Genomic DNA, 72,089 nt, shown 5'->3' with positions numbered 1-72,089 from the left:
AAGTGTGAAGTTATCATTTGTCAAATTCACAGAGGTCTTGCATGAAAACTCAGGAATGATTTCAGAATGGAGAGTTGCAAATTCTGGGATGATTTGAGGCCACTTTAAACAAGAAAGTCACATCTCTTAGAGCTTGGCTCAGATCCTGGGTCTTTGAAATGACTTGCTACTGCTTCCTTCTGGTTCTTTTCCAATGCCTAAAGCCCTAGGATTTCCTGATGTCCAATCAAGATAGATCCTAATTTCTAGATTTCTTCTAGAGCATCCAAATTTGGCTAGGTGCTTCTTCCATTCCCCACTCTTGTCTGCTGGGAGACACATGGAAACTCACATGCAGCTTTGAAATAGGTGTAATGGGTGCATTATTTAAAAGAAACCAAACTAAGCTATTGAAAAACTGCCTCCAAGCCAGATGACCACAACTACATAGGTCACAACTGTAGTCTCAAACCTATGATCACGAAAAATTTCTCACCCCTACTTTAGAGAATTTGATGAAATACAATCTGTCTGCTTGACTCCCAGCTCAAAAAAGAAAAAGAAAAAAAAAGAAAGGCTCCATTCGCTCCTTATGTTACAGTATATTATTTTATAGTTGGTAGCAAGATCTCTTAACAATGCAAAACTCTGATGTGGATTCTGAATCATCAATGAAGTATGACAAATATAATTATATTTAAAAGTCACAGTTCCAATTAAGGCAATAATAATAACTATACTATACTATAATGGTATATAATGGAGTGAATAATTTTCCTTTTGAACCAAAATTGACTATTGTATCTCTCACCTTTTATGCAGATTAATCTTCTTGTTCCAAAATTTCAGGAAACCATGCTGCAAAGTACAATTTGAGAAATGTGGTTCTGTTTCTTTGCCTGTTTGAGGCTTCTGATTCAGTTTGATTCTCACAGAGAACAGGAAACTGTTGTGGGCAGAAAAAAAAAAGGGAAGCCATCTAGGGAGGAGAAGTTAAGCTCCCCCATCTCCACCCCCATCGTCTTCAACAAAATTTCCATTTTTGCTCAGGAGATTTGACATTTGTGATTTTGCTGTATAGAGTTATCCTCATCCAATTTTTTTACTCACATATTAAAAATAAAGCAACAATACACCCTGTAGCACAATATAGAGTTTTATCAAAATTAATTCACAATTAAAAAGTCTTTATCTAACCTAGAAGATGTTCTTTTGCAATAATAAAACATGAAAACCTTTTTAAAAAATAAAGTTTTATTAATTTTCTATTACATTAAATTAATAAACATCGTATTGTCTGGGTTATTTTGCTTGCTTAATAATACAAATTATATTCCTAACCTTTACCCCTTTTTTCCAGCCATTGATAAAATAAATTCCATGTTTGTTAGTATTCTGTATCTTTTCTCTGTTTAATCTTCAATGTAAGTCCGTCCATTTCTGCACAGTCCAATATCTTCTTAATTATTTCTTCATCTAGTGGCACTTCTTCATTTTTCCAATGCTGTGAAAATAAAACCCTCGCTGCTGTTAATACGTGCAATATTAAATGTAGACTTTGTTTATCATTTTTTTTCTGGTACTACACCTAATAGAAAAAGTTCAGGTTTAAGATCTACATGTTTTCCTTACATCTTTTCTAACCTCACGCGTATTTTTGTCCAGATTTCTTTTGCTTTAGCACAAGTCCACCATAAATGATAATATGTGCCAGATTTTGGTTATATTTCCAGCATTTACTAGACATGGTTTTAAACATTTTGGCTAATCTAGCAGGTGGCAAATGCCACCTATAAAACATTTTCTTTCCCATATATTTTGCCATTTCTCAAATTCTATATTATATCCAAAGTTTTTTGCTCACTGTGTCATTATTTCATTTACTTGTTTATTTTCCATTTTCAAATCTAATAGAAAATTATAGCTTCTTGATCAAATTTTTCATTGGAATTCAACAATATCTAATCAAAGATAGTCTGTTCTTTATAAAGTCATACATTTTCGCATCTTTATCATATCTAGATTGTATTTACAGTTGGGGCCACCATGATAATTAAATACCCTGGTCTTCAAGCTAATTTTCCTTCAGTATTCAAAATATATTTATATGTCAAAATTTTCTTAATTTCACCAGATCTGGATAGATAAACGCTTCCATCATTGACAGCTATCCTAGGATTCTCAAGTAGATTTTAGCTTTAATCACCCTCCTCCCGGACGATAATGAATTTCTTACATAGTGACTTTCGAAATATCTGTGGCTTTTATTCTCCTTATACCATAAAAATGCCTGCCATCCAAGCTGTAGGTCATGTCCTTCTAAATATAGTAATCTTTTGCATCTAAGGGTTATCCATTCTTTCAGCTGTGTTAGAACACATGCTTGATAATATAAAAACCAATCTGGTAATCCAAATCTCCCATTTTCTTTGGATTCTTGTAACATTTTCAGTTTAATTCTAGCTTTTTTTCTTTGCCAAATAAATTTCACAATCAGTTTATTCAGATCATCAAAGAATTTCTTAATTTTTATAGGTACTGTTTGGAACAGGTAGAGCAGTTTTGGTAAAATATTCATTTTCACAGTAGCAATTCTTCCTAACATTGATGGATGTAAGTTTTTTCATTTTTCCAGATCCAGTTTTATTTGGTTAAATAATTTTGTATAATTATCTTCTTTCATTATTGCACATATTGCTGTTAAGTATATTCCCAAATATTTAACTTCCTTGACTATTTAAAAGTTCACTTTTTCTGACAGTTGTTCTTTTTGTTTCTCTGCAAGGTTTTACAATAGCTTTAGTTTTTTCTCTAATTATCTTCAAACCTGCTATTTCTCCAAACTCCTCAATCCTTTGTTTGTTTACCAAGGTAAAGAAAGTTTGTTAAATGCTCCAATGCATAGTAGATTACAATAATACTCCAGGATTTTTAAAAACATGGCTGCTGGCAGGCCCCAACAGTATTGTCGCTATTCAAACTTGGTTTAATATCAAGTTCATCCTGATATCTTTTAATATATGTATTTCTCAAATAGGCTATTATCTGGCACAGTGACTTCTTTAACTGCAGTCCAACACAGACAGATGTGCTTGCTCAATAATGCTCATTGTTAAAGGTCCTACCATTTGTAGTTAAGTCTGAGACCATTTAAAGGAATTAGAATACTATTATTTTACCACAGTGTATGACTAATATGGAAACAGCTTAGTTCTGCTTCAAAGACATTAGCACAATGCCACCGAATTCACAGAAACCAAAAAGAAGATGCTCCACTTCTTTTAAACAATGCAAAGCATCAAAGTTTATATCTGGGGAAAAAAGTTTGTAAAAATCATAGTCTGCTTAAAGCTATTATCAGGTCAAGTCCACAATGAAATATGCTGTTGCCTGGAACATTCCTATTTATTATACTCCATTCCACCCCTCATTCTCTCAAATCATTCATCATTTTGTAGGCTTTTCCTAACAATTATATTAAAAAAAATGTCCTTCCAGCTTTTTATGTCCTCAGCTCTACAAAACCACTGGAAAAGATATTAGTATTGATTATTTTATTTACAGAGGTTATGGGCTTCTCCAATTACCCAGATGCTGGGTGGCACAATATTGCCCATGTCGATAATTTGGATAAAAAAAATACATAACATGCAAAAATTTAAGCCAAGTACAGTATAAACAATTATTTGCACCAAAATTAAAAAGAAAACAACAACATTGTGGCACTGTGGTTAGAATGCATTGTGGTAGGCTAATTTTGCCGAATGCCAGCAGTTTGATTCTCACAGGCTCAGCCTTCCATCCACTGATGTGCGGTGAGGATTATGGTTGGTGAGGCAAGAGCATGGCAGCGGCGAGAAGCACGTCCCCGCCGCTGTGTCTGACAGGCGTCTTGCGTTTATGGAGGACATATACGCGAGACGCCTGTCGGACACAGCGGCGGGGATGGAGGAGGCGGGGTGGTGGTGAGGCGGCAGCCTGTGAAGAAAGGGGAGAGGAGGAGGAGGAAAGGGAGAGGGGAGCAGGATGGGGCTCCCAGTGGCGGGGAGAGGAGAAAGGGAAGGGGAGCACAGCAGGCAAAAGAAAGACAGCGCCAGCCTGCCAGCAGAGGCAGGTAAAAGACCCGCTTCTACTGGTGGGCTGCCTCCTCTTCTCAAACAAGGCTGCCCTCCCTGCCTCTGCCCCTTTCCTCTCTTCTCAAACAAATTCTCTCTCAAATTTAGAGAGAGTTTGTTTGAGTGAAGTGAAGAAAGAAACACATGCACACATGGACACACACACACACACAAATTACTCACAATAAAAAATTACTTACAAATTAAATTACAATATTTTGAATTCCTCCCCCCTCCCTCCGTCCGACCCACATACCTTTTCCAGCTGTGTCACAGAGGATTTCAACTCTCCTCTTGTCCGCCATGATGAAAATGTAAAAAATGTAAAAAGAAAAAGGCAACGTAGGTAACAGCTGCTGCTGCCAGAGTAGGAAGAGAGAGAACCATGTGCCTCCTTTGCATAAGGAATTTTTCGCCTTTAAAACCCTTGCTCAGAGTTACACAAGGGTTAAAAGGCAAAAAATTCCTTATGCAAAGGAGGCATGTGGTTCTCTCGCCTCCCCCTGCAGTTAAGCACCAAGCAGAGTCATCCACTGTGGCTCTGGCAGCAACTACCTCTGCCTTTTTCCTTTTCTTTTCTTTTTCTTTTCATCATGACAGAGGTGAGGCCCTGCCTCCCCTGTCTCCTCTGACTGCACGTCCCTGCTTCCATCCTTCTGAGGTCTGCAAAATGAGGATCCAGATTGTTGGAGGCAATATGCTGACTCTGTAAACCAATTAGAAAAACCAATTAGCTGTAAAAGCAGTATGAAGCGGTATATAAATCTGCTATTGCTATTTTAAAACTTGCTCATGTAGAGGATAGTCATAACAATCCTGTCAGATGTATATATTTATTTATAAAATTTATATGGCTGCCAATCTCAAATACATAATTCTGGGTGGCAAATAATTCTTAAAAATGGAGTAAAAACAATATAACAAAATAGCCAAATCATCACCAAATTCTTGAAGATCAGGAGAAAGGAAGCCATCCAAATATGCGGTCCAATGTTCTTATGTATCAGATTAGAACAACAAAAAAAGATTTTAACTTGGAATTTTGTGTAAATGTGTTAATGTGTGGAGTTAAAAAGTAGGAATTAGTTTCTACAAGGAATAGAAAGGAATTTGGGAAGAGTTGGGAAATTTGGGTGCTGCATCTTCAAATTTATGCTGAAGATTTATGTGCCATCAAATTGCTTTTGACTGCTGGAAACCACATACAGTAGATAAATTTTCTCCATGACGACATGAAACCCAGATTAAGATCTGTCTTCAAAGGTCAAATTTTCGACAAAGAACTAATTTATGTAGCTTTCAGCAGAATGCAGATTGCTTCACTTCTTATTTAGATTGCCCAAGACTTGATGATTCATAGTTGTAATTGTGTGAACTGACTTTGTGGCCTAAAAGTTAGGAAAGGGAACAATCATATCCTTTGTTCTTGAAGACTGAGCATTAGGGACGTGCAGTCACTAGAGGCAGGGGAGGCGGGGCCTCACCAGTCTCATAAGGAAAAGGAAAGAATTTTAAAGAATTTTTTAAAAATAATTAAAAAGGCCAAGGTAGTTGCTGCCAGCCAAACTCCAAGTGACAGTGACTTTGAGTCTGCTTAGTGTTAACTGTAGGGGGAGGCAAGAGAACTATGGGCCTCCTTTGCATAAGGAATTTTTCGCCTTCTAAGAGTTAAGCAAGCGTTAAAAAGCAAAAAATTTCGTATGCAAAGGAGGCACGTGATTCTCCCGCCTCCTGATTTGGGAGCAGCGAATCATGCCTTGCAGTTGAGCATGCTTACGTTGGGCAGGAGGAGTCAGTTCTTCGAGCAACTTCAGGCTTGAGGGACCGCCTTCCCTCCCGCTGCTCGGTTTATTTTTTTGCAAAGGAGCCGGCACTCCTGGAGGCTTCAGAGCAACAGCCATGACTGCTGTGGGCTTTGATTCAGCTGGCTGAGTTTGGGATTCTACCACCCCGGACGGGGTGGAGGAGGAAAGAGACTCTCGGGGCTGAAAACGCAGCATCCTCCCTACCGCCCGAGGTAAGCTGAGCGCTGGCCGGAGGGAATGGTGTGCTGCCTTTTTGGCCCTCAGGTACGTGTCAAGTCGCGGGTGGCCCTCTGTAGGCGCTCAGATGGCATGGCTGCCTGTAGTAGAAACTTTCGGGGGGTTGAAGTCGAGGACTCCGTAAAAGGGCGAGTCTTTCAAAGCCCGTAAGGCGCGGCGGGCGACGTCCTTGTTTGGGTCCAAGAGTTAACCTCCAAGAGTTGCCTGTGGCTGAATTTTCCCCCCTTCTCTCTCTTTCGCTCTCTCGCTCTCTCCTTTCAACCGTCCGCCTTGGACAAATCGCTGGCACCAAAATGTCTGCTTTATAGACCGGTGCTTGGAGGTAGACCTCGATCTCAACCAGGTGAACCGCGAAGGACAGGGAGGGAGGGAGGGAGGGGCTACCTGCCTGCCTGCTTGCCTGCCTGCATGGAGTGTGAAAGCGAGAAACTGGTATGACTGAGGGCAGCCAGAGGTGCACGCCTGGGTTTTTTCGGTGTGCTCGGTGTGTGTGTGTGTGAGGGAGTGAGTGTGTAAGTGAGTGAGTGCGGGGGGAGGAGAGCCCAGAGTGGCAGTCACCCACCTACTCTCCTCCCTGCCCCTGCCCTGCGCAGCTGGAGGGCCATGCTAGGGAAAATGCCATACTTCCCAAACTTCTTGCCCCTCTCGCTCGGCCAACGGATGCCAAGAGCTGCCGCCGCGACTGCCGCCGAGCGAGCGCTTCCTCATCCAGGGGACCACAGGAGCCGTCGCAGCCGCTCCCCGGGGAGGACCTGAGCACTCACCCTCTTCTCCCTCATGGAGCGTGTGCACGCCGGCCGGCGAGATGAGCGGGCCTCCACTTCAGGGCCCTGGCGGCAGGACTTTAAAGTCCCAACCCAGTCCCGCTCTATGGCGGACGCCGCCGGGCCCTGCCGCCACTTTAAAGCCCCGGCGGCAGGGCTTTAAAGTCCTGGCGCTGCGTCCACCATAGAGTGGGTCCCGGTCCCGCTCTATGGTGGACGCAGCGCTGGGGCTTCAGCGGGGCTTTCGCGCTTGCCTCACAGGCCATGAAGCTCACTGCACGTCTCTGCTGAGCATAACTATATACTAACATCTCATATTCTGCATTCAGGTCACAATAATCATTTTGACAGTGACTTTGAATTTAACTGGCTTAAACTGGTTTAAAAATCTGGTCCGTTCCCCCCCGCCCCCCGTACTGTCTTTCCTAATGAAGAATTCTGGAGGCTCAACATCTTGCACATCCTTTTTTATGAATCCTGATAAGCATATCACTCACCTCTAAATATTGAATATTTTTCTCGTATGGACCAATAGGGCTGCAAATGAGTCTTCTGAAAAAATACTGCTGGGAAGTGGTACAACAGCATTGGCAATTGTCTCATTTTGCCAAGCCAAGGTGCATATCTATTAATTACCATAAACAATATACAGAGGAAGCATTTATCTATGAACTACTAAAACTTTTCTTCCTATAGCCTTTAATTGATGAAACGGTGCATCACATGGCAACAATTTTTGAACCAAGTACCTTGAATAGGCTAACTTGCAAAGTGCATCCAAAATCTGGAATCCATGACTCCAAATTGGCAAATTTTATAAAATGACATAAAAAATAATCATAAAACACTTTATGACATAATAAAAAATGTCATAACACATTTTCTGTGCTGGTGTTTGACTGTACTATACAATTCAACATGGGCTATTTTCAAGGCATGGCAGAATATTAGAAGTTCTGTGATTGTTGAAGGCATTCTGGTAAGAAAATATTTCAGAAACAATGACCCAATGGGGTCACGGGTTGTCTACTATAAAATAAAATCATGTGTTGCTAGCAGTGTAGATATAAAAACTGAAAACTCAGTCTTAGAAAAGGAATTCAATACATTGCACTATTGAAGGTCAGACATAATTTTTTTTTATCAAAATCAGAAAGTTTCACAACTACTTCTAAAGGAGAGTAGAAACCTGTAAAAATAAAATTAACTTATATTTTTATGACATTAAGGCAATTTGCCTCATTCAAACTAAAGCAGATCCTACTTTGTGATATTCTAAATTTCTTTGCAATATAACTTTTACCAGCACAGCACCACCTGCAGCTCATCACTTGATGTTGCTTCAATGAACCAAATCCAACAAAAAATAATTATCTATGTAGTTTGCTTTGGGTTCACTGAATATGTCTCTTTCTCATTTGACATACAAGTGCTGAGTCATGGTAGTAGATTTCTCTCACTCATATAGAGAGAAAAAATAAATGGCCTTCATCTGATACATGTCATAGTTGACATATATGATTAAACTTACTTGAACCCTCCCCCCTCCCAGTAATACATGCAATACATTTGGAATAACTGTGTCACAGGATTTAGGGCAAACAATGTGAAGCTTTACTTTGGAAACAAATGCCATTTATTTTAGTTATGATAATAATCGAGTCTAGACTTTATTGAGCTAGTTCTATAGATTTTGGCTAAGGAGTAGGTCTTACTTTTGCTCAATGGAACGTTCTTCGAAGAAAGCTTGCTCAAGACTGTTGCCCAATTAAAGTGATGCTAGGTAGTGTTAAAAACCTAGACCTAGGCATTTGGAATAATTAAAATGAGGAAACAAAAGTGACATTTTGCCATATAAGTCTGTCTGGTTCATCTTTTATAACCTGCAGGTTATAAAGCATAAATAATTAATCTTTCTAGATGAGAAGCAATTATCTTTCAGTCTTTGACACAAGATCAGTGTGACTTCAAGCCAAAGAAAGATCAAACATATTGACTATTTTGCTTTGGATAGCCATACTGTTATGTACCTTTTCTTTAACTATTTTTTTTAAATTTTAAATAATTAAAATTAATTACTTCACATTTATTTATCATTAAGTGGCAGTTTACAATAATAGATGGAGAGTTTAAAACAGAAATATTAAAACCAAAATTAAAATAATAAATTAAACATCAGTTTAAAAATGTTTTTTTTAAAAATCAGAAAATCTAAAAAGATGAATCCCCACAAATCACTAGAGCGACCTCAAATAGTAGAAACAGCTTGAAACCAACACAACAGCCTGCAGCAGCTTTAGGATATCCTCCTCAAAATATGTCAGTGACCAGTGGTGAGTGATAGGCTCATATAGAAGCAACCAGTTGATCCAATAATTTGGGCCCATATTTGCCACCTTTTTATATTTAATGCTGGAAATAAATTGGCAGCAAGTATAATGACTTCCAGGGACACGTTGGCTCAGTGGCCAAGACGTTGAACTTGTTGATCAAGTCGGCAGTTCAGCTGTTCGAATCCCTAGCTCCGCGTAATGGAATGAGCTCCTGTTACTTGTCCCAGCTTCTGCCAACCTAGCAGTTCGAAAGTATGTAAAAATGCAAGTAGAAAAATAGGAACCACCTTTGGTGGGCTGGTAACAGCGTTCCATGCACCTTTGGTGTTTAGTCATGCCAGCCACATGACCAGGGAGTTGTCTTTGGACAGTGCTGGCTCTTCAGCTTTGAATGAGCACTGCCCACTAGAGTTGGGAACAACAAGCACATAAGTGCGGGGGGAACCTTTGCCTTTACCTATAATGTCTTCAGTAAAGAGGTTCTTTGGAGATATGAAAGAACAATCGTAGCAGTGAAGTGGAATCAGTTTTTGCAAGTAATTTTACTTCATTCCAGTGCTAGTTACCTTGTAACCTTTTTAAGGCAACAAATGCATTTTTAAAAGAAGTCTCTATCATTGACCTGTTCTTATGGATGATCTATTTTCTCATTTGTGATAATTATTTGGTCTGTCTTTCACCTTTTGAGATCCCACTGCAGTAATATGCTGACATAATTAGAAAAATAAACACAGTGCAGGTGTGCTGGTACACCAGAAGAGGGGCAGGCCCTCATGGTGTGCGGGAACACTTTGGAAAATTTTGAGATATTTATTCATTATTGTTTAAATAATCCATTTTCTTTCAATAAATTTCCACTATTATTACTAAGCAATTAAACAAATATTGTTGACACATGGAAACAAAGGAATAGAAAAGAGGATGCTGCCAGTAACTTACTATCTTGTTTACAAATGGGATGAAAAAATGTAATGTTTAGGTATATCCCAGGGCAACTGAAGGCATGAAACACGGTACTCTGTTCTTGGCTGGCTTGAGAAGGAAATAAGAGAAGACCATTGGCTGACAGTTTTCTGTACTTAGCTATTAGCCACAAAGGGTATCTATTGAATTGCCGATGATTCTCTACATAGTTTGGGCTTCAAACTCATGTTATCTCCAAATAACCAAAAGATTCTCAGATGCATTTTAAATTTGACTAAGAATGGTTCAGAGGTGGAAAGATTGATCAGCACCCATCAGCACCCTGAACCAGATGGTTTCTCTATAGGTCTTACAAGGGATGGGAAGTCTTCTGATTTCACACAATCAAAAATATAAACATGATATACTGTACATATACTTGCATCCTAACCTACACATACTTCTATTACTATAGGTAGCCTCATTTAACAGTGACAATTGGGACTGGCAATCCCATTGCTATTAAGCAAGATATCAGGGAAGCTTCTTGGTTGAAAAGTTAAACATCTTAAAAACAAAGCAGAGCAGAGCAGAGCAGAACAGAACAGAGCAGAACAGAACAGAGCAAAATGTCCAGATGCCTCCTGAAAAAAAATCTTTGGGACAACCATGACCTGGATGACTGAGCTTCTCCATAGACATTTAGCCATGCACTTTGAGATGAACACCCTTCAAATGGTGCAGGAGTATGAATGGATTTCCAGAAAAATTGCAGACTGCAGGAACCATTTGCGCTTCAGTTTGAGATGCAGACAACACAGACTCATCTCCAATAGCCTGTGCCTGTTTTCAATAGTGAAGGGACATGCGACAAATCCTTCTATTTCCCACCATCCAGACAGAGCTGAAGAAACTTCTTGGATGAGAAGCGAAACATCTTCAAAGAAAAACAAGAAAGCCCAGTTGCCTCCTGAAAAATGGCCTATGGTCATGGTTGTTCTATGGGACAACCATGACCTGGATGACTGAGATTCTTCATAGACTGTGAATACAAGATGCTGTGATAGTTGTAAACACCTGTTGGTTGTAAAGCACATAAAATTCCATCCTGTGACTATAGGGATGCTATAACTATTGTAAGTGTGAGGACCAGTCATAAGTTACTTTTTCATTTTGAATGGTCGCTAAAAAGGGCAGTTATTAAGTGAGAATTACTTGTATTACTATTAATACTAAATTATTATTATACAATTGTATCACAGCGGCCAGTTGTTGTTGTTGTTATTATTATTATTATTGTTGTTGTTGTTGTACAATTGTATCACAGCGGCCAGTTGTTTCGCCGGATTTGGCATTGGTTACTAGTCGGGCCCCAGCCAGGGGCCTAGGACGTCGTAACGTATTTTCGTAATATACGTGCAGATCCAAGCAGTGCAGCTTTTTGCATTTGACTGATGGTGATTTTGTCAATTTTTAACTGTTTTAAATGTAATTCCAGTGCTTTTGGAATAGCACCCAGTGTGCCAATTACCACTGGAATTACCACTGCTGGTTTGTGCCATAGTCGTTGAATTTCGATTTTTAAGTCCTGGTATCTTGCGATTTTTTCATGTTCCTTCTCGGCGACCCTGCTATCACCTGGTATTGCGATGTCTATGATTGTGACCTTATTTTTCTCAACCAGTGTGATGTCTGGTGTATTATGCGCCAGTATTTTGTCGGTTTGTATACGGAAATCCCATAAGATCTTGACCATCTGATTTTCGGTGACTTTTTCAGGCTGATGTTCCCACCAGTTTGTTGCTGTTTTAATATTATAATTTTTGCACAAATTCCAATGGATCATTTGTGCTACTGAATTGTGCCGCAATTTATAATCAGTCTGCGCGATTTTTTTACAGCAGCTGAGTATGTGATCAACAGTTTCGTCAGCTTCTTTGCAAAGTCTGCATTTGGCATCATCAGAGGATTTTTCGATTTTGGCCTTAATGGCATTTGTGCGGATAGCTTGTTCTTGCGCAGCCAGGATTAGTGACTCTGTTTCTTTCTTTAATGTACCTGTTTTTAACCATAACCAAGTTTGTTCCCTGTCCACTTTATCTTTTATTTTTTCCAGAAATTGACCATGCAGTGCTTTGTTCTGCCAACTCTCCATTCTTGATTTTATCACATCTTTTCTGTATTCTTGTTTTGTCTGTTGGGCCTTCAGTAGATTTTTGTTATTTACTTCGATTAATAGATGTTCTTGACTTTCTTTTAAATAATCAGCCAGTGCATGTTTTTCTTCTTCAACTGTTTGCTTCACTTGTAATAATCCTCTGCCACCTGATTTTCGGGGCAGATACAGTCTATCAGTATCACCACGTGGATGTAAACTGTAGTGCATTGTCATTAGTTTCCTGGTTTTTCGGTCCAAAAGGTCCAAATCAGCTTGTGTCCAGTTAACTATGCCAGCTGTGTATCTTATAACTGGTATTGCCCAGGTATTTATGGCCTTGATTGTATTTCCACCATTCAATTTAGATTTCAAAATTTTCCTAACTCTGTTGGTGTACTCTCGCCTGACAATAGTTTTTACTTCTCCATGCTTGATGTTATCCAACTGCAGAATGCCTAAGTATTTGTAGGCTTCATTTTCTTTGCATTTAATTAGTTGGCCATTGGGCATTTCAATTCCCTCAGATGCAGTGATTTTGCCCCTTTTTATGGATACAGTGGCGCATTTTTCCATGCCAAACTGCATTGAAATATCGGTGCTGAATACTCGGACTGTATTTGTCAATGATTGGATTTCTATTTCTGACTTTCCATAGAGTTTCAAATCATCCATATATAGTAAATGCGAAATTTTTTCAGCTTTTTTGGCTGTTTGGTAGCCTAATTTCATTTTTTTTAAGATTACTGATAGTGGGATCATTGCGATGATGAAGAGAAGAGGTGAAAGTGAATCACCCTGGAAAATTCCTCGCTTGATATTAACCATTCCGTAGCTCTCATTCCCTACTGCCAACTCAGTTCTCCATTGTTTCATTGCCTTTTCAGTAAAGGATGTAATATTTTTGCTAATGCCAGTTGTTTCTAAGCATTTTATGATCCAACTATGTGGCAGTGAGTCAAATGCCTTTTTGTAATCAATCCAGACCATATTCAAGTTCGTTTTTCTGTTCTTACAATTTTCTAATATCATTTTATCAATTAGAAGCTGATCTTTTGTGCCCCTGCTCCTTCTTTTGTTGCCTTTTTGCTCTACTGGCAAGATGTTGTTTGTTTCCAAATAATCCATCATGTTATCTGCAATAATGCCTGTGAGTAATTTGAAGGTTGTTGGCAAGCATGTTATTGGTCTGTAGTTTTCAGGTGTTGTTCCTTTAGTTGGATCTTTCTGAATCAAGTATGTTTTTCCAGTTGTCAACCATTCATCAATTTGGCCCTTTTGTAAAATTTCATTCAGTTGCCTGGCCAATATTGCATGTAAACTGGTCAGATATTTGAGCCAGAAACCATGTAATTGGTCCTTTCCAGGTGATGTCCAATTCTTTACCTTTTTAACTCGATTTTTGATCATCTCAGTTGTTATTTCTAATACTTGCATTTGTTTGTTGCCAATGCTTTTCTCAAAGTCATGTATCCACTTTGCTTCCTTGTTGTAGTCCTTTGCATTTTCCCACAATTCTTTCCAGAATTCAACTGTGGCCTGCTTTTCTGGTTTTTCACTTTTGGTGTCACCATTCACATTAAGACTTTGATAAAAACGCCGTTGGTCTGATCGAAATTGCTGATTTTGTTTATATTGGATGATTCGTGCCTCATATCTTTCAATTTTTCTAGCTGTTGCTGTTATCTGCTGTTTTACAATCTCTACAGCTTCATTGATGTTTCTTGTATCCAATCTATATCTTCTGATTAGCCGATCTATGATTTTGTTGTTTTTAAGCCGTTGCTCATGCATGTTCTTTAAGTTACTAGCATCTGCCCTTAATTTTTTGATTTTTTGTTCTAGACGGATTTTCCACTTTGGCTTTGATGCTTTTTCTGTTGTGTGACTAGGTACTTTAATTTTAATGCCTAGTTCATTAGTGACTATTACAGCTGCGCTGTACATTAACTGGTTTGTTTCCAAGATGGATTCCGGTTCAATTGTTGAAAACACTGCATTAACCATTTTCATGATAGGGGCCAAAATTTTCTTAGGCACAGTTTTTAGTGATGGTAAACGTTGCCTTTCCTCATTAAGCAGAAAATGCTCCATGATCTTATCCTTCAATTCTTTTTGTTTTTGAGTTAGTTCATCAGTTGGTTCAGTGATAACTGGTTCTAGTGGTGGTGATGTTATTTCCTCCCTGAGAGCTTCCTCTGGGAGTTCTACTATAGTGTCTTTAGTTGTGTCTTGAATATCAGTTATTTCCGCTTGTGATATTGTTTTTTGGGTTTTGCAATTTGCCTGAATTTCCTCATGTTCAACTTCACTAAACACTTTATTCCGTATAATAAATCGCCTTTGATCTGCTAGTCGTTGTTCACTAACATTTGAATCTGGATATTGTTGTTTCCATAATTCATACATTCGCTTTAAATATCCTCTTTTTTCTGGCTCTGAGTTGTAGTAACAGGCCATTATGTCACGGTTTTCATCTGCACTATATTTTTGTCGTTTTGTTGGCTAGTCCACTTGTAGCCCACTTGTCGACGGATGTCCAGGGACCCCAACATCCGCCGCGGCCCTTGTTAACCCGCGCGACGACCGATGCGGTATGGAATTCTTATTCGTTTTTTTCACCATATTGTATGGGTTGGCGGGGGTTTTTTTACGGGACCAGATGCCAACCTGATCCCAACCTTCCTCCTTTCTCATCCGGGCTTGGGACCGGCAACGGCAGAGTTATTATTATTATTATTATTATTATTATTATTATTATTATTATTATTTGAATGTTTCTGCTGTATACTAATACAATTACTGACATTATTTGTATTGTATACATCAATGTTTTCTTCTTACAGAAGAATCCCTTTTCTGGGATTTCTTCTATTTTTGTTCTGTCATTCCCTAAATATAACTCATCAGGATGCATTTTAAAATTCTTATCTCTTTCAAGTAATGACGGATTTCACGTTCCAGAGTGTAGTATTGTTGATACAGACCATAACATTTTTAATAACCCTTGGCTAGAAATTACAGACCAAGAATTAAGAGAATAATTGGTTTGTGCACATTTACAGATATTACACATGGAAAATGTATGCATTCTAATCATACAGGAGTCATTATTAGACACATACAGAACATAATTGACTCTGCATTAATTCTGGCATTTATGCAAGCCTGAATAACCTTGAGATTTAATCAGCAGGAAAACAAACTAAACCAAACCCACAAACAACAAAGCAGAAATCCAACAAAACCTCAAACCTCTAAAGATTCTATGATTAAGTGTTGGAGATTGAAAAGAAGGACAACCTGAAGATCCCAGCAAGCACTGAACTTGACAATGTAGTATATATTATTTCTCTGCTGTATGTATCACCCCAATGTGTGTTCTCAAGTGGATTTTACACTTACTTCCTGAATAATCTACCACCTGCTCTTTAGCCACCTAACTTGCTTTTTCAGCTCCCAGAGTTTGTACCTCAAGGAGTCATTGGTGAACCATAACCGAAATTAGAAGTGATTATGTGAATAGCCTTACCAAGTCTCCTATTTCAGGGCATCAACAGATTATTAGTGGAATTAACCACCACTAACCTGCACAAGTCTTCTTGAAGTCCAATTTGATTAATAGACCTTTTGGGAAGACTATTCTAATAGGTCCAGGGCTTCTACAGCGATGAGTTGTAACCACTACATAACCATAGCCAGATAATGGGTCATTTATCACAGGATGATCCCAATCATCAAACAGAATCAAATGTTAAACTTCTGTGATTTGTACTGTGTCTTGCTCAGGATAAGCTTAAAGTTATCATTGCTCTGAGATCTTCGGAGCTGTGCAAGGCAAACTAACTCAAAATGGTTGGTGACTCAGCACCATGAAGCTGAAAACATGATAATGAGATCTAAGTAGGTGCATCAATCTGAGTAAAGTACTTCTATTATAGTAAAATAGAGGTCTGTCAAATTTAGAAAGGAAATAATTTAGAGTTTGGGATTAAAGAGAGTTTAGAAACAGAACTACAGAAGCTAATAATCAGTGGGAATTGATCAAAGCGGAGACCATAGTAAGCATCTATTGTACATCCTGAAAAGGTTCCTGACCCTAAGCAAAACATTAAAGTCACAACACATCATCCTAAAAGAATCCAGACTATTCCTGCACACTGAAAGAAAAAAATGCATTCATAATACACTAGTTTAGTTAGGCACTACACACTTAAAATGCATTCTAATGAATATCTGAATTAAGATTCCTGTAAGTGCTTATAGATTGGTTATCTTATAATACTTCAATACCTGATATTTCAAAATCTTCTTTCCCTTTGGTGATGTGTTCAAGGCAACCAGTTTTCTGAAATTACTGTATGAGTTACTGACACTATATGTTTACTTTATTTATTATTAAAGTTCAATGCCACCCATCTCGCCAACGCGACTTGATGAATTGTACACACCTGTGCTGATGACTACACATCTGCATTAAAAAAACACCATACACCATAGGTGGATAAACTGGTCTAACATTGTTTACCTTAAAATATCCAAAATCATCCGCTTCTCAAAAAGAATTAACTTTCAATAAAAAGACTGAGCAGGGGTGGACCTTTCATTAAAGTTTCATACTACTGTTTCCCCTATGAAAAATAACATTTTTTGTGGATTTGTTCTAGTACAAATGTGGGGAAAAACACAGGGTTGAAGACTGTCCATGAGCAGCATAACCCTGGAATAGGACTACATTTGGTGGAGAGGGGGAAGGAGTGAGGGAGGAAGAGGGAGAGAAAAAGGGCAAAGAATTGTCCAAAGTGTGAAGGAAAGAACAAACACACAGAGGACGGACTCCACACTGTACGTTGTTCCACCCAAGGAAATAAAATCCTCCAGTGATTAGAGGGGTGCAACCAATTCAAAATAGAAAATTTTTATACAAAACTTTTGAATACAAAACTTTTTGCCAGACCAATTCTCGAACACAGCTCTTCTGCCTGGAATCCACACTGTACATCCGACATTAATACAATCTAGCGATCCAGAGGTATTTCACGAGAAGTGTACTCCACTCCCAATAGAATACCTTATGCCACCAGGCTTGACATTTGGGGCTTGGACGAGCATAGTACACAAAATTGTCTGCTATGTCCTACCTGTCAATGACTACTTCAGCTTTAACCGCAATAATACACGGGCAAGCAATAGATATAAACCCAAGGTAAACCGCTCCAAACTCGATTGCAGAAAATATGACTTCAGCAACAGAGTGGTCAATGCCTGGAATGCACTACCTCAGTGTTTTTCAACCACTGTGCCGTGGCACACTAGTGTGCCGTGACATAGTGTAAGGTGTGCCGTGGGAAAATTACCTTATATATAGTCAATATAGGCACAGAGTTAAATTTTTTTAACATTTTCTATTGGTGGTGTGCCTCGTGATTTTTTTCATGAAAAAAGTGTGCCTTTGCACAAAAAGGTTGAAAAACACTGCACTACCTGACTCGTTACGATCTCAAACCCCCGTAACTTTAACCTTAAACTGCCTACCGCCGAGGCGCCGACCTCACTCCTTTCCTAAGAGGTCCGTAAAGGGGGCGTGCATAAGCGCACCAGCGTGCCTATCATCCCTGTCCTCCTGTCCCCATTTATTCTACCCGTTTCCTGTGTTCATGTCCATAAATAAACAAACAGGTATTCATACTTATACCTGTTATCTCGTACATGTTTGACAAACTAAATGAATAAATGAAATTCCAGAAGTCACGCTTTTCCCACCGCAAGGTACATTAATCTTTCAATTCCTCAGGGGCGTTACAGTGCCGTTGGTGTATGCAGTGGCTAAAAATCGCAAGGCTACGCAAACCTTCTTCCTTAATACAAGGTTTAAAGTTTGACAGTCCCCGCATGTGACCTCGAGGCTACGTCATCGCCAAGGGTGGTGGCAAACAGAGCCGCCCCGCCCCTCAAAGACTTCGCTCCCTTTTCTTTCCGCGCCGCCTGGTCAAGTGATCGTGTGTCACATGACCGTGCTTGAGATCAGGAGTGCGGCTGTAGCCGCCTACAGCAGATTAACCTCGAGAGCAAGGATGCGGTCGGTTGGTTGTCCCTGGACTTCCTGAGCGCGGCGGTTCCTTCGACCTTCCAAGGATGCGGCTTTGGTCTTTGCTCTGGCTGCTGGGCTGCAGAGCGGCTGCTTGGCAGAGCGACGATTACTGGCTGGATGATGCCGTCGGGATGGGGCGGCAGTTCGATGGCATCGGAGCCGTTAGCGGCGGCGGGGTGGGTAAACTGAGACCTCTTGCGGGCTGGGAGCGGGTCGAACAATCTGCGGGTGGTGGTTGCACGGAATCGGAGAGAGGCTTTTCACAGCCTGACGGAAATCGTCCCAGAAAAGAACCTGCGAATCTGAGAACCCGGAGCTCGGGTCGCTTCCTAGTGGGGGCACCAAGATCGCCCCGTAGTTCCGTATCCTCTGGTTATCTTGGGGATGAAGTACTGTAGTAACCACGCCTAAGGCGAATAGAAAACACGTTCTGCACTCAGAGGCGTTTCCTGTTAAAAAAAATAAAGAGCTGAGCTGTCAAGTTTGATCAGATTCTTTTTACAGGAAATGTCTCTAAGGGGATCTGAGCGTGGTTATTATTTAATTTAGCTCGTATATTATATCTACATATTAACTCGATTTGTTGTTCATGTGTTAGATGCATACAATACTGTACATAGATAATAATAAGTAGCTTCCAGGGAAAGTTGCTGTAACTTGCATGGCATGTTTATATTTTATTTTTCCAATGAGTTTCCTTACAGAACTTATGATACCTAACAGCCAAATTTTATTGTACCAAATTGAGAAGCCATTTCATCAGGTAGGGGGTATAAAGAAACAAACATAATTGGGCAAGTATGTTGAACAATGTACTTAAAAGTAAGATATATTCTCCAGTTTTGTTCAGTGACTGCAGAAGAAAGAGAGAGAGAAATGAACAAACAAATGTATATTTTTGTTTAGAAGCTGGACTTGAATTTTTACCATTTGGATTTCAATGGATGAAGCTTTGTACACTGGTTTTCTAAAATAACTACATAGAGAAAAATGGTGTTTACAAATAAGAACTTGAAGGCAGGAGAAAGAGCCGAGGTGGCGCAGTGGTTAAATGCAGCACTGCAGGCTACTGCTAGATCAGCAGTTCAGCGGTTCAAATCTCACCGGCTCAGGGTTGACTCAGCCTTCCATCCTTCTGAGGTGGGTAAAATGAGGACCCAGATTGTTGGGGGCAATATGCTGACTCTCTGTAAACTGCTTAGAGAGGGCTGAAAGCCCTATGAAGCGGTATATAAGTCTACTGCTATTGCTATATAAGTGATTGGTGTCAAGAATGGACACGCATGGATATATTTCATTGTGAGCAGTAAAGTATAGGAAGATAATGGAAACTGATAAGACAAGTGGGGTAAAAATAAGATTTTATTCAGTAAAATAAAGGCACACTCAAGTTGAAACCTCACTTCTAATTATTTATTATTTCTTGGACAAATCCTTTTGGTTTTCTTTGACAAGAAATTGGAAGAAATTTTTATTGCCTTTTTTGGCTACCCCCCCCCGCCCCAAATTCCCTGTCAAATTTACAGATCTGGGATTTTCTGTTGATCACCATGTTTGATCCTATGTAGTATTTTGAGATCATGCATGGTTGGTTAGCTACTGCTATCTTTTAAATTCAGTATTTGCAGAGGACATGTAGAGGCTAGGAGAAGTTTTTAGGAAGATAATAGAAATAATGAAAGAACCATGGGAAAATGGGCATGAAAAATGATTATCTGATACTTCTGATCAGTAGTATCATTATGTATAAGTATTAATTCTAAACATTTTTCTTCCTAATTTTTTTCTAGGCTACCTCACGCCTTTTAGCGAATTACCCAGAGCCTTATCGATCTCAGATTTTAGATTATCTTTTTAAGGTAATTATTGCCTTATTGTATTGACTTAAGGTGGAACTTTCATTGTTTTCCTTAAACTTATTAACAAAAGAGGATGTGATGCAAACGAGAGTGGTGGAAAAATGAAAAAAAGTTTCATGTGTTCAGGTTCTTTCCTGTGCATTCAGTATTTCACCATGGTATTCATTTCTCTTCTTGATTGATATATGGAATATAATTGCAGCTACCTTTCTGCTACTTATTCACTCTGTTACTATGGCTTTTGGAATTAGTGCAAAGATGTAAGTTGTAATTATGGCTGAATGTAAGTATGTGTGTGCGCACACATGCATATACAGTGTGTATGTGTGTGTAGAGGGAGGGGGGATATCAATCAGTCTTGTAGCCCAGAATCTTAACCATCAAAATGATTCAGAGACCCAATAATGAATGAGAAGGATAAGAATTTGCTTATAAATCTGCTTATAAAACTATGTTTAAGCCTCAGAAATTATGCAAATTTACATTCTTGTATCTTTACATTAAATAATGCAAGTACATAATTTATATCGGTTTCCTTGTTTGTCCCCTTTATGTATATTGTCTTTTTTCTTAATCTTATGGTGTTTTTCTTGGAAGTTGCTTTAGAGCTACTGCTTGTTTTTCTCCAATAGTATTGGATTATTTACACATAGTCCTCGCTTACCGACCACAGTTCGGTGACTGTTTGAAGTTACAATGGTTCTGAACAAGTGGTACGACTGGTCTTCGAAGTCAACATATCACCCATGTGGTTACATGATTGTGATCTGGGCACTTGGCAACTGACTCACACTTAATGGCAGTTACAATGGCCCTCAGTGTCAAGTGAACAGCATTTGCAATCTTTCTTGCTGGCTTCCCACATGTAAAGTTAAATCTCTCCCACTCATCAGAAACCACCACCCCCCACGCCCCAAATTACTCATATGGTGCTATGGGCACCCATGCAATTTTAACCCTTCCTTTCAGATTAATTCCAGTTCATGATGATTGGAGAGGAGAGATTCTGCCCTTGGCCCCATGAGGTCCCACATGATTCAGTACTTTCTCCTCAGACCGCCCCATTGGATTTGGTAGAGAGGGCATGTTGCAGGTCTCATTGGCTATGTTTAGCAGGACCCAGGAGACATCCATCTCTGCTGTGGCGCCTGTTTTATGGAATATCTTTCCCCTGGAAACTAGTTTAGCTCCATCCTTTTGTTAAGGCCCTCAAGATCTAGTTATGTTAGGATGCCTGGAGCTCCCAAAGGGTACTGGAGACTTGCTAAGAGGCTCTTTTGTTGTGGTTGCCATTTTCATTCCCTTCATTGTCTATGGTTGTGTAAGAAGAGCCGAGGTGGTGCAGTGGTTAGGGTGCAGTACTGCAGGCCACTTCAGCTGACTATTATCTGCAGTTTAGCGGTTCTAATCTCACCAGCTCAAGGTTGACTCAGCCTTCCATCCTTCCGAGGTGGGTGAAATGAGGACCCAGACTGTGGGGGCTATATGCTGACTCTGTAAACCGCTTAGAGAGGGCTGAAAGCCCTATGAAGAGGTATATAAATCTAACTGCTATTGCTATTGCTACCTTTGTTTTTTATGATATTAATGTAAAATTATTATAGTTGTTTTATCTCATTGTTGTGTGCCACTCAGAGTCACTTTTGGTGAGATGGCTATATAAATTAGATAAATAAATAAATAAACAAATAAAATAAAAATAAAATGTATCTTCCCGTAGCCAGCAGTAGCTACCTATCTGCCTGCCATCTCGTGGGCTTAATGACCCACAATTCTTACCTAACGACATCAGGGACCCCCATTGCTAAGACACATGGTCACATTATGTTGTGCATTACAACCACATTGGTTAGCAATCAGAATTCCAGTCCCAATCACTTGACTGTCATTAAGCAGGGACTAACTATGGAAAAATCAAATGTAGTCTGTTTAATTTTCTGAGGTAATCCAGAAAGAAAATGTGAATAGAAGCAGAGATTGGATTCAGATTGTACTTAAACCAGTGATAGAAAGCCTTTTGGCTTGGCATATCAAAATTTTTGAAAATGCCTATCTCTACTTTGCTGGCATGTATTTCTGTCTGTCTGTCTGTCTGTCTGTTTCTCCCTCTCTATCTCTCTGTCTCTCTGTCTCTGTCTCTGTCTCTCCCTGTCTCTCCCTGTCTCTGTCTCTCTCTGCCTCTCTCTGTCTCTCTGTCTCTGTCTCTGTCTCTCTCTCTCTCTCTCTCTCTCTCTCTCTCTCTCTCTCTCTCTCTCTCTCTCTCTCTCTCTCTCTCTCTCACACACACACACACACACACACACACACACACACACACACAATAAACATTTCTCTATCTTCCTCCCATCTAACCCACTCTAAACAGCGGCATTCAGCAACAGTGCCAATGCTAAAACTGAAATAAATCCACAGACCTTGTCTTCAGTCCTGGTGCCACTGCTATCAGTCACTCAAAGTTGAGGGTCTGGAGGTGGTGGAAGAGTATGACTCTCTGGCACAACTTCTAGAGAGCACAGGAGAGCGCACCCATTCTTGTGTGACCTCTTCAGTCTTCAGACTGTAGGGTTTTCAGAAAGTCTTTGACTTTTGCAAAAGGATGGGGCATGCTTTTGAGAACAGTTGATGTTGAATGTTGGTAAACACTGGTGTGTTCACCAAAATACCGTGGCATGTAACTGTTCTAAACCATAGAATATTGACATACCATAGTCGTGAGCTACAGAAATCCAGGCAATATCTTAGAAGACAGCAAAATTATAAATGCTAACTCTTTGCTTCCATGTAATAGTCTTATCGAGTTTGCAGTTGAAATATGGACTTGGGTATATGTAAGTCATAGTTAGATCTTAGCATTCCATGTGAATTCATTCACTGGAATGATGTGTGAATCCTACTTAATGGGTTGATATGCCTGGCTGAACCATCTGAAACTAAAAATGAATGAAATGTTTTAAGAAAGTTGACTCTGATGAAAAAGAAAGAAGGGAGAGAGGGAGGGAGGGAGGAAGGAAGGAAAGCCAATGTAATGAGTGTGAGTATGTGTGTGTGGGAAAATTGTGTGATTATTCTTTTTAGAATCATGAGTTCAAGTTAATTAGGAGAAAACTTATTAAAACAGATGTGATAACAGTGGAATGTTGTTTACCAAACAGAAACATTAACACTTCTTTCTCATTCTCTTGTTTCAAGCCAAATTTTGGTGCCTCCTTACAGATCCTCAAAGTAGAGATTGGTGGAGATGCACAGTCTACAGGTATTTGAATTTGAGTTTTGCAGGAAAGATTTATAGCATCTGTAAATGGGATCCCTTGGGGTAATAGTGCTGATATTTGTTGTTATGCAAATGAATGGTTTATTTATAACCCTCTCCCGCATTCCTTTCTTGCATATATTCTAGAAGGCATGCATGTAAATCCTGTAATAGCCCAATATGTGCTAGGTTAATATTGGATAATGTATTGATAGGTCCTTAATTCTAAGTGAAACTTGCAAACCTGCTCACTTAAGTTTTGCACCCTCCATATAAGAGTTTATTAACTTCACTAATTGAACAAAATAAGGCCACTATCTCTGTTAAAAAAGCAAGTAAATCTGGTGCCACCTATTAGAATTGTGAGGTTGCTTCCTATATTACAAGTTTATTTCAGGCACTTAGAAAGTGGAAAAACAAGTTTAGGATGTGGTAAAGCAATTTTATCAAAGAGACTTTGTATTTGCCAATGTAGATAATTGAAGAACTACTTAAACATCCTGATGGTTGCCCATCAGGATGTATAACTGCCCATAGTGGTGATTGTTTACCTAAGAAAACTCTAAATCCATTCTGAAATTTGGTATCATGCTTACAGTTGTTCCATTTTTAAAGTTTCATTTTGAAACGTATGTCTAAAATATAGGAGTGACTGTTCTTGGCACATAATAGCTTTCTACTGAGCAAAAGCTTTGTAATCTGTTATTGCTAGCTAGTCATGCAATTATGTTTTTAAAATGAAGGTTATAAAGGTGAATGTGATGTAGACAGATACCTGTATTAGTGCTTCTGCCCTTGACATTATCTTGTGGGCTAAAATGGAATAATGTTTTCATATTCAGTTTCATTACAAAGATGTACTTTCATAAGTTATTGGGAAATACGCTGGAGTAAAAATAGTTGAAGGTCTTGCATTAATGAAATACAAAGATGATTTTTATTTTCCATTCCCAGATGGCACGGAACCCTCCCACATGCATTATGAAAATGATGAAAATTATTTACGTGGCTATGAATGGTGGCTGATGAAAGAAGCTAAAAAGAGAAATCCTTTCATTAAATTGATTGGTAAGAATTGCAGGCCTTTGCGATATGATGCTTTGGTACCTTGATTGTATAATTTGAAATCAGCTTGATGATTCATTTTTAATTATCATCTCTTAATGCCAAGTGAGATATCCAGTTTATGTTATCAATAATTTTATTTTGTACTCACCTGGATTTCAGACTAAGCCAAATTCCTAGTTTCTGTCTTTGCATCCTGGCTGGAAAAGCGTAGGAACAAAAACAGGTTAAAAAAAGGTTGAGGCTTTCATCACATGCTTGCAGCAATCGTCTTACATTTCAGGACCTAGCCTCTTCTATTTCCTGTTCCTGGTTGGGAAATAAACCCTGTACGGGAACATAGGGACATTATTTGGAACGGAGAAGTAGCCATAAGCACAGATCTTGTTCTCTTGGCCATTAAGCTGGTTCAAAATAAAGTGTGACTATGGCAGTAGCAATCTGCAGCACCACATTCTGAAATAAAAGTGTTCTCTAGAAGTTGAAATTCCCTATTCTTCTGAAAGCCATATTATACCCATGTTGCAATTCATCCCGAACCCTGTGATTTGTTGGAGGATCTGCTGATTAGATTGCATACCCTACACAATGTTTCTTGACATACATGGAAGACCTGGACTGCACGTTTTTACTGGTTTTTGGACCTTAGCAAAAAGTCTAGCTTTGTGTTGCTTTGTATGTAAAACAGATAGTCCTTGCTTAATATATTCCTTGTTAGTCCTTGTAGTCCTTGTTAAACATATTCTTAACATATTCAGAATTATACACTAAATGAATGATACTTATGTCTGACCTTTGAAGTTATAGCCATTTCAGAGTCAACATTCAGGTACTTAGTCTCCCACCTGCATTTATGATCATGGAATGCCCTCCATCTTTCTTCTATTTCTTTGACTGACCTATGCTCCACCACCCTTGCCACCCGGCAATCACTGCCCCTGCCGCCCTGCAGCATTTGCTTCACTGCCTTTGCTGCCCTTTGCTCCACCATTCTTGCTGCCCCAGCTGAACTTTGCTGTCTTCTTCTTCTTCCTGTTGCTGATGAGGGACTGCTGGCAGTGTGACATCATCTTTCTAAGGTCATGTGTAGCCCTCTGAGATCTTGCAAGGCTTCTAAGACACCTGCAATCTTGGCATGGGTAGTGGAGTGCAGGATGGCCTAAAGAGCAGAAATAGAGAAGAGAAGTGAATGGGAAAGTTGAAGTGGAGGCAAGCCCAGCAGGGAAGAAGAAGCCTGAGGTTCTACAGTTGCATGGTACTGGCTTAACAAGCACAACCGGGGCAACTGAAACTGCTAAGCAGTGCGGTCATGTGATGTTTCACCTAACAACTGCATTGCTTAGCAGCAGAAATTCTGGTCCCAAACAGGGTTCTTAAGCAAGGACTGCCTGTAAGTAAGGAGATCCTGTGTGGACTTGCTCCAGTTGGGGTTCTTCTCTTTGGCCTTCAGGTACTTCAGCCTGCCTCTGATATCTCCTTAGGCATTGTGACTCAGTCCACTGACACAGTAGAGCCAAGCTTGGCTCATTATTCATCACTTATCCCTTCCCAAATCAAAACAAGTAATTGGAGAAGGCAGTAAGCCAGAATATGCTTTCTAGGGAATCAATCCTATTGCATCAGATTGGAATTTGCCTCTGATCAGATCTCTCCCCAGTCATTGTAAAGCTTAGAATGAAGGAGTCTACACTTTTTTTTAAAGTGATACTTGCTGATGGGTAATAGTAGAAGGTTTATTAATTAAGTAACCCTACAACATTAAAAAGTGTAGTCTGAGCCTGTTTTCTGGGAGTAAGTCCGAAGTGTGCTGTTGTGGATTGAATTTTTATTACTTTATTATCACTTTAGATTAATAATATCATCTACTTCTTCCTTGGCAACAGCACTAGGTTTTTCAGACTAGGCTTCCCTTTAAAGGCAGATGGGCAAAATAAAAATTAATAAAGTAAAATAAAAATGAACTGGAATCAGTGATAATTGTGCTTCCAAGGTCTTGCTGCATTTGTGAGAATACTGTCAGCAGCACTGTGGCAAACCCTGTCACAATTTCATATGTGTGTTCGCCATAATGCACATAGAAAATGCACATACTTAGTCTGGTATCATGAAATCACAACCCTCCTTTCATCAGCTTGATTCTCTTAGGCTCCCTTGCCTGAAGATGCTTGTACTTCCAAATGATTTGGGGGAGAACAATTCTCTTTTAATAACATAAAAGGACCTTAATGTTGAATGACCCTAATGTTGAAGTAGTTGTTAGAACTTTGTGTGCTTTGAAAAAGATTGAGAAGTGCTTGAGACTTTGCACACTGCTTTTCTTCCTTGTTTTAAAACAACCAAGTCTTTTTTCTGTCTTCTGGGAAAGCTTAAATAAAGATATTGTTGCTTTAGGATTTACTTTAATCCTTAAAGCACCATCTCTTTTTCAAGATTGTGGAGGAGCCTGGAAAAAAAAGTGCTTTTGTTAGTAACAATACTCCTTTAATTACATTTATTGTTATACCTCCTAAAGGTTTTTTTTTTAATTTAAGTTTGTATTTTGAAAGTAGTGGTATTAAAAATAAAAATGGTCTGCTTTTCAGGTAAATATGATTAATGAAGCTGATAGTATGTGAGAACAACTAATTTGGAGTACTAATCCTTGTTTAAAAACCATTTGTTCATCAAACTTCAATTACGAAGGAAGTGAACAAATGGTACTTGAAGTTATAGCAGTTGCAGCACCCTGCTCTAATGTGACTAAAATTTGGGTGCTCGGCAGCTCCAATAATTTCATAAAGCACTTTCAACTCCCCACACTCGCCATCCCCCATCTCTGCCCTTTGGGCTGTCCTGCACTCTGCTGCCCTGCACTCCACCACCCCTGTTGTCCTGCCACTGTGCCTTTCATTTCCTTGCTGTTCCCACCATCTTGCTTATATATTGCCTAACTCCTCTGCAGCACCTCCCATCCCAGCTGCCCCTCACCATTTTCTTCCTCCTGCTGCTTATGAGGGGTGCTTGTTGGAGGGGCAGTGGAGTGCAAGTGGCCGAAAGGTGGGGAGGGAGTTAAGTTGCACTCTGTGATCCTAAATGTGGGTGAACTACCAGGTGCCCATTTTTTGTCAAATGACTGTGGGGTGGTGCAATGAATGTAACTTCGAGGATCATTCGTCTGTAATTTTGAACACTTACTGAACAAATGGCCATTAAAAAAACACCACTTGTATAACCCCTACAAACAAAAGCTTTTTTTGGAAAACACTATAATATATAAAAATGGGAGTCCTGAAATTAAAAAAATGAAGAAATAATATACATACATAGATATGCCAGTCTTAAATACACTCAGCTTGGAATCCAAGAAGTTAAAACTGTCTACCCACAACAAGTAATCATCTAACAAAAAAAAATATTTTCAATAACTACATCATTGAATTACATCCACCCGGAGTCCTCCGGAATTGGGCGGCCTATAAATTTATTAAACATTAAACATATTAAACAAACATCCGGCATCAACTGAATTAACTTTTATTACTGTTGTTATGCTCTCTGTTCATATCCTTCTCCCTATCCTCTTGCATTTCCCTCTGATTTACTCAGAAGGATCCTCTGTTTCTCAGGCAGATCTCTGAAGACTTATTAGCAGTAGCTGTTCTGCTGGCAAATAGATGCTACTCTATGCAATCTACTGATTCTTTTCTTAAATCAATTGTTTTCATCACCAGTCTTTTGCTTATTACTTCTATGTGTCTGATCCCACACTTCAGCTATGTCACTTACCACCTGACACCTCTTATTCTTTCTCTGTTTCTAGCTCATCTTCATTTTCCTGACTTCTAATCAACTCATTGGCCAAGGGGCATATGAGAGAAATGAGGAACCACAAAGTAGGTGGGGCCTCATAGACATTTTGTGTTTGTTTGTTTATAGAATTTATAAAGGTAAAGATAAAAGTTCCCCCGCACATTTGTGCTAATTGTTTCTGGCTCATCTCCATTTCTAAGTTGAAGAGCCAGTTGCCCGAAGAAGTCTCTGTGGTCATGTGGCCGGCATGACTAAATGCACTATTACCTTCCCACCAAAGTGATTCCTATTTTTCTACTTGCATTTTTATGTGCTTTCGAACTGCTAGGTTGGCAGAAGCTGGGACAAGTAATGGGAGCTCATTCCATATGTGGTGCTAGGGATTCAAGCCGCTGAACTGCCGACCTTCTGATCAACAAGGTCAATATCTTAGCCACTGAGCCACCATGTCCCAATTCAAGGCTTCCCAATTCAAAAATTATTCTATACTGTATACACACACACATGCACGCATACACACAAAGACAAAAGGAAACAATTAACAGAAGGTGATAGTGATACAGAAGAATCAAAATGCTCCCATGTGGACAAAACCTCTCTAAAGGACCCCGCCATTCGAATTATTACAGGACCTGGGAGAAACAATGGTTTTCAGAGGTTTTATAAATAAGATAAAGGAAGGGATAATGTTTAAAACAATAGCGTGCCTTTCAGAGGTGGTATTCAGTAGGTTCTGTCCAGTTCTGGAGAACTGGTAGCAGAAATTTTGAGTAGTTCAGAGAACCAGTAAATACCACTTCTGACTGGCCCCGCCCCCATCTATTCTCTGCCTCCTGAGTCCCAGCTGATTGGGAGGAAATGGAGATTTTGCAGTAACCTTCTCCTGGAATGGAGTGGGAATGGAGATTTTACAGTATCCTCCTGTCACACCCTCCAAGCCACGCCCACCAAGCCACACCACGCCCACCAAGCAACACCACACCCACCAAGCAACACCCACAGAACCGGAGTAAAACAATTTGAATCCCACCACTGATGCCTTTTTATGAAGCAATTTTCACAACATGGCAGTTTTCAACAAATGTAATCAGGGCTCTTCAGCTTGTTTTTAATTCTGTTAACTGTTTTATCCAGCTTTTGCTAGCAGTTATTTTTATCACTCATTTTTCCATTTCAGTGAATTATCCTGTTATTAATAATGCAAACCATAACACTGGTATTTGTAGAAAAAGGAAGTAAAAATGTATAGACTATGATTATTGTAGGCGTCCTAGAACATGTGAACAAATTAATTTCTATAACTCTGACCATTTAGTACTTTTCACCCTACATTATGGACAGTAAAAAAAACATTTCAGTTTTGTGAATTTGATGTGTTAAGTATAATTTTCCTTTATGTTTGTGTTTTTTATGCTCTCCTTGCAGGCTTGCCCTGGGCTTTTCCAGGATGGATTGGGAGGGGTGAGAATTGGCCTTATGATTACCCAGATGTTACAGCATATTATATTATCTCCTGGATTATAGGTGCTAAAAAATATCATGATTTGGACATTGACTACATTGGGGTTAGTAGAGGAGGTTTTTTTGTCACATTATGTTTTTTGTTAAAAATTAAATGCAACTTGTACCATATGGCTTATAATGTAGGTATGTTTACCAAGTGTTTTTTGAAAATTTCCCTTCTTTCTGCATTAAGCAAGTCATTTGTGGGCGATTTGGTCAAAAGACATAATTGGGATGGTAAAATAAAAGTTAATATAAAAGGCAATTGAACTAGTAACGTGAATTTGGAGTTATGCTAACATGCATTTCATCCATAAGTAAAAAATAGTTTAGCTTACTATTTGGACTGATTGCCGGAAAGAATCTGCATGCCACTAAGGCATGTTCTTTCTTAAATGCTTAGAATTATGTAGATTATATGCAGTGGATTGATTCAAAGTAGCTTTTTGTAAAAGTTCACAAATGCTTATTTGTTTCTTTATTATTAAATTTATATTCTGCCCATCTCACTAAATGAAGCAACTCTGGGCTTTTCAGTTTGTTTACATAGAGACTGGATTTAAAACATACCATTTTTCCAAGTGGAGATGGCCAGATAACCCATGTTCTCCTGTTAAAACCGTAGTACAATATTTGCCCATTCTAATAGGTTAGATAAGATGGGCGCACTCCAAGATGGGCACCTCCTTTAAATATTATTACGTGATGGGACTTTGGAGTCCTTCCTTCACTCCAGCCCTCTAGAATAGCTTTTCATCTAGATTCAAGGGACCCCTACCCTTTCAGCAATCAATCAGAATAGAACAGGGACCTTGGAGGTCTTATAGTCCAAACCCCTGCTCAAGCAGGAGACCCTATAGCATTTCAGATAGGAGACTGTCCAGTCTTTTCTTAAAAACCTCCAATGATGAAGTACCCACAGCTTCTGAAGATAAGCTGTTCCACTGATTTATTGTTCTGCTTGGCTAGGGTGGGGTTGAGCTGGGAGAATGTTTGTTTCATCTGGCACCTGAGGAGTAGGCTATTCTTTGAGGGGGGGTCTCTCTGCGCTCGCTTGTTTTCTTGCACACGTTTCATTACCCAAACTATCACTGATGATGTTACCTAGTTTAGGTAATGAAACATCTGCAAGAAAACAAGCAAGCTCAGAGAGCACCAAGGACCCCTGATGTCAACCCTCCGCTACAAATATTTTCCTTTATTAGGGTATTCTTTTTTTAAAGTTAGGTTTCATGGATTGTCGTGAGCAACCTAGAGTAATTGCATGAGATCGGTCTCAACATTAATCCTGTAAAAACATACCTACCTACCTACCCACCGTATTTTTCAGAGTATAAGATGTACCTTTTTCCCACAAAAAAGAGACTGAAAATCTGAGTGAGTCTCATACACTGAATACAGCATTTTTTTGCCTCCTGAAATCCTGTCCCCTTCATCAAAATGGGTGTGCATGGCAGTCGTGGGTTCCGGATCCCGGTGCAACAGGCCGGGCGTCCATCACATGCACAGCATGCACACAGTGCACACATTCATACTTATCACCATTGACATTCTGCAATGTTCCAACTGCTCAGCGGAGCATTGCGCAGGAGCCGTACAGTCCGTGCACGGAAGTCCCAATTGGCTCAAATGCAGGTAAAGACTGCAGGTGGGCGGGTGGGCCCTCAAGCACCGTACTGGAACAGTACCTGGTGCTCCCAGCAGGCACTGGTACACTTGTACCGGAGTGTACCGGTTGTATCCCACCACTGGTGCATAGTCTTTAGAAAATGAGTGAAAAACAGGCTGTTTTTTGCTTAATTTTGCCCCCCCCCCAGCTGCCAGGAGCACTCTGAAAGTCTCCTAAAGGCTATCATGCCCTTTTTTTTTAAAAAAAAAAGACAAAACCGGGCCCATTTTTGTGAAAAACGGGGCATTTTTTGCTTGTTTTGCACCCCCCCCAAGAGCATTTTATAGCCTCCTAAAAGCTATTCATGTCATTTAAAAAAAAAATGGGCCCATTTTTGTGAAAAACTGTGCGTTTTTGGGAGGTCTGCAGAGTGCAAAACCTCTTTTTTTTAAAAAATTGCCTCTTCAAAATCTTGGTGCGTCTTATATTCCAATGTGTCTTATACTACAAAAAATACGGTAGATATGTACATAATTTAGATACATGGCATAAGCTTGAAACTCGTCTAAATTTGTTCATTATATGGTAACCTTGGATTTTGTGTAATATCTGAAAATGAGTCTTTGAATTAGAGAAAAGTGCCTCTGGATATATAATAGGCTGGAAGGCTATCCACTAATTATTTGCCCATCATAAAAGATTTTTAAAAATGCAAGATTATAGTCGCTCACAAGACTTTTCTTTGGAGCTAGACAATGTGTTAGAGACTCTAATGTAGAATTTAATTTGACATTTTTGTAGACAACGTGTCCTTGTTTCTGAGACTTTATCAAGGTCAGTGATGATGTAGCATGAGTGTCTATGGCAACAGACAGTTTTGATTTTTATTTTAAGCTTGAGTCCCTGATTTTATATCCCAGAGAAGAATATCTATATAACATTCAAAAATCAGTGTTTAAAAAAGATCCAATATTAATAAAGCAATATCAATTATTTTCTAGGAAACAAGTAACTCAGCATGCTTTAGAGTAGTCATTTATATTTTGGAAAATAGTAAAAAGACATGTTAAACAAAAATATAATATTTTTGTCAGGAATATTCTGGCAGAATATTCCTGATTAAAAAAACAAAACATTTTCTCTCACTGAAACAGGGCTTCACTGCTAAACTTAAAGAGTACATATTTTAATATGTTGTGAATGACCTAGGGAATTATTGTCTGACGTTGGTGACCTTAAGAAGTAGGGATTTTAACTCTAAGCATTCCCAAGCAAGATGCTGTCTGAAGAATTCTGGGAGTTAAAAGTCCACTTCTCTTAAAGTTCTCAGGGTTGAGAAACATTGACCGAGTCATGTAGATTTTAAAGGAACCCTGTGGCTGAGATATTCAATTGTTCCATTTATGCTTCATTCTCTAATTATTAGGGTTCCAATTCAAGTTATTGTGCTTTGGGGTTGGGAACTGGATTTAGTGGCATTTTCTTGTAATTCAGGTTTGAGTCTTGATGGCAGTTTAATTTTATTACTAGTTTTTAAGCAACGTTATAACACTTTTAAACTTTTTTCCCTTTTTTCCCCTTGAAGATTTGGAATGAACGAGCTTTTAACAGCAAATATATCAAGGTATGTCAACTACTATCCTTCACTTGTTTAACCAAGTAGGAATCTTGATCTTGCTTTAACATGGAACAAAATTATGCAGCAGAGCAAGAATGTGGGGTTACTTTACTTCAGGTAAACAACTAATAACCATTTGCATGACTTTTTTAAAAAAATATTTTCTTTTAATACAAACATTTCATCATTCATTAAACAGTGTCATCTGGATACAATTTTTTTGTGTCATAATAGTTAAAGCTTACCGTATATATATTCTTATTTTAATACTTAACATATCAATTTTTGTAACATTTCTTGTAACCATTTGCATGACTTGATGTGTACTAAAAATATGCTTGCATTTGTTGCCTATCTGCTTTACATTTGCATGCTCTCTTATTCACTATTAACATCTTAACATCTGAGCTATTTTGTGCTAACCATATAATACAGACTGGATGTTGAAAGTAAAATGTAATGCTGTTCATTTTGTGTGACATTTGAGCTGAAATATTCTCAATTTGAGGGCCTTTACTAGTTAGTGTCTGCTCATTATCTTAATGGTTCAAAAGGTAGCATTCTGATCCCAAGTTGTTTAGGATCTTGACTACCATAGCTAGAAACATGACCTAGGCATAGTAGCTAACTAGCAGCCAGTGCAGGAACTTACCCATCTTAGTTACTATACTAAACAGCTGCAGTTTGTTGACCAAGTATAAGAACAGTTTTATACTTGATACCTTGGAATTATCTATGGATGCGGCTGTGCATTCATAAACAATTATAGCTTGGTTGTCCCTCTCCAGAAAAAGCATTTAGGTCAGGTGTGTCAAACACATGTCGTCATGGCAGTGTCATGTGATATAAGGATACTTTTTTCCCCTTTGCTAAACTGGGCATGGGTGAGGGCAGCGTGTGATGCATCTGGGAGTTTGACAGCCCTGATCTAGGTGGTATATTATCTAAGTTGCAGGGTTAGGGTTAGAGTTAGCATTAGGGTTCCGCAGGTACTACTGCCGGTTTGCTTGTGTGCGTGCTTCGCATGCACACGCTTGATGTGAGCTGCACGTGCATATGCAGTGCAATTAAAATTGTTCTGTGCATGTGCAGAACTGAAAAACAAGATGGCACCACCGGGGAACCGATTCAGGGTGTGGCAGGCCTGGGTCACTGCCGGTTCCAGCGATCCAGGCCGCCAAACAGCAACCAGTTTGGCCAAACTGTTAGGGACCCACCATTGCTTAGCCATGGCTAGAGCTTGGGCCTTTAGTGACTGATGAATCTAGGGACTTTTACCTAGAATCTAAAAAAGAAGGCATAATACTTATTTCTTTATAATATTCATGTATTACATAATTGATTGCTTAATTTAAAGGATGTTACAGAACTTAATCTAGAAAAAATGATTAGGTTTTAAAAGAAGTATTTCCTACTTTGATTACCGGAAGATACAATTTCTGTTTTATAACACTTGAACATTTAAAGATGTCTGTTAGTTTCTATTATGGAATTTATTATTTGCTTTTGAAAATATACAGTTTAGTGTACATATCTAAATAACTAGGGTTCATCAGGTTTTGGCTAATTTAGATAAGGTTTACTGCTGATTTAAAAATTAAGGAAGGGTATGGATAATATAAAAGAGATGAATATTTGATGCCAAGCGACTAGACCTGAAGGCTATATGCACTTGCCTAATTCCTAAGGGGAGATCTCTGTGAGTTGAAATGTGTGGGAAAGATTTGCTGTTTAATTTTTTAGTAATTGCAGCTGGCCCAGAGTGTGGCAGCAGATGTGTACAATGGCATTTAATAGGTCACTTTTGTTGAACGAGCTATGCTGGTTGCCATTTGCTTTACGAATGCAATTTAAGGTGCTTGTTGTGATATAAATATTTCTTTCATGAGCTCATATTTTGTTAAAACTCAGGTTTAAAAAACTTCTTGTAGGACCCATCACAGGTTACATCTACAATTGAAAATAAATTATTCTTTCTCCTTTTATTTTAGAACAATTTTTCATTGGAGTCAAGGCAGACCTACATTGCCCAAAGCTATTCAAGTGGCTTTGGTGTACATTTGCAACTTATATTTTTATATAAATATTTATATTTCTATATGCAGGTAGTCCTCACTTACCGTCCACTTGTTCAGCTGCCGTTTGAAGTTACAGTGGTGATGTACAGTGGTACTTATGACCAGTCCTCAAAGTTCTGGCTGGCACCCAATCCCCTTGGTAATAGGATCACAATCCAGGGGCTTGTCAGTCAACTCATACTTATAATGGTTGCAGTGTCCTGTGATCATGTGATCACAGTTGTAACCTTCACTACAAGTTTTCCATTTCCTGGACAGAGTTGATTCACAGTCTGGGTAGGTCCTCCTGGATTTATGCTTGTGGAGCAGTTGGCAGCTGTGGCTATGGAGCAGTGGTGGGTTCCAGATCCCATTCCAACCGTTATGGTAGGAACGGGCCCAGCGTTGTCCACATGGACACACACATGCAGTGCGCGCATGCGTCTTATCATCCAGTTGCGCCTCTGCGACAATCCAGATGCTCTGCGTAGCGTCGCACAGGCGCTGTATGCACTTTGTGTGTAAGTGCCGAAGACTTTAAAGACAGGTAAGGAACTCAGGCGGGCTGGACCTCCGGAGCACAATAACAGAACGGTAACCGGTGCTCTAAGCAGGTTACGGTACGCCTGTACCGGGGCGTACCGCCTGCAACCCACCACTGCTACGGGAGACCCTGGACATTAGTGCCATAGATGAAACAGCATCCCTCCAAATTATCTCAATTTCATTTTTTTTAAAAAGGCTTGTTTGTCATAGGAAAATAAATAACATATATCAACAGTCCACCAGTAATTCATGTATTTATTTGTATCCCAACTTTATTATTTTTAGAAATAACAAATTTATCCTTTCAGTATTATACATGATCAGATCTTTACAATTTTGCACCTGGACCAAAAAAAAGATATTTTAATAGTTTCTGGACACTGATGTAACCCCACCAAGTAGATCGGACCAAGCTTCAACTGTACAGGAAAGTTTTTATTGAGAAAAAACTATAATAACAAAATCTTCTAAGTGTGATTGGGCTATGCCTTCTCCCTTGTTAATTTCTATGTGAATTATGGAGGTGTGTATCTAAGCCACTTATACATAGAGCTAGTCCTTGCTTCCTGATCACTCATTCAATGATGTTCAACTTTGCAAGGGTACAGAAAAATGAGACATTACTGGTCCTTAAAGTTGTGGGCATCTCTGCAGTCCCAATTCAGCTGTTTGGCAACCAGAATGCATTTTATAATGTTCCTAAGTTACATGATCATCATTTGTGGCCTTCACAGCCAGCTTCCAACAAGCAAAGTCAATGGGAAAGCCAGAAGGAAGTCACAAGTAACCTTCACATGACATCACATTTAACGACCTGTGGTGATTCACATAATGACTGCAGCCAGAACTGACATTGTAATTTGGTGCAGTCACATGACATTGTGGTTAAAGAACTGCTCTGCTTACAACAGAGTTGCCAGTGGCTAATTTCCCCATTGTAGTTGGTAAGTGAGGACTACCTGTATTTCTGCCAGTTTTAAATTTAAGCCATGTATTTCTCCTTGTTGCTTTAGTAATGGATCTAGTGTATCTCTCTCAAGGTCACCTTCCTGACTCTGTACATCTGGGGATGTAGCCAAGGGAACAGACTTAATTCCCTGCTGAGCCTTCCTCCCAACTAGGACAGTTGCTCTCCAACAGGGATTTGTAACAAGACTTTTTTTTTGTTGAGGCAGAGTCTTAGCAGTCATCCCTTGCTCTAGCCTATACAGTCTATGAAAAAACATTGTCTTCCTAAAATGGGAATTTATTAGATAGAAAGTAAAATAAGTTTAATATTTCTGGGAAATGTCTGTGTAGAACACTGTTAATAATTTAGTTTATCTTTTAATTTAAAACAAGGTACTTAAAAGAATTCTCAAATTTTTGAGTTCAATATGTGCTTCTTAAGAGCCAGGTTAGGTATTAAATTCATATTAAATGGTCAGTGCTCAAATTCTGAAATAAGAATGGGCTCTGGTTAGGTGGCATTGGTATTAATGCCATCTGAGATAGTCCATGGAATGCATACTTTTCCCCCCTGTTGATTACTTATAAAATAGATTTGGGGGAGTAGTGTTTTTGAATCACTGCCTCTTTTTTAGTTGTGATATGCGTATTAAGTAGCCAATCTCATACAAGTAACGTTTCTTATTAACTGATTATCACAAAAAAAGTGCCAGTTTCTAGTGAGGACTATGAAATCTAGGCAAGCAACAGCATATATTATTTTAGCTTTTTAATTATGAATTTCAGAACTTGATTACCTTGTCCTTATTTGTTCCTTTAAGCTAATGTCATGTTCCTTATATGGTGAAAAATATTCTTCAAGTAATATTATCTGTTACCAAGGTACTTCGCAAAACTTTGGACAGAGTGGGTTTAAGCACCCTTGGCATCATTGCTGCAGATGGAAATTGGGACTTTGCCAATCAAATGCTAGTCGATCCTTATCTATATGATGCGGTTGAAATAGTAGGGTAAGTGTGGAAATACAGAGGAACAGTTATTCATCTATTATATATAAAACTTTGTATTAATTAGAATTTGGACGTCAGCTTGATTATCCTGCTTTTATATGCATGGGCTCCAGTATCATTTGTTTCCAGCCCTGCACCTGACACTAGCTTTACTTCCAGATGAGTATGGTATTCATTGTAGCTTAATGGGGATACCAACATCATTTTGCTACCTTCTGGAACTATGTGAGTTTTGTTTTATATAGTATTTTCCACGGATGTTTCTTAAATAGTAACTTTCTTTCCTTTGGATAACCTAAGAACCTAAAGCTTCATATCAATACAGAATTCTCAGGACCTTCACTATCTGCTGATCTTTAGGGGAAATTTTGAAAATTGGTGGCATAAAGTCTAAGAGTTGTTGATATACTTGTATATATATATAGGATTGTGTGGAATATTAAAACACTATAGATTATCTTTTTAGGGAGCCAATAGAAGAGAATAGGAACTCTGAGGAAATTTCTTGTGATTGCTTGGTCCTTTTCAGCGATGGTGTTTTTACTGTATTAAGAATGCACTTCTTGGGAAAATGCTCCATTTTTTGTTTTATTTTATTCTATTTGTGGTGGTATTTGTAATATCATTTTGCTTTTAGATCTGTATCTTAGTTGCTTTGATTGCTAGAGATCAGGGTGGATTTGATTTAAATCAACTCGATTTAAATCACGATTTAAATCATTAGTAAAAAGACTTGATTTAAATCAACTTGATTTAAATAATAATTTTTGAAGAGCAACTGTCATCTCTGACCCGCTGTTGACTCACCGACAGTCCCATTCACTTTAATGTGGATGCCTGCTAATAGGCACTGCCATGATGGATCTGAAATGACAGGTGCTCTTTAAACTCATTCTTGCTGGTAGTTAGAATCTTTAATATTATTATTTGCAAACAAAATGAAAGTTTCCTATTCAGAGTGCTTGGATTCATGGAATGAGTTTACCAAAAATGTAAATATTGCAGAATATACAGCCTCGTGCTACATAACTAAGCTCCATTTCATGCTGAATAAACTAAATTATTAATGTATATTAAATAGAAAACTATCTTTAGATAGATTTTTACTCCAAAAGCATTTTATTAAAATAAATATGACAAAATAAAAATACAATTTAAATAATATATATAATTTAAATTTCAAAAAATCATTTTTTTTATTTTTTTAAAAAAATCATCTATTTTTATCCCTGCCAGAGATGCAGGACTGTGTTGTACATTATGCATTTAAATGTCACCTTTCCAAAGTGAACACGCTGCCTGGTGATTATCAGTGACAATTTTAATGTCTGGTTTACTTACCTGTATCATCTAATCTTATTCTCTATGTTTTCAGTGCTTTGATTTTATGGCTATCTAATGCATTGTCTAGGTGTGCTGCATTAATTAACTCATTGACTAACCTAAACCAGGGGTCGACAAACTTCAACACTCAAAGAGCCACAAAGGTCCTAACTGGAAGCCCCCTATTCAATTCTTGAACCAACCGGAAGTCTGGTTTCCCCCACCATAGAGTCTCCTCAGAGCACGGTGTCCTTTTTCCTCTGCTGACTGGAAGTCTCCTCCTAGTATGGCATCCTTTTTCCTCTACCTATCCTAACTGAAAGTCCTATCAATTGTGGAGCTGGCTGGCGACAGGGAGCCGCAGCAGAGGAATGAAAGAGCCACATGTGGCTCCAGAGCCAAGGGTTGCTGACCCCTGATCCAGAGCCATTAGAGAGTAGCTGTATGCACTGAAAAGTCCATTGCTCAGTGGATAGCAATAGCAATAGCAGTAGACTTATATACCGCTTCATAGGCCTTTCAGGCCTCTCTAAGCGGTTTACAGAGAGTCAGCATATTGCCCCCAACAATCTGGGTCCTCATTTTACCCACCTCGGAAGGATGGAAGGCTGAGTCAACCCTGAGCCGGTGAGATTTGAACCGCTGACTTGCTGATCTAGCAGTAGCCTGCAGTGCTGCATTTAACCACTGCGCCACCTTGGCTCAGGGTTTTAAGACTTTTAAAATGGAACAGTGTTTGATTTCTATTAAAAATGATTTTTGTGAGAAATGATGGCACTTTATTAAATAATAAGGTTATTGTAGAATTCAGATCCAGCATTATCCTGAACCTATGCACTAGGCGTGCAATATCATGTTATTACTAATATAGAAAGAAATCTGGTTAACAGATAAGATGAAATGAAGACATAATTTGACTCTCTCTCTCTCTCTCTCTCTCCCTCTCTCCCTCTCTCCTTCCCTCCTTCTCTGTAGAAAAAATATTTTCCCCCATTCAGAAAACATTTTCTTTTCTAAAAGTTACAAAATGCGATAGGGTATCATAACTTTCTAGAATTTCCCCTGTTCCCCTGATGACTTAGCTGCTCTGTTTTTTAGACTGTTGCATACCTTTTCTTGGTCTTTATAGTATCTTATTTGCTTCCAATATTTCAGTGTTTTATCAAGTCTCAGATTCATTTGTCACAGTCTATATGCACATTATAAATTTGGCTCAAATTGCAATCCTGTAGATAATCTCAAATCTTGAACCTTATTCTGGGTCTCATCTGATAGCTTTGCAGAGAATTGGCCATTCAACGTTGGTTAATGGTCTTCAGTCAATAAGTGTACAAAAGTGCTCTGTGAGCTTTTATTGATATTTTTCTTTCGTAATCTAAAATTCAATTTCACTGAAGATCTTTGTTACACTGTTGAGTAAATACGAGTGGGGAAATTGTTTCATTGACAGCGCTACAGTACTTCCATCAGTGGAAGAGATAAATTATTTTCTCTTCCTCTGTCTCCACCCACCTCCCTGTGTATCATTAGCATCTATTCTCTGGGGCTTTTTCAGGAGGCAACTGGACTTTGTTGTTTTTCTTTGAAGATGTTTCGCTTTTCATCCAAGAAGCTTCTTCAGCTCTGACTGGATGATGTCTGAAGAAGCTTCTTGGAAGAGAAGCGAAACGTCTTCAAAGAAAAACAACGAAGTCCAGTTGTCTCTTCAAAAAGCACCTATGGGACAACCATAACCTGGATGAATGAGAATCTCCATGGACATCTGTTCTCTGGGCTGGAAAAAAATTATGGGGTAAATTGGGGCACGCGGACCACAGAAGGGGGAGAACATTCTGTCGTGTGAACAGATATTGGATTTTGTCCTGATTTGTTTATTCTTCGACATGTCTTATTCTGAAATGAAATGTATTTGCCTGCAAAATTTTTAAAATTTTGCTGCAGGAGAGGTATACCTTTGTTTGGAGAATGAGGCTTTCCTCTTTGTTTCCCCAGCCTGTCCATGGCACTTTCTTATTTATTTATTGAATTTATATGCCATCCGTCTCACTATTCAAAGCAACTATTATGAACTTTGTCCATTTAAATTTTTTAGAAATGAAGCAATTTACTGAAGAGAGTGGCATCTTGCTCTATTTTCCCCTTTGGCAGACAAATGCTTGCATTTATTGTAACATCAAGAGCTGTGGTGGTGTAGTGGTTAGAATGCAGTATTGAACGCTAATTCTTCTCAAATTTGAGTCTCACTGGCTCAAGGTTGACTTGGCCTTCCATCCTTCTAAGGTCGGTAAAATGAGGACCCAGATTGTTAGGGGCAATATGTTGATTCTGTAAGCCGCTTAGAGAGGACCGTAAAGCACTGTTAAGCGGTATATAAGTCTAAGTACTATTGCTATTCACATTTATGCATTTGTCATAGAGAGAGATGCCTGTTTTGTAGCTAGACATCAGTAAAATAAATTGCGCATTTTGGCTTTTTAAATATTTATTTCTTACAAGTGATGAGCAGAAAGATGGCTGGCATACAAATTTAATACATAAATAAATGAATAAAAATGAGTAAAATGCTACTTTTCTTGTCTCTTTATTTTAAAAGATTTTAAGGTACGCTTTGGATAAGCAAGACCTTCAGCGAGTGCAGATCATAGCCAGCGATGACCTCTGGGAACCAATAACCTTTTTCATGCTCACTGACTCTGAGCTCCACGAAGCAGTCAGTATTATTGGGTAGGGCATCTTTACAAAACCGATTTTTTCCTCAAAACCCCTTGCATTCACATCTCAAGCTTTTTCAGTTCTGATTGAATAGTGGGGAATGGAAGGATCATATCATAACATACAATTGCAAAGAATATAAATCCTTCCAATCTCAACCATTCAGTCAGACTGAAGAAGCTACTTGGGTGAGAAGCGAAACATCTTCAAGAAAAAAACACCCTTTGGGGCAATCATGATGTGCATGACTGAGAATTTCGGTAGACATATGCTGAGGTAGCACCTCAGTGGCTCTCCAGTGAATAAAAGTTGCTCCACTTGTCTTTCGTACATGGTTATTATAATAGTTGGCATTCGGCCCTGGTTTCCTGCTGGCTATTTACATATCTACATAGAAATCAACCAAGTGCTTCTTCCAGCTATTAGATAAGAATAGGGATGATTTAATATCTTATAGAAAAGACTTCCAAAGAAAATTATTCTGCTGACATTAGAAGTGAAAGATTGAAACTCATTGGATGCTCTTGGAAGGAGATCTTGGAGAGAATTTAATGGATATGTGTAATGACCGGCACCTTAGATGATGGAAGGCAGCTCTGGCTGCTGAAAATTGGCTTTTTTAGGAAAACACAGGGATGTCTGATAAACCAACATGGGCTAGACAGTGTCACTGCTAAAGTTTTTTTGGTTCTGATGTGCTGGTTTCAGGAGAGTTTAAATCCTCTTAAAGCAAAGGAGGGGAAATCCATGTTAGACTTGCCAAAGTTGAGGAGGAGGAGGAGGGAATGTCTTTCACAGATGGTCACTAACAAGATTGAAGATGATGAAAGAAAAATGGCTTTATCAACCTGAGAGAGGAAAAGAACAGCTGCCAGCTGGATTGACAAAGGAACATTGATGATCTTTGCTTGCATAGTGAAAACAGTCTTGTTGAGGAATGTGGCTGGAAAATGAAAGTAATTGTGTATTTCTTGAAAAAAAGAAAGAAAATCCTAAGGTGGTCTTCTGCTCTGATTCCCCCCCCCCCAATCAAAATGAACCAATGGAAATCCCCAGTCACAGTGATCTCTAATGTTTGCTGGTCCCTATTTTTAAAGAGCTTTGAACATAATTGTTTAAGATATTAAGTCTCTTATGTTTTATTGGAAGGATTTATGTTGGACTGACAAGACTGTCCATAGCAGGGATTTCTGTACCAGGTGTTAGAATTCAGAATATATTAGTTGTTAAATGAAGATAGAGGTTTCAGTTATTTTGCATCACTACATTTCAAAAGGAATCTAGACTTGTGCATCAATACTTTGTTAAATAAATCAAAAGCATTGAGACATTTAGGTCTCTAAATTCTGCTCAGTAGTAATGAGAGTAATGCTGCCACATTGGTAAATAAGTGTGTAGCATTTAGGGTTCCCGAGGTTGAAGATGAAAGGAATGTCCACTCACGGATAGCTGAATCAACCAAAGTTTATTGAGCATCCAGAATTAACATGAGAATCAACAGCAAAATTATTAATCATGAAACATCATTCTTATAGTGTTTTCAGCTTCTTTGAGCTTTACGTATTATCTCATTATTGGCTATCTCCAAGGCACAGTAATTGGTTAGTCTTTACATCATTGGTGTTCATGAGAATGTTCACTTTGTAATAGCTGAGTAAATCAGGTGTTATCAAATAAGTGAATAAAATGTTGCAGGTTATACTTTGTATCATCCCGTGTCCTCGAACATCCCTGGGAACACTGCAAGCAAAGAATAGCTGACAGGCAAATATTTTCTGCAGATTGCTGCAGTTTCTACTTACACGTGTAACCTCAGTTCTAAGGACCATCCAGATGATTCACTGTAAAAACCCTACATAAGTGAAACCCTGGAAATCCTTTTTAAAAATCCTGTCTTTCCTTTGATCTTACCAGACAGCCATGAAGAAAACTGAGGCTAAGACTTGCCAACTGCAATCCAGGGATTATCATACTGATTTATTCTTTTGGTTTTTTCAAACATTTCTGACTTTTAAAATGCTGGATAAATGCTGAGCGTTCACATTGTAAATGGTAGCCTTTAAATGTTATTCCTGAATTCACGCATGAACACTTTTATTTTCTATGTCATGGATTTATTATTGCTGTAAAAGTAAATGCTGAGGAGAATAGATGGGATCAAAGAGATTGCTGAAGTGCCCTTGAAAGAGCTATGAGTAATTTAAGACCAGTTGAGATTCTCAATTTTCCATATAATCATCAAAAATTGAAGCCCTGAGGAAATACCGTTATTAGAAAAGACACCATGCCCTCCATACTTTTCTAGAATGTTACTTAATGAAATGCATATACATTGGAGTTAAAACGTATAAATTTTTCCCTGTCTAGGGCTCACTACCCAGGGACAACAACAGTGAAAAGTGCTCAATTAACCCAAAAGAAACTCTGGTCTTCTGAAGATTACAGTACTTTCAACAATGAAGAGGGTACTGGTTGCTGGGCTCGAATCCTGAATCAAAATTATGTAAATGGGAACATGACTGCGTATGTATTGATACATCTGGTGATATAAAAGTGTATTTCATGACAATAATCTTTATCAAATAATATTGTGAAAACCTTGCTTAATTCTTTTGGCAGTGACAATTGGGTTATTTCATTTACTAAAATTATTTCATTTTAGCAAGTGAAATAATTATGTGCATGAAACTTGGACCAACTATCCCCCCCCCCAATTGTTCATAACAAGAACATTTATACTGCAGATATTCCCCCGTGAGAGTGCTTCTTAATATATGACTTGGTAAATACTTATGTTGTGCTTGATCGATCAACATATAGTAGCTCTTGGGATGAATTAAATAGGTGGATGTTTGCTTGGCCACTTAATTGTCTAAACCTCTGTGAAGCCCTTCCTTTCGATTTTTTGGGCTATTACCATCAAGTGAAAAGTTTCAGAAGAGAGTGAAAGGCAGGCAGATAAATACCTCTCTAAGCTTAGTCTGTGTCAATATTTTCACCTTTGGTAACCATCTCCATTTATTCATATATTTATTTATTGAGATTTTATTAATGATTGCTGCTATCTCTTGTAAAATCACTTGGAAGATTTTGGTTTACGAATAGTGGAATATAATTAATAATTTCCTTTGTTTCTCTTATTCCTTGTTCTTAGCACTCTTGCTTGGAATTTGGTAGCTAGTTACTATGAAGGATTACCCTTTGGAAGGTGTGGTTTAATGACAGCACAAGAACCATGGAGTGGACATTACACTGCGAATTCTCCTATATGGGCCACAGGTACATTTTAAAAGTTAGACCAGTGGTGGGTTACGACCAGGCATACTGGTGCCTGCCGGGAGCACCAGGTACCGTTCTGGTGCTCCAGAGGGCCCACCTGCTCGCCCATGCTCCTTACCAGTATTTGAGCTGTTCAGGGCTGTCGCACATGGAGCGTACGGCGCCTGCGTGATGCTCTGTCGAGCAGCTGGAGCATTGTGAGCGGTAAATATGCATGCACATACTGTGTGCGTGCACAAACATGCTGCACACATTCATGTGGTGGATGCCTGGCCCCGTTGCACTGTACCAGTTGCAATGGGATCTGGAACCCACTACTGAGTTAGACATAAACATTTCCAGTTATCAAATGCATGTTGACCCATTGAGTAGCATATTGAATATCTATTATTTTGAATTATAATATTTGTTGGAGTATAGCAGAATCTTCTAAATGAATAATACATAGCTTTTATAAAAGAATGTGCATGGAGTAAAACAGTTTTGTTTCAACAAGTATGCAAGATTTTGCACAATGGAGTAGCTTCATAGGACTACTGTCAATTTGAAATGATTTCAGACATTTTGTCCTATCAAAATTGAGGCCGTAGGCTCACTCTGTTTCCCATGCACAGATTTCTGACTCAGTCAGGTTTTGAATTCTAACTATTAGGTGTACTGATTCAATGCTTACCTTTTAATAAGCTCATAACTTTATGAAAAAAGTGTGAGTTGTATGATAATATAATGCTGTTCTTACTTTATTGCTTAATCATTCAAAATACTTTTTCATTCAGAAGGTGGTCTGTGCGAACATTTTGGTGATCCACGGAAAAAATATTTGCATTTTTTATATTGCACTAAATCAGGGGTCCTCAAACTACACCCCCTGGGCCAAATACATGCAATGTATATTTGTGTTGCTGGAGAAAGTCTCCCCCTTCTGAATCTTTTTGTGTGGGTCGGAGGGGGCCAGAAATTCCAACTGGGGGTCTGCTTCGGCCTCCTGGCATGGGGCTTTAGGCAAAGGCTAGACGAAAGTGTTGCTGGTGCCGAAGAACCTTGTTCTAGTGGGACTACATCATGGTCTGGAACTGGCTAATCATCTCAGCTCGCTGAGCCTCCAGGTGTTGGCACTTGGTCTTGCACTCCCACAGATCTTCTCTCTGCTTGGAAAGCCTGTGCTTATAGTCCTCAGTGAGGTGCTTCTGCTGAGCCTCCTTCTTGGTCATATCCAATTTGACCTGAACCATTTGTTTTGCCAACTCTTTCTCATGGTGGCTGCTTAGCTCCAGCAACTGCTTCCTTTTGGGACTCTAAGGAGCAGGCAGGCAAGGAATGGCAAATAGAGGCTGGCAAGGCGCCCCTTGACATGAGTGACATTGAGTCACATGACCACCTTGCCATGCCCACCCAGCCAGGCATTAGGCAAATCATATTAGTGGATTTAAAATTATGAATTTAGTGGTCCCTGAGTTCCAAAAGGTTGGTGGCCCCGGGTCTAAATCACAATAGTTTTATTGAGTCACAGACTGATATTGCATTCATGATCCTATACATTATGAAGGAGCTCTTCTGAATTAAATCCATAACCATCTGCATTCCTATAAGAAGTTATTCCTGGACCTTTGAGTTGTAACTACATATAGGTACTGCAGTCAGAGCAAGTTGATCACTTATTAGTAGGACAATTGAGCTATCTCCTTCATGTAATTTTATGTTGACCTTATTATTTTTTCTTCCCATTGAAGCAGGTTTTAGTGTTCTTTTTTTTGTTTTAACACAGCACATACAACACAATTCACCCAACCAGGCTGGTATTACCTGAAAGTAGATGGGCATTTGGAAAAGGGTGGAAGCTTCGTGGCTCTAACTGATGGGCTAGGCAATCTGACCATCGTCATTGAAACTATGGTAATGTTATTCAGCAAAGTCTAATGTAGAATTGATTTCACACACTATAAAACTTATGGAAGCATAACAGTACAAATGCTATGGAGGTATACTGTCTTTGAGTTGCTCTTGGCTCCTGTTAATTCATGAATGTATCCATGGAGTTTTCATGGCAACAATATGAAAATGAATTGCTGTTGGGTTTTTTCTTCCCCCCCTCTCTCCCGACTTTCAGTATAGTCTGTAACCCAAGTAGTCTCTGATATTCTCCAAACCAAGTAATAACAGTTTAGTTTTTGAGCCTCCACAAAATCAGTCAAATGCTGCCATCTGCTGATATATATTGAAAATAAATGCTTCTCTATGAGGAGCATTGTACTAGTGTCTTTTCAATTGGTCCACTATAGTCCCTAAGACTGAGTTGTGAATGAGAAGTGCCTTCTTTGAGTCTCAGTTCTGATAGGGCTTCGAGAAAAGATCTTAGACAAGCAAATTTGTCTTCTAGGGATATATTATATTGATTTATTTTACAGGGTTGTAGTATAAATTATTGGTATAGTATGTTTAAAGGATTTTTAAAAAACATTTTGAAATGCAATACGAAAGTCAAGTTATTCATTTATATATTAAACAAATTTATATTTGTTTACATTGAACCACATCCTTGTAACTGGAGTTTTTTCAGAGACTGAATAGATAATAAGTTTATGATTGTGGTTCATTATATTCTTTAACAATTTTGAAATTATGATCTTAAGGTCTTGCATTATGCGCTAAGGATTCAGCAATGCAAATCTAGTCTGTTTTTACTGATTATGTTTGTGTGTGTGTGTCTCTGTGTGTGTGTGTGTGTGTGTGTGTTTTACTGCTGTGTGTTGTTGCTGTATTTCCACTTCCTGATTTGGCATGTCAGATAGAATAGCCTAGTTCCTGGGATCTCCTCACTCCCAGTCACTCCCACAGTTGAAGGGGATATCCTAGACATAAGTTGCAAGCAGAATTATTATTGCAGAGTATTATATTGTGGCTTACAGCCTCTTCAGAACACTGTTCTTAGGAGAGAGACAAAGACAGAGACAGAGATGGGGGTGGAGAAACCTTCTCGCTCCTATTCCTGTGGTCAGTATTTCATGGTCACCAAACATAGCTCAGTTCTCATTGAGCTATTCTTGAGATTTCTTTCTCTTCTGTCCTTTTCTTTTCACCCCACTTTTTTAAAAAAAAGTAATATATACAGTACATCAGCCAGTTCTGACAGTTCTGGAGAACAAGTAGCAGAAATTTTGAGTAGTTTGGAGAACTAGCAAATAGGCTGGCCCCGCCCCAACTGTCCTCCATACTCCCAGCTGATCTTCTTTTGTTGCCCTGAACAGAAGAAGAGAGCTGGAAAGCAGGTTAGTGAGGTGCGGAGGGAATGGGTATTTTGCAGTATCCTTCCCCTGCCGTGCCCACAAAGCCATGCCCACAAAGCCATGTCCGCAGAACTGGTAGTAAATTTTTTTGACTCCCACCACTGCAGTATGTACGTACATACATACATACATACATACATACATACATACATACATAATGATTTTCCAGAATTTGATAATTATGCTTTTATGTGGGTGACACTCTTTATCTAAATAAGCAATGTCATGTACAGTCTGGATGATGGAAATAAAAGGAATGACATTTTGAGGTGATGTTTGATCTGTGCAATTTATTCTTTATTTTTAGACTCACAACCACTCACGATGCATCAGGCCACCACTTCCTCCCTATGTTGTGTCATCCCAAAAGGCAGTTTTCCACTTGAATGGATCCTTTGTAAGTAATTGAACTGTACCTCAATCACTCTGTCAGGTGCCTCAGAGAATAGATGATCAAAACAAGACCAGGCAATAGCTTGTTTTGTTTATCTATAGCAATTAGAATGATTGGCATTTTTAAAGTGACTATGTAGTTGAATGTTACATATAACTAATTGAGGGACAAATTCCATTCCTATGAACCCTATCTTATTGTCTGTTGTCAGAAGTTGTCCATGAACAAATAAAAGTGGTGCAGTTCAGATTCATGGTACTGCAGTGTTTTTGCCTGCCTGTGGTCTAATTATAGTACTAATTTCTGCTATGTAACTCAGATTTCCAAGAAAGACTTAATTTGAACAGGGAAATTCTGGATGTTTGTTCCTTCCATTAAAAAATAATAATTAGCTTATTAATGGGTTTTAACATATTTAAGTGGAACCATCAGCATCAGAATTGATGATAAATGAACCATATTTTAATTTATTTTGAAGTAAATTATAATTGTTTTTATTGTTCTGATTTTAAATAGCATTATGAGCTCTATTTATAAATCTCAGTCATGCATTGGAATGGAAACAATATTGAATAAATATTGTGGGTTCAGCTTGAGTATTATTTAGCTTGACAATTATAGTAGTTGTAATTATAGTGTAAGTTTTTCTTTTATTTTAAAATGGGTAGCAATACATTTTGTTAGAAGTCATGGGCTCATACTCTTAATCAATTGTTAGGTAATAATACTTTTAGAATTTCTGAGATTTTGAAAAGGTTTTTAAATAGAAATAAATACTGTTAAAATTTTTGTTATCTATGCAGTTTGCTACTTTTCCCCAGCATTCAAAGTTTTTTTAAAAAATTGTTTACTTTTTAAAAAATAAATAAATTTTGGGTCTATTAATATGCTGCATTAGTAATAAATTTCAAGGAATGTTGGTAAATATGTAATTCCTTATTGGTCAAATATTATAGCCATGGTGAATGAGATCTTTTTAAAGGCAATTAATTTAACAATACATTGATATCCTTAATCCTTATCTTTCAAAAATGTGGAAATGTTCAATCCTGGAAGAACTTTGGATATATTGTGCTTGGATTGTGTCAAAATAGATAATCATCTACACATGGAAGAATAGTTCAGTTCTAAACTATGAATGTTGAGTCTATGAAATATGTCAACTTTCAAGACTTTGAAGCAGCTTTCTGTCAAGAGAGAGGCAAGACTAGAGAAGTAATTTCATATGAAGTAGATTAAATTCATTATAAATGAACATGAATATTATAATGAATATTATTATTATTAATAATAATATTAATACAATTGATATTAATGCAATGAATATTGTTATAAGCACCTTGATTATTATTTCCTAAAATGATTTGTACCCAGACAACACAAATAAATAAACCTATTTAAAAAAATGAATTGCAACATTGAAAAATTAAAGAAAGTTATGTAATTTCAATAGTCTAATATTTATCTATATAAAAAGGTGTTTAGATTATTGTTATTTTGAATTCCTAGTTTAGAGTTTTGTTTTCTTTTTATTTTCTGCTGCTGTGCCATTGCCTTCTGTCTAAACCACTACAATAGAACTGTGGTGGCTAGACCAAAGGTCAATTTAATCATATCCAATGGCTCACAGTGGCTAAAAAGATACCAGTGGGGAGCCCACAAAGAGAATATGAGCAAACCGGTATCTTATTGCTCATGTTCTATTTATTAACTAGTAATTAAGAGTCTCACTAATTCTGATGCTAAAATGAATACACTGTCATCCTGGCTAGTAGATATTATTAGTCGTCTTCATGTGTTTAATTTTAAAATCATCTATGTTGGTGGCTATAAAGTACCTCAAGAAAATTAAATGTAAACATTTTCTTCTCCAGAACAAATTGAAATCTCTTCAGATGTGGTATTCCAAGCTTGATTTTTCTATTGCCAACTATACATTATTTCAGTCACTTGGGCCTAAGACTGTAAGTACACCATAAGTTAAAGGGTTAATATGACTATGATGCAGTTAATGGATATTGCTTTTAAGAGTCTATTGGAGGAACTAAAGGTATGCAAAGGAACAGCATTTGCCTGCATGCCATCTTCTACAAAACTGCTTCTATAACAAAAGAGTAATGCTGTTTAGGAAAGGTGTTATGAAGTTCCCATGTCTGAAATGCATGCATCTTGTCATAGCAGGCAACATATTCCTGCTTTTAATGAGGCAGCTATGAAATATGAGCACTCTAAATGTTAAAACTATAAGCCCTATTTATTTTAAATTGATCACAGGTGCCCAATTCCAATGGACTCCAGGTGGTGTATAAAACCAAAAATTTAATCTATCTATAACTCCTTACTCTCTCCTAATAAATTGCTGATTTGGGAATGTAGTAAATCACTTGGAATGATAGTTTGCAGCTGAAACTCATTTATTTGGAGCTCTCTGTATATATCCTTCTTCCTCTTAGTTTGCCCACAACAACAACCCTGTGAGGTAGATCGGTCAGAGAGAGGGACTGGCCCAAAGTCACTCAGTTGCTTTCATGTGTAAGGTGCAGAGGTAGGTTGCTACCGGTTCGCACCGGTTCGAGTGAGCGACTAGTAGCAACTGTGACTGAGTCGCCGAACCGATAGGGGTGGCAGGCTAGCCATGCCCCTGAACCGGTTCCTGGGTCGCTCATGCCAGCATGTTTTTTTGTTATTTTATAGTGTGCGCATGTGCAGAACAATTTACAAGTAACTGCTCATGTGCAAGCAATGTGCGGCATGCACATGCAAAATGAACTGGCAGTAACGCCAGCAGGAGCCCACCCCTGGTAAGGTGGGGCTAAATCTCACTGTCTCCTGGTTTCTAGTTTGGTACCTTAAGTGCTAGACCAAATTGTCTCATTCTTGCCAGTGGTCCAAGAATGAATCCTTTCCAATGCTCTGAAAGACTTCCCTGTATGTACTGCTACTACTTGGTCACTTGTCCTCATTTTTGCTATGCAGATCTCTGAAGGAATATTGACGCTCAGCTTGGGCTTGGATGAAATCTATACTTTGACAACTCTAACCACTGGCCATAAAGGCTCTTTCTCAAAACCTCCTCCTTCTCAACCTTTTCCGTTCACTTACAAAGATGATTTCAATATCCGTAAGTCAACATCAAGCTATTTTGAGAGAATTCCTTATTTGATGATCCTAGGCTACTAATCCTTTTTATCAAGGATAGGGCTGTCATCGACAGTATACATTCTCTAGCATTCCCAATAGTAGAGGAACAGAAATCTATAATGGTAAACATAGAAATCAATACAGTGTGAGAATCTATTGACAACCTTAAGTCTAATCTCTTGTTTGGACAAGGATCCAAATTAAACCATCCATGATAGATAACTATTTAGCTTTGCTTGGTGATTATTGCTGCAAATAGTCCATGCATTTGTTCATTGGACTTTCTCTCTGCAGCCTTTTAGTTTTGAAAGCATCTCAGTTGGTGTAAATCACAAAAAAAGTGAATACTGAGATTTGAGCCCACTTGTTCCCAGTCACATACAGATTTCAGTTGACTGTTCTTGGTGGCCTTTTAAAAAAAAATTAGCTTGATAACATTGAAGAGATCAGTTAAGACAATAAAAACACATTTTTCAGTACATATGACGATAAAACATTTATAATGTGAAGGTTTTTTTGCAACTAAGAAATTTCTTCTTTTGTATAATGTGAACAACTATGACTGTGATGGATTGAGCTAATAAAATTTATGTTCTTCAAATAGGCAACCCACCTTTCAGTGAAGCACCATACTTTGCTGATCAAACAGGAGTGTTTGAATATTTTATGAACTCTTCTGATCCAGGGGAGCATGTCTTTACACTCCGACAAGTGGTTACTCAGAGACCTATAACCTGGGTTATGGATGCAACGAACACAATCAGCATTATAGGCAGCTATAAATGGTATGTAGTACATGTGTTGTAGTAAATTTTCAGTTTAGCCCAAAGTTTATTATGAAATGTGGGCATAGCAGTGAACTTACAGTTGCAGAGAATCTTTTGTCGATAGCTTGCTTTATTGTGGCTATTCTTTATTTTAGTTTTATTTCATTCATTTTACATAGCTCCCCATTTCACATATCAGTGGTGGGTTTCCATTTTTTTAAACTACCGGTTTGCGCATGCACATGCGTGCGAAGCTTCTGTGCATGTGCAGAAGTGTCCGGGCAAGTGGGCGGAGCCTTCTGCCATTGCCACTACCAGTTTGCCCGATCCAGGCCGAACCGGGAGCAACCCACCTCTGTCACATATGTGACTATGGCATCTCATCAAACTCATATATAGAAATAATGTAAAATAATTAAAACAAATAACTTCAAGGCCTAATTTTATAGCAAAGTCTTCAGGGACTTCCTAAAGGCCAATGAGATTGTAACCAATCTATTCTGTCACATCAGAAAAAGGTATCCTGAGTCCCATCAGATGGAACTCCTTTGTAGATAAGAACCATAACAGGCCATTTCTGTTGAATCTGAGATATTGTCATGTTTATCTTAATCTTATGCTACATAATGTTTAATTTATGATTGCCACCTAGTGTAATGAGTGTAATGAGAAGCTGATGAGTAGAAGCCATTGCTAAAAGAGAACTGAACATATTTCCTATGACAAAAGTTATCCCAGCTATTGGTAGTATTCTTAAAAATAGGCTTGTTACAAGGATATGACATATTCCGAAGTATAAATTATTTGATCTCTTGAATTCTGGAAACAAAATTGCTGTAAATAAACTTACTTATTATAAGACACTGTGGTGCCCTTCAATTTTAAAAATGAATCTACAGAGTGGCTTACAAATAAATTAAAAAGAACATTCTGATATATAATTATTCCCTATTGCAGCAATCTTTCCCCTGATCTTATCTTTGATATTATTTCTTCCTTAGCTATACCATACTAGAAAAGAGTATACCTGGGAATAAAATGGAGACCCATATAGCTAGGAGCATGGTAGCCAAAGAAATGGAACATTGTGTAATATTGTTGATTATCCTTTTAGATTCAGTTCTTCTAAAGAGACTGATAGTTGCATCTCTATTTCTCTCAGAGGTATTTCCAGGGGTGTTTTTAGGTGCAGTATTTCTGTAACTGTATAATATTTGTAATATATTATAGCATTTTCAATATATCATTTCAATAGTCCTAGATAGCATTGAATGCATCCCAAATTAAACTTAAAAAACTCTTAAAATATTGTGAAGTGTTGGCTTTGTTGGAATCAGCATTTTAAAATCTTATAAGATATCAGGCAGTTTTGAAGGTGGATTTTGTCTGGGTTCTACAAAAATTGCCAATCTTATTTACAATGTGCCTTACTTCATCTTTGCTAAAAATAATCTAAGATGAAGCAGTTTCTTTTGGGAAATCTTATATGGAATAACTTTTAGCCCTAAATAAAGCATTATTATACTTAGAATATTACTTTAGATGTTTAGGGGAGAAGCAGGAAAAAATATCACTCCCCTGACATATTATAATTATGAACTGGATCACCCTTCTATTTCAAATTCTGATTTCAAAATAAGCAAGAGAAAGACTATTCAAACATTAAGGCAATTAGTATCTATTACCCCCCCACCCCATCAGTCCAATATTTAACCATCTTCCATTTATTCTTGCAGGGCAAATATCATAATAAGCTGTGATATTTATATAGAATCAAATAAAGGAGGAGCATTCATTGCAGGAAGAATTAACAAAGGTGGTATATATATTGCATCTGCCAAAGGAATTTTTTTCTGGGTTTTTCCTGATGGCACATATCAAGTTACGAGAGATCTCGGTGAGTTCTTACTTTTTATCTTTTGTAGCATGATGGGGGAGGGTGTTGGATGGGTGGATTGTCCTCTGTTCTCAGAAACTTAATAACTGCCCTGCAAATATTTCATGTTACTTATTTCAGAATCTTACACAACCTAGCGTCTCCAGATGTTAGGAAGGGTAGAAGTTGTACATACTGCTATGTAACAAAGACAAATTACTTGTTTGCCCAATCACACTTGGCCAATAAAGAATTCAATTCAATTCTATTCTATTACCTCCTACTGTTCTAAAGAGAGTCGGAAGTTGGTACCTTCTTTTCTCCCATTACAACATATCCCTTCTTTCCTCCCCTCTCTCTTCTTACTTTTCCATGTTTTTTTTCCTTTGTATTGTATACTTGGATAAACTAATACTCGTAGGATCCCTGCTCCGGAGTTTGTCGGGTGTGAGTCCCTGTTGATGAAGCTGGACCTTGGTGGTCAAGTGGGTCTGTTGCTAATGTACCTACCTCCCAACAGCATTGCAACAGCCCTCCCCTCGCTCCTCGAGTCAGTAGCCGAGTTGGCGGTGGAGTTCCCCAGGCTTATGATTCTGATGGGGCGCAGGAGTTCATGGCTTCCATGACAGCCATGGACTTGACCCAAGTAATTCGAGGTTTGACTCATTCAGCGGGTCACACACTTGACCTTGTATTTCTGTCGGAGCAGTGGAGATGTGATCTAGAGTTGAAGGGCATTAAAACCTTGCCCTTGTCATGGTCTGATCACTTCCTACTGAGGCTTGACTTTCGGAAGCCAATCCCCCACTGTAGGGAGGAGGAACCGATTAGGTGGACCCAATGGGGTTTCAGACGGCGCTTGGAGAAATACCTGACACTATCGTCCACAATCCGGTGGAGTCCTTAGTCGCTGCTTGGAATATAGCGGCGGCGGGGGCTCTAAACCGGATTGCGCCTTTGCGACCTCTCCGAGGTGGCGGATCCAGGAGGGCTCCTTGGTTCACCGAGGAACTCCGGGAGATGAAGCGCCAAAAGAGACGCCTAGAGCGCCACTGGAGGGCCAGTAAGTCTGAGTCAGACCTAGCACTGATGAGAGCCTTTATTAGAGCCTATCTCGTGGCAATACGGGCGGCGAAATGTTCGCATTTTGCTGCCCTTATTGCATCCGCCGAATTGCGCCTAGCCACCTTGTTTAGAATAACCCGCTCCCTCTTGAAAGGGAGGGATGCAGGTGACCCTCTACAGGGTAGAGCTGAGGAATTTGTTCAGTATTTGACGGATAAAGTTGCTCGGATTCGGACAGAGCTGGACTCCAATTGCACGATACCAGCCGAGGTACCGGGGGAGGGTCTTGAGCATGCTTTATGGATTGAGTTTCAACAGGCTTCTCCTGATGAAGTGGACAAGGCCATGGGAGCGGTGAGTGCCTCCACTTGTATACTGGACCCGTGCCCCTCCTGGCTGGTCTCGACCAGCAGGGAGGTGACACGCGGCTGGATCCAGACGATTGTGAACACCTCTCTCCAGGAGGGAATCTTCCCACCCCTCCTAAAGGATGCGGTGGTGAGACCCCTCCTGAAGAAATCGTCTTTAAACCCAGCCATTTTGAGCAACTACCGTCCAGTCTCCAACCTTCCCTTTGTAGGGAAGGTTGTTGAGAAAGTGGTGGCCTCGCAACTCCGACGGTCCTTGGATGAAGCCGATTATCTAGACTCTTTTCAGTCGGGTTTCAGGCCTGGTTACAGCACGGAAACTGCTTTGGTTGCGCTGATCAATGATCTCTGGTAGGCCAGGGATAGGGTTCATCCCTCTATCCTTGTGCTTCTTGACTTCTCAGTGGCCTTCGATACCATCGATCCTTCTGTGACGGTTGCGAGAGGTGGGGGTGGGAGGCACCGTTTTGCGATGGTTCTCCTCTCGGACAGGTCGCAGTCGGTGTTGGTCGGAGGGCAGAGATCGACCCCAAGGACTCTCAAGTATGGGGTGCCGCAGGGTTCGGTCCTGTCCCCCCTCCTATTTAACATCTACATGAAGCCGCTGGGTGAGATCATACGCCGGCACGGGATTAAGTATCACCAATATGCAGACAATATGCAGCTGTATCTGTCTGCCCCGTGCCAACTCAGCAAAGCAGGAGAAGTGATGTGCCAGTGCCTGGAGGCTGTTAGAGTCTGGATGGGAGCAAACAAGTTGGCACTCAATCCAGACAAGACCGAGTGGCTTCTGATGTTCCCTCCCAAAGATTGTCCAACTGTTCCATCTCTCAGGCTGGGGGGTGAAATTATACACCCCTCAGAGAGGGTTCGCAATTTGGGAGTCCTCCTGGACCCACAGCTGACTCTAGAACACCATCTGTCGGCTGTGACCAGGGGGACCTTTGCCCAGGTCCGCCTGGTACACCAATTGCGACCCTACCTGGATCGGGAGGCCCTTCAGACAGTTACTCACGCCCTTGTGACCTCAAGACTGGATTATTGTAATGCGCTCTACATGGGGCTGCCCTTGAAGAGTGTTCGAAGACTCCAATTAGTCCAGAATGCAGCCGCACGAGCGATTGTGGGTGCACCAAGGTACACCCACGTTACACCTATCCTCCGCGAGCTGCACTGGCTACCTATTAGTCTCCGAATCCGCTTCAAGGTGCTGATCGCTACCTATAAAGCCCTACATGGCATCGGACCTGGGTACCTGAGAGACTGCCTCTTGCCGATTACCTCTCTCAGACCAATTAGATCGCACAGGTTGGGTCTCCTCCGGATTCCATCTGCCAGCCAATGTCGGCTGGCAACTCCCCGGGGGAGGGCCTTCTCTGTTGCAGCTCCGGCCCTCTGGAACGTGCTCCCTGTTGAGATCCGGACCCTTACTACCCTCCCGGCCTTCCGCAAAGCCACCAAGTCCTGGCTGTTCCAGCAGGCTGGGGGGAGCTGAGAAGCATCTACCTCCACGGAAATTGTGAATGTTGGTTTTGTTTTTAATATGTTGTCTTTGTCTCGTTCCCCCCTTTCCCTTGTCTTTTGTGAGCCGCCCGGAGTCCTCCGGGAGTGGGCGGCATATAAGACAAACAAACAAACAAACAAACAAACAAACAAATAAATAAATAAATAAATAAATAAATAAATAATACAAAGTTAAATCATAATAAAGGATGGAAGTTGGAGCATTTTTTTTCAATATTCAAAACTGCACTCAAAATGTGATGTGTATCACAAACATTACAACACCAAATAAATTACAATATTGAAAACTATCTTCTATTCTTAGCTTATTTTTAAGTGTATCACTGTATTTGAATATAATATACTAATTATAGTGTATGCTTTTAATTTTGTTTTATTTAATTGTGTTGAAATTCAGAGTTTGGGTGGTACATAATTTCAATTCACTTTCTAGATAGAGAAAGCATTTTAAAATGTTATTCTTTTGTAGCTGGTGTTGAAATCTTGATGAAAGGGTTATCTGGTGTGCGAGCAAACACATGGCATACACTCACTCTGATTCTCAAGGTAAGCATTGAAGTGCTATTCAAATACTGGTAAGCTGATTAACTCCTAAAGAGGAATAAAGGCCTGCTATCTCATTAAGCCATAGGTATTAAAATTCAACTACGTGACAAGCTGCAATTCAGTAGTATCATGCTGGGAAAGTTCCTTTGTTGAAGAATAGCCTCTTAGAGATTAGTACAAGAAATCCCAGCAAGTTAAAACCTGTCTATCCACATATTTTCCAAGAATTGCCCTTCCTAAAGCAGATTTTAATCTATAAGGCATTCCTTGGGATGCATTGTAGTTACATATTTTCCTGTTACTTCTAAAATCTGGACTGTACAATATAGAGTTATATTTTGGACATGTGTGTATTTGTGTGTTTGATACAAAGTGAATAGAGGAAATAACATGGACATCCTCCGCTTACCGTATATACTCAAGTATAAGCTGAGTTTTTCAGCCCACTTTTTGGGCTGAAAAAAAGCCGCCTCGGCTTATACTCGAGTCAGCGAAAAATTTGCCCGAAATGGAGGAGAAAAAGGGGCGGGGCCATGCCGCTGGGTGACGCTCGTGAATGGCCCGGCGCCCCTGTGAGTTTCCCCTCCCTCTGTGTCAGTTTGCCGCGCAGCGCGCACTGCACCATCCCCCCTCCTCACGTTCTAATGTAATGCAGGGCTGTCTTATGATTCCCCTTCCTCCCCCTCCTGCCGCTCTGCAATGATGTCCCACCTCCTCCTTGTTATGGCAAGCAGCCACATAGCGATGTCCCACCTCCTCTGGTACAGTGATCCAATGATAGGAATCACTGTGCCGTGTGTCATAGGAGGCGGGACATCGCTCCCGCGGCTGCACGGGACATCATCATCACAGCGGGACATCAGCATCATGAGGTGAGTGAAGTATTTCACCGCTAGTTTACTGTTTTTCTTTGAAATAAATATTCAAAAACATTATTGGTATCTATTTTTATTTTTGAAATTTACCGGTAGCTGCTGCATTTCCCACTCTAGGCTTATACTCGAGTCAATAACTTTTCCAGTTTTTTGTGGTAAAATTAGGTGCCTCGGCTTATATTCGGGTCGGCCTATACTCGAGTATATACGGGTAATTTAGCTTCTTGTTGCAAGCAGTAGACTCCTATTATCATATGTGGTGGACATGTGCAGAAGCAAGGAAATATTGGACTAAGATAAGAGTATGGTTAAAGAAAATGTTACAACAAGAAATAGAATTCAGACCAGAGATATATTTACTAGGTATTATCCCAGAGAAATTCAAAAAAGAGGATACTTATTTGATTATACATGTAACTACAGCAGTAAGAATTGTATTTGCCCAAAATTGGAAATTAAATAAGCTACCAACAGTTGAAGAGATAATAAAAACTATATTAGATTGTGCAGAGATGAATAGATTGGCAATTAAAATAAAGGATAAAGAGAAACTGAGTACTTCAAGACATGGGGAAGATTTTATGATTGGCTAGAGAAAGGAAACTAGAAAAGAAAGTAGGGAGAAGATATAGAACCCAGACGATGCACTATTAAATGGAAAAGGGGAGGGAAGAAGGGGAAAACAGAAAGGAAAATATTAAATATATAAGTATATATCCAAAAGTGAGATATAAAGGGGAGGAAAATATAGTTAGGATAGATTAGCGAAAGTAAGGGAATAAGAAATGATATCAAATTATGTTTGGGTTTGCGGAAATACCATCCCAAGGAAATATAAACAGAGATCTGAAAGAGACACCTACAATAATAGAAAAGAGAGAGAGGAAGAGAGAATGAAAGGAAGATGGGGGAAAGAAGAAAGAGGTAAGGAGCGGAGGATGGAAGGGAGAGGAAGAGAAGGAGAGAGGGTAGAAAAGGAAGAGTAGGAGTAGGAAAAAGGTAAGGGAAGAAGGAAGGGGAAGGAGAGGAGGAAGGAAGAAAGTAGAGATGGGAGGGTGGGTGAAAAGAAAGGGGAAAAAAGGTGGTGTTACAACAGGAGGAAGGGATGGTAAATAAAGCAACCCAAACTGTATATTACAACCTATTAAATGAAATAATAAATGTATAAGAATGATAAATGTAAAGAAGAATAACAATTATGTGAATGTATATTTAAAATGATATGTAAGAGAATAAAAACAAATTCTGGGAAAAATTTAGCTTGTTGTTCCTGTGACATTAAAATGATACGAATTAATTCACCTGGAAATAACGCTGAAATAGCAAGTTATACTAATTTCCCCTAACTATCTACTTCCCACTCCCCAGTTCTAATATTCTAAATTCCAAAGGTCTCAGAAAGGGTCAGGCTGGCTGGGGAATTCTGAGAGTTGAACTCCGTATCTCTGTAGAGTATCCAAATTATGGATAAAGATGCATGGTGCAAATATAGTTCAGTGGGAGGGGTGACCTTTGGTTATAGAATGTGGCCATGATTTGTTTTCTGGTTTCAATTCAGTGAACATGTTTTGTGAAATTATTTTCAGTGGAGCACTTGCAATGCAGATCTCCCTCAAAATGGAAGATCTAGCATTTGCCTGGTGGGCAAATAGTTTCCAAATAGTTTAGAAAGATTTATTTTCTGCCTCACGATGTGCTTCATCAAACAATATTGACTGAATACAAATTTGTACTTTTCCCTTCTTTTTGACAGGGATCGAATATCGCTGGCATGTTGAATGGCTATCCTCTATGGGAGAACGTCACCACACACATTCCAAATAATGGCTGGGCAGCTATTGGGACCCATTCTTTTGAACTGACACAATTTGATAATTTTCATGTTGAAGCCAGCTGAGGTTTCCATCATGCATTGTCAATTCTGAGTGTGCCTAGTCAAACCTTAATCTAATAATTAATTATGCTACTGGAGATTTTTGATTGTTTCCTGCTAATGTTAATATACATTCAAATGTTCTTTTGATTACAAATTGCTTCTTTTCCTCCTTAATATCAGATCCTTGTTAAAACATTTTTGTGCAAGCTGTAAATGGAAATGTGACACAGTCATATCTGTTACAATTAGATAGAATTTCTGCTTTCAAAATTTCTTATTTCAATAAGTCCATTTTGTGTGGATGTAAAATTCACCTTGCAATCAGATGGAATATCTCATATTTGTTATGAAGTATGAAATAATGAATTTAAGTGGATGTATATGTCTTCTACTAGGACATAAGATTTTACTCCTAGTTTTCTAATGTCTTGTTAGAGTGAGCACAGCATGACTACTATTTTGAGACAACCCAAAATGCAGGACACAGAGGTTTGTCTTACAAACAGTGGTTTATATACAAGACTTTTATATACAAGGATACAGGACACACACACACACACACACACACACACACACACACACACACACACACACAGAGCGAGAGAGAGAGAGCACTAGGCAACCAATCAATCTCCAACTCTACATGGAGAACTACTATGAAGATAATACACGAAGAGATTCACGGGGAGAGAGAGGTGGCCTTTAAAGTACCTCTCATTGATAACAGTATAGCAAATATATTGAAAATACCTATTATTAATCTTATGTTGGTAACCCAATAACCCAGATAGTTTTATAGTTTTTTTCTTTGTGTTTGACTATACATTGAAGGAGGAAAAAAGTTTATAGGTGGTCTTTAGTGAAGTTCAAAATTATGATGGACCTCTCCAGACCTACTTACAACTTGTTCTTGCAGTTCTGATGGCTGCACCACCTCTAAAATGTGTCACCTAATCACATTTTGGGGTCTTGACAACTGGCTTGGATTTATAGCTGTTTTCAGCATTTGGTGGTCACGTGACCATGATTTTTGGTATTTTTTGCTGGTTTCTGGCTTTTACTTCTGATTTCTAGGAAAAAACCTCCATCCATTGGTAAAAGCAGATTTGCTTAATAACTGACACATTTATTTAACAAATGACACAGAGGAGGATGTAAAATTGGACACTGTCACATGTCATCTGATTAACAATTGCCATGACTTACCACCATAATTCCAGGCTCATTTATGTTATAAGTCGAGGACTACCTGTGGGTGGTGAAAATTCACAAGACATTGTTTTATCTCATGTCTGCAGGCCAGTATACATACGAAGATACTATTGCACAAGGACGTTACGAGCAGTAAAATTGTAGAATTTATAATCCAAAGAATTGCACAAGCATCAATATCTCTGGATGGTGTACATATCAAGGCCCCAGCTTTCATGAATAAAAAGCCATGCATAAAAACAATATTTCACATACATTAACTTGCAAGTGCCAATGTTCCTTTATACTTTTTGGTGAAATTTAATATTGAAGAGTAAAATAATTTGCTTATTTATTGATATTTTATTATTTAACTAGTTTCAGTTTTTTAAATTCATTTTAAAGGATACAGAGTAGGTGCTCAATACAAAATAGTGGAGAATAAAACTAATACAAATTGATAATTTATAAGGTAGAGCAAATAGCCCTCTATGAGAATGTACTAAGTTGTCCTGAGTATATAATTGCAAAGGTATACTAAATAATTATAATTGGAGAAAAATATTAACACAATTCCATAACAGCTCAACAGAGGTATATAAGGTTCTGATCAACATTGGATCAGTTCATGTTCATATTTTGACAAATGAAGCTGAAAGATGAATAGTCTATATAAGACAAGTTATGCCAGGAAAGGTTGGGGTTGTGGATTCATTTTCTTTGCTTGTTACTATTGATAATCAGAAACCTTTGCAGTGCTGTTGCAAATTATACAGGTTGTACACCTGGATCTTGTTTTATGTTTTCTCACCTTTTACCTACCATTGAAGGAACCCTAATATGTCCCTGTTTCTGCTAGTGCTAAGGATTGCTGGCTTTATAGAAAGAATAGGTAACTTTTTAAAACTGTGCCCCTTTATAAAAAAATAGTTCAATTTTGGGTCTCTTTTTATTTTATTCTAGGCAGTGTCAACTTTCAATATTCAAAAAACTGGAAAGCTACTTCGAAAGTTGAGTCTGATAAAATTGTGTTTATCCTCTAGATGTTGGTACAAAATATTTTTGTTAAGTGACACACAGATATCTGTCTCGTCTAGTTCAAAGAGAGTTCTGAGACAAGATATTACAGTTGATAATGTATTTGTTTACAGAACAGTTTGTCTATTCCAGACATGATTAAACCAAAAGCCTCCAATTAAACATATTATTTAGACCAAAACAATTGTTTCCTAGCCAGGATATTAAGTTAAATTTCAAACTTTAACAGTGTAGCTTGTTTGTAAGTTATTGATAACCAGTTAGGCAAAGACAAAAGTATGGTTATTCAAAGTTCCTGGTATGAGTGAAATGCTTGCTTATGGCTCAGTTTAAGACAAAAGATGATAAGATTAGCCAATGGTAAATATACTTACATGCAGTTAATAAACTAATAATAGGATAAATGCTTGTCCTCTTTTATTAGTAGAATATTGTTTGGTATCGAAATTAAACACATATCTTTAAAAGGAAACATTTCTTTTGAATTAGAGATAAAAAAGTAACTTTCATCATTAAAGACTAATGACTCAGCAACTAAATAAATTTTGATATCTTATATTGGCCAGGTGTTTAAAACTGGAGGTTGAAATGATGTCTACTTTCTTTTCCTTTTTAGTGTGGGAATATAAAGGATGGACTAAACAGGATTTGTTTTTTGTTTGTTGCCATTTTCTTCCCTAAATAGACTTGAAAGTTGCAGATGAATCATATCATCAGAGCAGACAGGGTCAAAATATTTCACTTTTTTGTTTTGTTGTGCATGATAAAACAAAGAGCAAAATGTGTTTCTTAATTTTTTTCCCTTAGTAACCCCCCTCCCCCCGACAAATACTGAGGATGGATTTAAGATTGAGATGAATGCCTTAAAGTTATTAAGTTAATGAATACTATAAAACTGAAAATGTAAGTTTTCCATTTTGCTTTCTAAGAATTGCAAAAAAAAATTACTAGGACACATGACATCCTTTGCATATAGTTGTCTCCCCCAACCACTTCATTCTGGGAACTGACACATTCCAGCCAGTCTGAACACTAGTTGAAAAAGACTAATTCAGGGATAAGCATGCCTACCTGTCTTTATTGCACTGTGCACCACAAATGTGTAAAATCAATTCGTGTCCATTTATGGAATTACAGATGTTTGTCATAAGATTGGCTTAATTTAACTAAGAAACTGCTTTGATGTTTCAACAATAGTGGTTGAAATAATAATAATAATAATATTAATAATAATAATAATAATATGTGGTTGATTATTGATTATTCCTAATGTTTCAAACAAAGAATAAATGTCATTTAAATCTTTGATTTTTTTCTTGTTTTTTTGTGTGTGTGTTCAAGTCCATTCTCAGCCATGAAAGTTTTCTGGGTTAGTCATATTCTCTGAGTTTAACCTATAGCCGTGATGGTGAACCTATGGCACGTGTGCCCGAAGTGGCACACGTAACCTTTTCTCCTGGCACGTGTGGCATCAGCCGTTCCTCTTCCAGATTTCTGGCAAACGTGCACGTGCCAATCAGCTGGCCTTTGTATGTGAGGCAGTGCCAGAAACTGGAAGAACTGGTCTTTCATTTTACGGCGTGCGCATGTGCGCCGTGTAGCTGATCAGCACGTATGCATGCGTGGCAGTAACTGGCAGTAAGACTTGCTGGCCAGTGCGCCTGCCGGAAACCAGAAGTTAATGTTTTGGGGCATGCATGATCCTTGGGCAACTCCTCTCCCTGATAGTGGCCTAGTGTTCCCTTTTTGGCACTCAGTGCGGAAAAAGATTTGCCATCACTTGCCTATAGAGAGTTCTTGTTGAGAAAAAATTGAGGAGAGAATGCTGTATGTATGCCTTCTTGAAGTCCTGGAGGAAAGGTCGGATATACTGTGAAACTAGTGAAAGTAACTACAGATTAAATTTTCAGAGGTCACCATACTACATAGTGCAGAACATGGTTCAGAAATAAAACTGGGAAAGAAATTTCAATCGTAGAAAATCTATTTTACAAGTAGCAGGTTCAAAGAGAAACCCCTAGTAGATGAAATAAATAAGAGTCTGACGCTTATGCCTGTCAATAGCTGGGTTACACATGATTTGATTTGTTTGGTTTGGCTTAATAGGATGTATGAACAATCAACTGTGGTTAAAGAAGAGCTTTGTGTTGTATTGACAATATTTGGATAATATTTTACATTAATATTGGGATACTATTTTAAACTAAATATTTCCTGAGATCTTCTGTAACCTGAAGAAACACAGAGAAGAGGTGGGATTGGGAACATAATGCAAAGAAGAAGAGCTGGATGTGACTGTCATTAGCAAAATGTTTTTGTTACAGGGAAGAGATTTAATCAAGATATTTAAAAGTAATTGCAACAGCTCTTGGGACTGATTCTTCCATGGTCCCAAATCCAAGGGATCTTATTCCTGTGGTAGATAATCCTGGAAGACCTTGATCAGCTTGAGTAAGGATTCCATGATCCTAAGTCAGAGTCATAACTCTAGCCTTTAAAATCACCTGTTCACCATTTTATTATTTAGTATGTTTTAATGCATTACAGTATTTTGTGCAGTTTTCTATCTTTTTTACCCTGAATCACATATTGGGTGATTGTATATATGCATGCATACCACACCTAAATCTTCACCTCAGTGAGGAGACTCTTCTGGGAGATGGTACATACCAGCAACAATCAGGCTGTTTTTATTTTCACTTTGTTTCCCCAGGGAGGCTTTTAGTTTTTTCTTTTTAAAATAGCACTTCCTACTTTTTAACTTATTCCTAAGCCTATGTTATCTTATACTATAGTCAGACTATACTGTACAGTATATGTGTATTTCTTATTTCCTAAATTTTCCAAATAGCCTATTTGTTGTTTCATCTGTAGGAGTTAAAATCCACCCCTCTCCTAGAAAAATGAAATATCCTGGGAAATATTGAAAAGGCAGAATATTATATTTCCCTGGATAAGAAATGGAGAAACATGTTTTAGGCAGGAAACAGACTCACTCTTAATAGCCCCCACTTTTGTCAATGGACCATTAAGAGACCTGAATCAGTCTATTCTATATAACAAAGATCTCCCCCTTTCAGCTCCAGGTGATGGGATTAAGCAATGCTCAACCAAACATGGACTCAAAACACAGCCTGCAGAGTTGCCCCTGCATGGCTCCATGGGAGTCTGACAACCAGAATACAAGCTCAGGTTCAAAGCCCAGAGAGGGCATAAAACCAGGGACTTTCAGCATCTCTGCCTCTTTTCTTCTTTGCCCAACATCTTGAAGCATGTGATCCTCCTTTTCTGCTCAGGACTTCAAGCCATGTGACCATGTTTACCATTAAACCATCTTTCCAAGCAGCCTCCATGTTTCCAGTGTCTTTCCCCCCACTTGGGACTGAACCCAGAAGGACATTTCTTCCAACACACCAAAGTCTTTAGCCACCATTTAACCACCTTCTCATTGTCTTGTTGCTATCAGCTACTGTTCTGCACTGGCATGGCAGTTTCTCAGTCTGTGCTGGGGTAAAAAAAAGAAGATGGTTTACCAGTTGTTGACTGGCTATAACTTCTCAGCATTGCTGCTGAAGCAGTGAAACTGCTGGGCTTTGCCTCTTCTTTCAATTTGTCTGCCGCTGTTTGCTGAAGTCCAAGCCTTCTCTCCCCACACTATCACTTGCCAGTTAAGTTGATAACTCTACTCCCTCAACTATAAATTATTCCTTTCCATTCTCCCACACAACACAAATCTTTCTTAAAGCACATAGACATGCCCACACTTGACTCCTCAGTGTTTTCCTTTTATAATTGGAAACCAGGTAAAGTCTTCAGGCTGCCTTTAAAGTGCCAAGGGAGGAGGAAACAAAGGGAAGATAATCTTCCAAGCACCATTTTTGAAACGCTGTGTCTCTGCAGACTTCCAAACAAGTGTGAGTGAAGAGCAGAGTTCACTACTTCATTCACTGAAGAATAGTCATTTGGATAACTGTATTTGCATAACAAAATACAACACAAAAATATCTTGTTAGATGCTGTGTGAAAAAGGTATATGAACTTAAGAGATGTGGTTGACAGAGGCAGGTCCACACAACTTTTCACACCTTTTCCTCACAGTTTTTTTTAAAATCACTTTAAGAGAGCAAGAAGCAATTTCAGCCAAGCTTTATCAGAACAGTCAAGCACTGACTTTTCTACCTGCAAGACTCACTAACTGTTGTGGTCATATACTTGTTCTGAATGATAGCCTGTCACAAAAATATCAAGCAAGCATTTTTTCTTCCCAGTCTGGACTCTTAATGTCTAGCTCAAAGCCATTTTAAAATTGCATTACCGGTACCTAGAAAGTTATATAAACTTTAGAGATATATGTAGCTAGCATGTATGCAATTTTCTCTGCTAAATAATAGAACTATTTTTGTCTAGAAATTAAAAAGAGCCCAAAATTATTCTAGCAAGCATTTTTTTCATCAATCAGACTCGCAGTTGGTTATCTGGCAGGCATGCCTTTGATCTTATTTTCCATCTTCAGGTTTACCCCAAATTTTCTGTCTTGAATAGAAAAATCCTTCAGTGTCTCCTCCCCAGTGGTGCTCAAACAATTCTTTTTGGCAAACTTCAGCATTTGTCCACAAGCAAATCCTACTCGTATACCCTTACTAGGTTTTGCAAAAAGAAAAAGAAAAAAAGTCAATCTTCAATAGCCAGCTGCTGACAAACTCAATTTTAACTGCCAGCCATCACCACCATTTCCAATCTTCTTCCTAGAGATATCCCTGATGCTATTTGACTCCACATCTAATGCCAGTGCAGATCTGGTACTGATGCCAGGCTCCTTGCATCTCTGATTTTTCCTGTGTCAACTTTCATATGAGAATCTAAAGTGGTACTCTCAGTTCCTTAGCAGCACAGTGAGAACAAACCATTTTGTTTGGATAGTTGCATTAATGTATGAAGAGCTGGTAAGACACTATAGTAGAGAACATGCTCATCCCATACAGTATTCCTGGGTTTCCATATTACAACTTTCTGTAGGGGGGAAATGATGTTGATCTCTGTTGACAATTTTGCTGTATTTGTCTTATTTCCCTTGATGAAATAGGAGAGCACCAGGCCCGTGGCTCAGTTTCAGCGATTTAGCTCTATAAGATGTAGATAAAGGCAGTCATTGCTGGAATTTTCTTCCTTGTCTTTTCTTTTGACTTGGTATTTTGTTTTTTGCTTTTTCTGTCTGCATTAGAACTGTCCCTCTATTACTTGTTTGCATTAGAAACTAGTGGTGTTCAATTCATTTAAAAAAAATGTAGGCTAGCATTATTTGTAATGTGGAAGATGCCCAAATGAAGGAAAGATAGATGAACTATCTTTAAGGGGTTTACATTATGTTTGTGGAATTATGCAATGCTGATTCCATTCATGCTGCAGTGCCTAGCTGATGCATGATTTTTTTTTGTCTCTGCAAACATACTGAAAATGGACAGCAGCAAAGTTAGAGAGAGAGGAAGAGAGAGAGAGGGAGGGAAGGTGGGAGAGAGAGAGAGAGAGAGAGAGAGAGAGAGAGAGAGAGAGAGAGAGAGAGAGAGAGAAAGGGAGAGAGAAAGAGAGAGAGAATAACATATTTTCATAACTAGTGTACCTGAAAATTTGCCCAAAAAGCGTTTGGAAGAGAGTCACAGTAGATGCACTAGAGAGAGGATGAGGTGATGCAGTCGGCTGATTTTATGAGGGCATTGTTTTCTGCTGACACAAGGAAGGGTGATAGTGTTATAAATCAATTGTGAGGAAATAGCTTGAGTTAACTCTTCCATAGCTAAGCCAGTATTTGATCTCTGCCTTTATTATCAGAATATTGACCCCAACAAATGAGATTTTCTATGCCTCTTGGCCACATTGGGCTGGATATGAAGGGGCTGAAGTTTTCCTTTTTATACTTTAAACACTTTTCAAAAACTTAAATTATAAGAAAATATATGTGCTATAGTGCACATTTTCTGTTCTCCCAGTATTTCTTCTAAATATATAGAACAAGGATATGCAGTGAGAAGACCTGTGATTGGCCTGGAGAACCTGATCTTAGATATTCTCCACCCAGAAAATTCTTCCTCTTCTTTCCCACCCCAATTTTTTTTATTAGTCAACTTAATAAATAGGAATTAATCCTATTAATTAATCATACCAATTCATTCTCATATATACTATTTTGAGCTTCTTAACATGGCAAGAGGAAAACATAATTTATAGCCAATGTTTGTGTCTGCAGCTGCAACTTCTATAAATATTGAACGCAACATGAAAATTTTTCTTAAGAAAAGAAATATTGTGCTGATGCTTTAATTTTTCAAAGAATTATAACTGAATATTAGCAGAATAACATGATAGTTCAGTGATGCTGGAAGTGGATTTCATTCCACATACTGAAATGTTAAGCAAGATTATATTGCAATGTTTTGGCTTGCCAGAAATAAGAAGGGCAGGAAAGAATAAATCTCAGAATAAATTTCTAATGTTCTGCTTCAAATAGATATTCATGGAGAACTGGATTTTTTTTCTCACTCTGCATTATATTAGAGAATTGTGCATAACTGCCTACTGTCAAACAAAACAAATTCCTTTTCATTCCAATGAATCTCTGACTTTTGGTTGAAATGCACTGAAGCAACAGAATTGGTGAAGAGCGTGGATGGTGAGAAGTAAAACTGTCCATGCAGCTAAGATTATTCATTATGTTCTACTTTTTAGCCATCTTTTAAAGCTTCAAATGCATGTTCAGTCAGCACCAGTAGGAGGGATTATATCTACAGTATGCTTGTTATCTCTCTTCCCATATTTTATAAAGGAACCACTAGGATTATCTAGCCCAATTCTCCAACTGTGCAGGAAAGCCATTCCAACATTCAGAAGGGTTGATTGTCCAGCTTGTTCTTAAAGGCCTTCAGAGATGGGGAACCTATATTGGAAAAGGCTAATATTAAACATCTTTGATACAGTTGCCATGTAAACTACATGGATGTATGAAACTGTCTGCTGAAAGGAGTACATCTACAGATTTTCTAAATACAGAGGGAATGGAAGTGAAATGCTGCTCCTAAAAGTATATCATAGAAGAGGGCTTCCCTCTAAGTGCCAGAAGACAGGCTACGGGGGCAACTTTAGAAAGACTTTGATTGCAGGTCTTGATGGGCAAACATGTTCATAATTAAACAGATGAGCCAAAGCATTTAGGACTCTGAAGGTCAATGTCAAAAACCTTAATTTGTGCCTGATAATACAATTGGCAAGCAGTGTAGACATCATCTCATCTCTGTAGCTTGCATTCTCTAAGTGGTCAGACTGACATAGGTCCCTGCTATATTAGATGCTGCTTTGAAAAAATATATCATTCCTCGCAGCCATGTATTATAATAGACAAAATCAGATGATTGATCAGTACTGAGTTAAATGTTTTTCAAAATAAAAGAAAATTATTTTTTTTGCAGATTTTGCTCTAAAAAACACTAAATCTGTGAATGTATTTAGATTAACTCTTGCATGTCATTGCATGTTAAACTCATACCCTGCTGATATATGGGAACTAGCCTTTCAGTTCGGCTATAAATTAAGCTGTCACTCTCCAAGACATAAAACATGCTGTCTCAATCAGCAGGCTTTTCTTTCATCCCTTTCATCCCTGGCTTTCCTGTATTAACTGTGCTTTTTCACCATTACAGCCTGTCATAAGTTCCTAGATGGTATGTTTAGCAGAGCTTGGTCAAGAAAAGGTGCTGCATTTTGTTTTTCATTACAAAGATGGATTGCAGCAATTCTCTGCTGTCCAGCCTCCCTGATGAGGCCTTTCAGCATCCATAGCTTTTCTTGCTGCCAGGCACTTAGTCTTATTAGGTCATCTCAAAAGCAAACTTCATTTCAAGGCGTTGCATGGTGTCATATGCAGCAGTGTGTCTTTTAGGCGACAGTTTTTATTTAATGTCACAAATTAACTTGCCATTTCTTCACTGGGTAGATTTCTTTTTAATCCCTGTTGTTGCTATACTAGAAAGCCCTCTCTCCACCCCGCTTTTAAAATCAAAATAGGTGGGATGAAGGAATCACTGAACCATTGAATGAATGAAAAGATAATTTGGCACAAATGTTTTGTGATTTGATTTTGTGAATGCAAAATTGATCCAATCACATTTTTAAATTTCCCTGATTGTAATGGAACCACTCAAGTATTTATTTGATTTTCATCATAGACATTTCACATTCGGGCCAAAATAAATAATTGGGTAGATCACTATGGAAATAGTAGCATTTCAAACATATATAACAAGTAACTACAGCAACTAACATCTCCTTCTATATCTGTCTTCTGCAGTGATGTTGTAACTGGTAATCTAAGAAATCCATTATGTAATAGAAGATCAACAAGGATATATGGACTTGTTTACTTGCTTTTGTTTCATGTTCATTTTGTAATTTGTCAATTAGTATATAAGGTATAAGATGGCTCAGTGGCTAAGACCTGAGCTTGTCGATCAAAAGTTTGGCGGTTTGAATCCCTATTGCAGAATGAGCTCCCATTACTTGTCCCAGCTTCTACCAACCTAGCAGTTTGAAAGCACATAAAAATGCAAGTAGAAAAATAGGAAACACCTTTGGTGGGAAGGTAACAGCGCTCCGTGCACCTTTGGCATTTAGCCATGCCAGCCACATGACCATGGAGAATGTCTTCGGACAGCACTGGCTCTTTGGCTTTGAAACGGAGATGAGCACTGCCCCTAGAGTCGGGAATGACTGGCACATAGCAATAGCAATAGCAATAGCAGTTAGACTTATATACCGCTTCATAGGGCTTTCAGCCCTCTCTAAGCGGTTTACAGAGTCAGCATATTGCCCCCAACAACAATCCGGGTCCTCATTTTACCCACCTCGGAAGTATGGAAGGCTGAGTCAACCCTGAGCTGGTGGGATTTGAACAGCCGAACTGCAGAACTGCAGTCAGCTGAAGTAGCCTGCAGTGCTGCATTTAACCATTGCGCCACCTCGGCTTCCCTCACATATTTGCGAGGGAAGCCATTACCTTTTATATAAGGTATAAAGATTTATTTATTTATTTATTCCACCTTTATTATTTTTATAAACAACTCAAGGTGACAAACATCCTTAATACTCCTCTCTTCTCCTACTTTCCCCACAACAACCCTGTGAGATGAATTGGCTGAAAGAGATTGACT

At 38.7% G+C, this 72,089-nt stretch overlaps 1 protein-coding gene across 1 annotated transcript; it reads left to right on the top strand.

The window, feature by feature from the left end:
* Positions 1-18,299: 18,299 nt before the first annotated feature.
* GALC (galactosylceramidase) lies at positions 18,300-60,936 on the top strand. Its single transcript, XM_087725189.1, has 17 exons — positions 18,300-18,558; positions 20,173-20,241; positions 23,431-23,494; positions 24,446-24,559; positions 29,771-29,910; positions 33,043-33,081; positions 41,553-41,683; positions 44,039-44,194; positions 44,826-44,950; positions 46,716-46,843; positions 48,542-48,631; positions 50,503-50,592; positions 51,605-51,749; positions 52,374-52,554; positions 54,273-54,433; positions 57,839-57,915; positions 60,544-60,936. Exons 1-17 carry the CDS (start codon positions 18,427-18,429, stop codon positions 60,685-60,687), a joined length of 1,986 nt encoding a protein of 661 aa, XP_087581315.1. The 5' UTR covers positions 18,300-18,426; the 3' UTR covers positions 60,688-60,936.
* Positions 60,937-72,089: the final 11,153 nt, after the last annotated feature.

Source organism: Thamnophis sirtalis, unplaced genomic scaffold (genome assembly GCF_051295495.1).
Source record: "Thamnophis sirtalis isolate CommonGarterSnake01/CBP01778 unplaced genomic scaffold, rThaSir2_p1.2 scaffold_1, whole genome shotgun sequence".
In the NCBI taxonomy this organism is placed as follows: domain Eukaryota; kingdom Metazoa; phylum Chordata; class Lepidosauria; order Squamata; family Natricidae; genus Thamnophis; species Thamnophis sirtalis.
Note: the sequence above shows the minus strand (reverse complement) of the source record. Positions and strands in the feature narration are given on the sequence as shown.

Bases quoted from the DNA above. Each gene is read 5' to 3' on its own strand.
- GALC (XM_087725189.1), top strand. From the start codon at position 18,427: ATGCGGCTTTGGTCTTTGCTCTGGCTGCTGGGCTGCAGAGCGGCTGCT. The intron at 41,684-44,038 runs GTAGGGCATCTT...TTCCCTGTCTAG, and splicing joins GAAGCAGTCAGTATTATTGG to GGCTCACTACCCAGGGACAA. The intron at 44,195-44,825 runs GTATGTATTGAT...CCTTGTTCTTAG, and splicing joins GTAAATGGGAACATGACTGC to CACTCTTGCTTGGAATTTGG.